A 72089-nucleotide genomic window follows, 5' to 3' on the forward strand; every position below is an offset into this window, starting at 1 on the left:
AGAGTCTGGAGACACCATGGAGAACGTTCTGCTGCCTGCAACATCCTTCAGCATGACCGGTTTGGCGGTGAGTCAGTGATGGTCTGGGGAGGCATATCCTTGGAGGGCCGCACAGACCTCCATGTGCTAGCCAGAGGTACCCTGACTGCCATTAGGTACCGGGATGAGATCCTCGGACCCATTGTCAGACCATATGCTGGTGCAGTGGGCCCTGGGTTCCTTCTGATGCATGACAATGCTCGGCCTCATGTGGCTGGAGTGTGTCAGCAGTTCCTGCATGATGAGGGCATTGATGCTATGGACTGGCCTGCCCCTTCCCCAGACCTGAATCCAATCGAGCAACTCTGGGACATCATGTCTCGTTCCATCCACCGACGCCACATCGCACCACAGACTGTACAGGAGTTGACTGATGCCCTGATCCAGGTCTGGGAGGAGTTCCCTCAGGAGAACATCCGTCGTCTCATCAGGAGCATGCCCAGACTTTGTTGGGAGTGCATACAGGCACGTGGAGGCCACACACACTACTGAGCCTTATTTTGAATTGTCTTGAGGAATTTCCACAGAAGTTGGATAAGCCTCTGATCTGATTTTTCCACTTTTATTTTGAGTATGATTCTGAATCCAGACCTCCAAGGGTTAAAAATGTTGATTTCCATTGATCATTCTTATGTTATTTTGTTCTCAACACATTCCACTATGTAATGAATAAAGATTTTCAACTGGAATATTTCATTCATCGAGCTCTAGGATGTGTTGTTTAAGTGTTCCTTTTATTTTTTTGAGCAGTGTATATTACATACAAACATATTTATCATTAAAGCTTTTTTTATGCCCCCCTACTGTTTTTTACCTGAATTTCTTACACTATAAAAACAACCTATATAATCTACTCAATAAAACTGAGGTAACAATTTGCACTTTATTTGATTGAGTAAATTTGTTTTGAGTGAAGAGTACCTACATTTAACGACTATGATACACTAAAATAAATTAGGTACATTCTACTCAACATTTCTCATTAGATTACACAACTTCTGACACATAGAGACAGACAACCTTTCACGCTCACAATCACAGGCAACTTAAAGTCACCAATGAGCCTAATGAGCATTTGGACTGTGGGAGGAAGCTGGAGTACCTGGAGGGAACCCACGCATGCACGGGAAGAACGTGCAAACTTGAGCCCACCTGTTTTGGAACCAGAAACCTCCTAGTTGAGAGCTGACAGCACTAACCACTGCACCACTGGGCAGCATTTTGGGAATTTAAGATGCTCAAATAAAAATAAATGATAATCAACAACATTAGCCTGCTCGTGTTAACTCACTTACGAATATTTAGGAAAGTCAGCCAGTGTAACCTCCAAGAGAGGGCTACAAATTTAAATGTCTTGTCACATACAGACACGCCGGCTAAAAATCGTCTGGTATATCTAACTAATAAATAAATAAACACTTTCATTAATTCTATGATACACAGCAAAACAAGAATCTTAACCCTAACCCTGATGGCACAATGGCACTGGCGAACACCAATTAATCCAACCCTAGCCTGCAGCCCAGGACAAACATCTGTGCATGCACACTTTGCAGCACAGGCCCGATATCTTTGGGTTAATTTTATTGTTATTTTGGGTTGCAATTGTTACTGTTGAAAATTAGGTAATGCAGGTAAAGCAATTATTTCACTTGCTAACTAATATACTTTTAGTATAATTTACACAATTTACATGGATTTTATTTACTAACCTCAAAAATCCTTTTTTACAGTGATACTGTTACATTACCGGTTAGACGCGAATGTTCGAAACAATGGCCCACTAAACCCCCAATTTTGGCAAAATGCAACTTTTCAACTTTTATTCTTGAAAAGACATGAATAGAATGGAAACACATTAATATTTATTTATTCAAGCCACCTAACAATGTAAAAGATGAAACCATCCCCTACAACTGTGAACTACATGTCAGAGGCAGGTTTAGGTTATTTAAGATGTCCTTATTTAGTTATTTTTGTAGTTCCGCAACAATAAAACCCCAAGGAATATTCTATGCTGCATGATGATTCACTCATGTGGCACTAGTACACTTTTATTATTAACTGTATTTGTAGCGCTGATAATGTAATCAAAACATCCACAATGCCTCTTTATTGGTTTTGCATGAAAACAATATCAATCTCCACCAGTGAATAATCCACAGCTGAAATCAGATTTGTTTGTCTCCGTAGTGATGAATAGCATTTCATAAAGTGAACAAACCTCCCCATTATTCCTACTGCACTGTGTCTGCCAATGACATTACATTGTATATTACTTATCTGTGGAAAATAGGCTAGCTGGGAGACATTATGCAAATTATAGATAATGTATTCAGTCAGAGCTACCATATTACGGTTAGCCATATGTGGAAGATGTGTCTGTGTGAGTGTGTGTGTGTGAGAGAGAGAGAGAGATTGGTGGGGTTTACAGGTCTTATGGGTTAAAGAAGGAAAAATGAATAAAGGAATCGTGTGTACTTATAATGAGTGGTGCAGTCTGAGTGGAGGAGTGCTTGATCCAGCCACCTTGAGTCACCTTGCCCAGAACAGGGAGACCGGGGCTACCCGGGGGGGGGGGGGGGGGTCTTAAACTTATGCACTTATGCCTTGGACATTCAGGTTAAAAGGGGTGCAGAGCTGTCAACTGTCAACTCACCTTGTAAAACTGGTAAACCTAACGTGTAGTGAGGGTGACCTACGACCTGCTAGGTCTTCCACTGCCTCCTCTGGACGTTGGAGACATGGAAGGCCAACTGCGCCTGTTGTGATGGCAATCTGGAAAATGTCGGTGGGCACTGGTGGTGAAGGAAGATGTCAGACTGAAGACTTGGTTAGCCAAGGGGTCTATTGAAGCAGCAGACAGTTACCGGGTGGCTTGGAGTGCTGTGGCTTCTGTGGTTGTGGAAGCAAAAAATTCAGGTGTTGGAGGAGTTTCGAAATGCTATGGAGAAGGACTTGCAATTGGCCTGAAGGAAGTTTTGGCAAATTGTTGAGGTGGCATCTCATTAGGATGCCTCCCACCAGGAGGAGACCATGGGGTAGACCCAGAGCTTGCTGGAGGGATTCCGTATCCCAGCTGGCCTGAGAAGGCTTGGGGATCCCACAGGAGGAGCTGGGAAATGTTGCTGAGGAAAGGAAAGTCTGGGCTAACTTGCTTAGCCTCATGACACTGCGACCCAGGTTGGATCAGCAGAAGAAAATTGATGAAAAAAGGCTAAAATTCTGCCATGACAACAAATAAACTGGATTCCAATTTGAATTGAATCATAATTGAAATGCTGATTTGCATGGGTCGAATATTGTTACATGACCTACAATATCAGACCCATGCAGATCACCATTTCAATTACAGGATTTATTTACATAAATCCTACGTGTGTCCAGCTGGTGGCGGTAACGCAGCGCATTTGGCTCCAATACGCCACTAAAACACAACAGCAGAAGAAGACCAGTCAAATCAATGGCTAATGTTGCTAGCTTCGGCGTGCTAGACGCCAGCCTCAGAAGCTAATGACCAGCCTATCCAGTAGGCGATCCATTGGGTTGCTAGCTTCGGCATGCTAGACGCCAGCCTCTGAAGCTAATGACCAGCCTATCTAGAAACCGATCCAGTGGGTTGCTAGCTTAGGCGTGCTAGTTACCAGCCTAGGAAGCTAATAACCAGCCTATTCAGTAGGCAATCCATTGGGTTGCTAGCTTCCGCGTGGTAGTCGCCAGCCTGGGAAGCTAATTACCAGCCTATCCAGTAGCCAATCCAGTGAGCTGCTATGTTAGACGCATGACTTGCCGCCCTGGTCGAATGAATAGGCGGCTTCTCATTTACCACCGCTAACCTCTAAGTTACCTGCGCTGGCTTATCATTGGCCAAATCAGTAGCTGGCTTCGGCAAGGATATAGCCTCCTTCGGCATCTCAATAGTCTTAATTGTGTCCTTTTCCCTGCACCATTCACCAATTAAAGCCATAGTTGTATTTCCAAAAATGTCAGACAAAAATTTAAAAAACAAATCACCCCCCTTGGGTTCTGTGTAGAGTACACCTTGAGTGCATCCTCTGCAGCACACTCAAGGAGACTTCTTCAGTGTACCAGCGGTGTGTGTGTGTGTGCGTGTGCGTGTGTTTTATCTCCTTTTTCTCCTCTCAATAAAAGTTTTGGTTGTATCAGCACAAATTAGCATTGATGGTACCTAGCTAATCTCACACAGCTGCAGAATGGAGCATTAGGGAGAGGGTGCAGGGCCCCGGCCCATCTGTGGAGGGACCGACTCATGGTCCCCTGAAACTAACATCACTTTGGCCTTGTCAGATGGTCCCTGCAGTGTGGCTTTATGTGTGTAAGTGTGTGTGTGTGTGTGTGTCTATTTGTTTGCTTGTGTCGCATTAACTTACAGGAAACCTTGTGTGTGAAATTGCAACTTGAAGTGGGTTGCTTGTGTATGGTGGAGAAGCAATTCTCTAAAGATGCTTCCCCCTCTAGACCCAACCAGCTGTGATCAAGTTCCTTCTAGCAGAGATGACAAATTATTTCACTGAACATTTTGTGTGAATTATAGCTTTTCCACTTGTGTTGGCTCCAGCATTGTTTTTTTTCCCCATTCTGTAGAATAGTTCAGGGTATGTCATCTCTCCTGTTCCTAAGCGTGGCTGTCTCAGTGTCCTGTGCCCTGTCATGCTACAAATCAGCAGCTGTTAGCGTCTCCAGACCAGAGCGGAGAGTTAGAAAATGGAGAATTAACTTTCTATTCCAGTTCACATTACTGAATGTTTGTTTTACACGCAACACTTACTTTCATCTTACACAAACTCAATAATTACATATATTCAGACTCAACAGCGCTGTACCAGTAGTGGCCTCTTTACACATTTTATATATCCCAGGCAGTGGTGTCTTTCAGCTGCACCATGATTCTGTCTCCAGTGTCTCCATGTCAAACCTCAGGTGGTACAGAAGCCCCTCTGAATGTGGCGCCAGTAGCTGGACAGTCCAGACGATAGTGGCTGATACCCTGTCAACACTGACAGCTGTGACACCAACACAAAAGAACTCTGAGTGCTGCTGTGGCACACTGATGGAAACAAGTATGTGTTTTGTCTGTACAGAGGAGATGGATACAAAAATGTCCCTTATAAACTTCATGTAGTAAAAAAAATAAAACCTGTCCTTTAACATATGCTCCACATTTATGTAAACCAGACTGCAGTGTTTAATGCTGACGGTTTACTGTATGCTTGTATGACGGTTCCTAGCAACAATGTACCCTCCTCCCTTTTTTTAAATTTAGCCTTGTTTTTCATCTCCACCACATTTTGCCATTCCACATTTTCAAATGAATGAGCAACACTATTTCACCTCTGTATAACCATTTGATGAAACACTTGTGATTCAGAAAAGATGGCTGATGGCTAAGCGCAGATTTAAGACATATTTTGCATGCAGGACATTTGTCTCACTCTGAGATATTGGAAAATATCATTTTGTTTTTGTAATTTCAGTGTTAAATAGAAGTATGTTTAGTAGACTTGCACTCTTCAGTTGCAATCTTGGTATTCAAACCACCACCCTTCAGGTTAGTGTATTCCCAGACCGAGACAAGATTAGATCTTCAAAATAAAAGCATTTACATCAATGGCATCTCATTTTGGTACAGCAGATGGTTGATTGTTGATTGTGTATGAAGAACTTAAAATGCCTGTTCGCCGATTTTCAACCTCAATCCTATCATGCTATTATGAGGAGCTAATGCCATTATGGTAGGGAGAAAAAATCTAATTTCGCTCTGTGCCTTTAGAGGACGTTATCCGCTTCTCCAATGGGCCCTGAAAAACCTCCGCCAGACGACGTGAAACGCGTCATCCGGCGGAGGCCAGGGAGCTCGCTAAACTACACTTCCTCAAACTAGGACGCCCACCTCTGATGTCTGCAGTGTTTAGTTGAAAAAAACACATACCGTAAAATGTAATAATTTAGGGCTGCAACGATGGTCATTATTATTACTTCAGTTTAATCGATTAATAATCGGATAAAAACAAAAAAAGCTCAATTTTAGTATTTCAAGCATAGTATTCAAAACACAAACAGTTTTCCGTCAGTTTTCTCTTCATTTTATGATGGCTTAATGAAGCCGGGCATTAGCTTAATCAAGAATTAGCATTTAAATAGCTTTACCAGTAGCGTTAGCTTATTAACAGCTTTACTACTACGGTATACTGTCCAAACGGAGTGAAAAAGACTCAGTCCGTTAGTTTCAGTCCATTATGTTTGTTTTTAAATGAACTTGCAGAACATGTAATCGTGCATTTGTCTGTGTAAATGGACAGTAATCTACCGGAGGTGGACACATCATCACTGTATAACAGACGGATACTCCTCATTGAAAAATAATTAATGTTTATGCCAAAGGAGACCTGAGAAGTTTGCAACTTCCTGTAATTCATCACGTGAGCTACACAAGCCACAGCATTGGCTGGCTGCCCGCAGTGACGTTTTCACAGCACATGCCGTGCATCATAACAGAGACCCAACTAATCGATGATGAAATTCGTTGCCAAATATTTTAATCATTGATTTTAATCGATTTAATCGATTAGTTGTTGCAGCCCTATAATTATTTGTTCTGTGAGGTGCCCTGAATCGCTGCCTTCAACATTTATAACTGAGTCATGTCTCATTCAAAATCGTCAGGTTTGAAATGTAGCCTGCAGACGCGAAGTCCTTTTAGGCGATCCACCGGTATATTCTCGTCGTATTTTGGATTCTGTACTGCTCTGACCAATTGCCTGTAGTGAAAACGCTGGGTGTTGTAGGAATGTAGAAGGGGCGAGATCAAGAGCTGTTTGTACAACTTTCTCCACAGCTATGGCATCAATTTCAAATATTATTGCTTCTATCGATTACAGAGAACACCAGCTTTGACCGACAGTGGCCTTTTCCAGGGGCGAATTTGTCCTTTAAACTTTAACAAACAGCACAATAAATAATATAAATTTGGTTTGCAGACCATCCACCTTCCACCATAAAGTATCTCATCTTCTTTTCTCTCCTCTCCTCCCCCCTTGCCCTCCATCCTTGCTCAGCCCTTCACCATCCACAGAGACCATTAGTTAATGAGACCTGAGGTAGGCGCCGCTGCAGAAGGTTGCTCCTTCTTTTCCTCCCCCCACCAACCCCTTTATTGCTTTCGCTCTCTTATCCCCTCTCTTATTCTTTGACTCCAGTTCTCCTAGTTTCTTTTTCCTTTTATCTCTTTCCCCTCTCCGTCTGTAGATTTATTATTGGATGCCTGTTGTCGTCGCCAAACTTGTGCCACAACAGCAAAGCTCTGCTAGTCGGGCTGCTCAGGGGACAGACATTTCATTTCCGCCCTCTTAACGAGTTAGTGGTGGGTGTGTGTTAATATATACTGTATATATGTGTTTGTGTGTCTGTGTGTGTGTGTGTGTGTGTGTGTGTGTAAGAAGCTATGAAGGGAGCTAGTTGATGGGGGGTGGGGGTTGTTCGTCGTAGTACTCCTCCTCTTCCTCCTCCACACACTCTCAGACAGAGATAATGGGGGAGCTGATAGCAGCCTTGGAGACTGCTGTGGCTCCAAGCACAGATATGGACCGATAACGCCTCCACCACCTCGCCTGCTGCTACTGCTTGTGTGTGTGTGTGTGTGTGTGTGTGTGTGTGTGTGTGTGTGTGTGTGTCTGTGTGTCTGTCTTTGTGTTTGTATCTGAATGTAAGTGTGTAGTGCTGTCACACACATGCATCCAGGTAGATACAAATGTGACTGTGTCTTTGTGAAAGTTTTTTGTGAGTTTTTTTGTATTTGAGGTTGTGTGTGAGACTTTGTATCAGTGTGTGTTTTTTTCTGTGTTTTGTGTGTGTGCGAGTACATCTGCAAGAGTACAGTGTGTGCAGGCTGTACACTTCGTGTGTGTGTATGTTTGTAGGTGTGCGTGCATGTGTGTGTGTCCTACATCTGCTCCTCTACAGCGAGTGTGTGTGGCTCTCTGTGTGTCTCTGCAGCCTCCTTCATCCCACCAGACATTCTTGCCTCTTTTTATGGGCACAGGAACAGCTGGCCACCCCAGTAGGGCATTCTAACAATGAGACAATCACAATATATGAGCCTTGTGCCACACAGTTACTCATACACACACACACACACACACACACACACACACACACACACACACACACAGAAGAACATGTACAGTATGCAGTGAGACACACTCTCCTGGCTATTGCTGGTATGTTTCCTGTTGCGTTGTTGTGTTACAGCGACATCAGGATCTAACAGCCGGAGCGGTTTAGCGGTGCAAATGCGCTTATTATCACTCTTTTCTCTTTTACATTTCAAGATGTGAGATGGCTTTTCATTGTTATGGCTCGAGCAACACACATCGCAGCAGCTTCTGCTTCAATATCCGTGCACATTTTTTTATACGCCTGCGACTTTGATGAATGGCAAAAGGCGAATCTTTTCACTGTACTTCATACAATCTCCTCGTACGACAATCACATCCTGACAGTTCAAATGAGAAAATGATTAATAGGGCTCGTGATTAACATAATGAGTTATTATCCGGGACAGAGAAATTATTTCATCAAGCCAGGCTATATTTATCTTTGTTCACCTATGCACCTGTTCCTCTCTTTTCACAGTGTCTTATTGCATATAAGATTGCAGTGTTTTTCCATTCTTGGCCATGTGCTGATTAGTTTGGAAGAGTTGCAATATGATGGTTCTTTTTTTTCTTTTTGTGTGTGAAAATACGTATACCCATGCTCATCTTTAAATAAGGTATGTAAGTCATTTAACAGAATGCCAGGATTTATGAACTGATCAATTTCTGCACCTTGCACAACTTACGAGGCTGTTTATACAGACAATGAACACTTGTATGAAAAATGATGTGTGTCTTTATGTTTGTAATACAGTACGTTTGAACAAAATTATTATTATTTTTTTTAATAAATTTCAAACCATAAAAGCTGTTAACTTGTGAGCAACTTTGTCGAATCTGAGGGGGAAAAAATCTGCTAACATCATGTTACAAACTGTTTAGACTTAGACTCAGACTTAGACTCAACTTTATTGATCCCTTTGGGATGACTCCCTCTGGGAAATTCAGTCTCCAGCAGCTTATACAGTACAATACAATAGGAAAGAATCAGCACACAGAGGGTAAAAAATAAAGATCAAAATATATATATCTATCGATATATATATATATATATAAAAAAGTACAAAATTAGATAACAAAATATATAAAATATACACTCTTAGAAAATGTACAAGTAAACAGTGGGTAATAGTTCAATTAAACTAAATTAGGTTATTGCACTGTGGTATTAGGTTATTGCACTGTGGTGAGAGATTATTGCACATTGACAGATTTTTATTGCACATATGACCCTTTGAGAAATAAATAAATATTACTATTGAATAAAAGAAGTTAACTACTATTAACTTTGTGAGCTGAATTAGTGGCTACCGCTTGTGAGAGAGTCTGTCCCTGTTACCTCCTCCCCCTAAGTGAGGAGTTGTACAGCCTGATGGCATGAGGGACAAAGGAGTTCTTCAGTCGGTTAGTCCTGCACTTTGGAAGGAGCAGTCTCTCACTGAACAGGCTCCTCTGGTTGCTGATGACGGTGTGCAGAGGGTGGCTGGCATTGTCCATAATGTCCAACAGTTTGTTTAGTGTCCTGTCCCTGCCACCGTCACCAGAGGGTCCAGCTTCATGCCGATCACAGAGCCGGCTCGCCTGATCAGTTTATCCAGTCTGGATGTGTCCTTCTTGGATGTGCTGCCTCCCCAGCACACTACAGTGTAAAAGAGGACACTGGCAACCACAGACTGGTAAAACATCCGCAGCAGTTTGCTGCAGATGTTAAAAGACCGCAGTCTCCTTAGGAAGTACATCCTGCCTTGTGTCTTCCCGTACAGGTGGCTGGTGTGTGTTGCATGGAGTCCGAAAGACGTGGGTGTTTACCAGACATCGAGGGTCCAATGAAGAATGCTATTGAGCTGCATTTATGGAGTTTAAGCTGGACTCAAAGTAGGAATATCTTGTCCTCTGCTGAAACCATAGTTGGATCACAGGAAGGTGGAGTTACATATTTTCTGTTTTGGTGACTCTCTCTCTTGACTCATTAGTCCAAAGCCCAGTTCAGATCAATGATTCACAACGCAACAAAACTGTTTTAAAATGTTGCATGTAGCTATTTAATTTAGCCAATCAGGAAACAGCATAAATTGGCGTAGGCACCCTGTCTCTGGCGCGGCAGTAGCCAAAGACGGCTACAGATCCTCTCTTTCCAAACTCTCCATCTTCAACATTTATTAATCAATGTTACAGCTAACAATGTGAGCATGTCACTTTCACTGTCATCTTATTATAACCATAACAGAAATCCAGCTAGATAATTCATGTAACCTTGGCCTAATTGTAACGTTACAAACTATTAACGCAGAAGTAGTGGGGTCGTACGGAGACGGTCAGCTGTGTCTGTGTGCGTTGCGTTGCCTTAATGTGAACAGCCCAGTTTTACAACATTTACAATCAGATGTCGAGGGATTCTTTTGCCAGTTCCGGGAAGGACATCAGGAAACTGCCTGCAGTTAGTAGAGCCTCAGCTTATTTAAGCGGCTTCCACTCTAACCTCTGTCTCTCCTCTCTTCCTCCCGGGCCTCCACCAGCTGGTTTGGTTTGGTTTGGTTTGATCTGTTTTGTTTGCATTCAACACAACATTCATCCATACACTGCATTCATGACTGACCTATCTAACTTACATGTTTATTTATCTAGTTTTAGAATAAATTAATATTGTTTAAACAGTATTTCATGTGTGATCCTGTTCTTTGTCACTGACTTTGAGCCGGTTTGTGACACTTTTTATCAAATAAATGAACAAATTCTGGTTTGGGGTGCAGAGTGGTGCAGTGGTTAGCGCTGTTGCCTCACAGCTAGAAGGCCACTGGTTCAAACCCCATTTTGGGCAAAGTTGGCTTTTCTGTGCAGAGTTTGCGTGTTCTCCCTGTTCATGCTTGTAAGGTTAACTGGTGACTCTAAATTGCCCATAGGTGTGGATGTGAGTGTGAAAGGTTGTCTGTCTCTATGTGTCAGCCCTGTGATTGAGTGGCGACCAGTCCAGGGTGTACCCCGCCTTTCGCCCAATGGATAGGCTCCAGCCTCCCAGCGACCATGAACAGGATAAGCGGTATAGATAATGGATGGATTCAAAATCAATTATGCAAATGGCCTCACTTTAATATCATAGTCATGTTATAAACATAAACATGGCATTTGGAAAACTGGAAAGATTTTGTTTTATAACCCACAAATATCACGTGCTCATATGAAACACTCAGGATGCAACTTAATGTATAAAGAAAAATAGTGTAATAGAAAATTATCAGTTGCTGTGCAAGAAAAAAATCTCTTTCACACAAACTCACAAGATCTTTCCAGCCCACCAGGAGACTTCTCTCTCACTCTGTGTGTAATATTTAATATGCACTGTTTTTAGGGGGGGATGGGGGTTGGGGTGGTGGTGGTGGAAGGGTCTTGAGAGCAGATTTTTTCAAATTGTGTTTCTTCTTTCTTTCAGCACACAGCGCTTCAGACCATCCATTCACACACAAAAGGAAAACCAGAAGTTTGTAGAATTTTGAACAACTCATTGTTTTGGTGTCTGTTGTGTATAAAAGGTCATTAAAAAAACTTTTTTTTTATGTGTGTGTGTTTGTGTGTGCTGCCCTGTATTCATGCCTGAATCTGTTCATTAGTTGCTTACAAACTCAAAAGCTAAGATAGACAGTGGCAGTACCCAGAATGCCTTGTTCTGAGGAGCCATACGCACTTGTGTTTTGCTAATGAGCACATCCAGGGGACGTTTCTTGTAGACACAGACACACACACTGACACACACACACACACGCACACACGGATAGAAGCACACACTCACAACTACACAAATCTGACATTCTTCTCGCACAACTGCAGAGAAAGTCTCCTGAGAAAGATTGCTGTAGGCACGAAAATGGAGAGGAGAGAGTGGGGAGAGAAAGAGCAGAGCAAGAGGTGAGGGAGAGATGGGGGGGTGGGGGGTGGGGGGAGGGAGAAATGCTGTTTTCTTGCTCTTGTTCCTTCCCCAAGCCTCAGCTGTTTTGTCCTCAGTGCTCGTGCCTTCAGTCCTCGCTCTGCTTTGATAGGTTTCAGCGCACTCGACTGTATTGACTGCGGTCTTGGCAAGCACGAGGACAAATCAATTAAGAGCGTCGACTGATACAGTGTCTGAGTTTCCCCCATTCTCAACAGCGAATAAGAGCAATTAAAAGCCGACTGTAGCACATGATGTGACAGTAATGGCCATAATGGATCGTCGTCAAGGTTCAGACGCCAGATAATGTTGTTGTTTATCTAGATGATTGTTGTTGTTTATTCATAAGCTTGGGAACCCTCACCCCCCACCCGCCTGACAACCCTGTACCCCGAGCCTAAACACAAACAGACGTCTGTGATATTGAAAGGTGGCCATCTGTCCAATCAGGAAATCAAGTCAATAAGGGGAACCAGTTTGGGGGCGAGACCTGATCTGGAAGACATTAGCATGTGAATTAGTTGTTGACTGGGTGCCAAAGCCAGCAGCCTAATCGCTGCCAACTAGATGACAGCATTCCCCTAATCGATGGCTTGATATCTATATGGAAACATATGGAGGGATCGGGCGCGCAGGCTGTGCCGTTTCATTTTGATCCAGTTTGTGCCAAATTTCCGCCCAGCTTGTGAGAGATTTTGGACTGCTGTGCACCAGAGCACATTAAAGAGAAAGTGACATTTACAAACACGGCAATGACAAAAATATGGCTCTTTATTTCAGATAAACTGAGGCCTGCTGGAGCTGATGTTCTGCCATTTTAGAGGGTTGTCATTATGTTTTCCTGTAAATGAATGAAAGGCCAAATATGTTACCCAGTGACTATTTAGAAGCGGTGACACAGTAGTGTGACACAGTTCCTGCCATTTGTAAAAATCCCCCTTCCTGAAGTTACAAAAAAAGGTCCAGCATTAAATATTTTACATAAGTAAAAGTATTATCACAAAAATGTACCTAAGTGTAAAAAGTAAAAGTACTCATACTTTATATTGATAGATAGATTAAAATTAAATATGTTAAGTTTTGATAATTTTATTAAATTCAGGTTCTATAACACGTGGAGCATCTGATGGAGATTGTAAGGTGCCCTTTCGTAAGTTATTACTTGGAAGAAGCACTTTTTCTGTTCAGGGGATCAATATGTGGAATGCCTCACCTGCAGAGCTCAAACTGGACCCTGACTGGGAGCATTTTAAAGTCAAACTGAACCAGTTTTTGAAGAGGGCTCAGTCTTTTAGTCATGTATGATTTTGTGTTTCCTGTTTTACATTAAGTTTTATTATATGTATGTATTGTTTTTTATCCTGTATTGTTATATCTGTTTTATGGTTGAGTCTGTTTTGTCTCTTGTGCATTTGTCGTTGATTATATGTATTTTAAAGGCCCATCTAGGGACAGGCATTGCAAATTAGCCGAGGCTATAAATGCTGTAGTGTGTGGCATCAGTTTACTTGCTTCATACTTGTTCCTGTACAAATAAACATTAAATAAATGCTATATAGCAAAGTTTCAGGAGCAGGACCACACCTCAACGGCACCTCTTCCAGCATTCCTATGAATTCAAACCTACCCCTCTCCTCCTCTTTCACTCTCGTATCCTCGCACCCCTCCCTCCCTCCCCTTTTCTTTTTTTGTTTCTTTCTGTCCTCTTATCTGTAGGGCCCTGGGGGGGTTCGTCATATCCGGGTGCTATGGTGGATCCCCAGAAAAGCTTCCCCAAAACATTAACCGCAAGAAGTTCGACGCCTCTCCATGCCAAAGCATCATTATCATCGATCTCATTAATCAAAAATTGTCAAGTCATATCCTGTTGATAGTGGTCCTTGCTAGTGGACACACAAACACACACACACACACACACATACCCCTTTCCCGCCGAAATTAGCGCGTTGATGCAGGTTTTTCAGTCCCTTCAGCTTATAGTTATCTCTTTTCCCATTGCCAGTGAAGTATTCTCCTTTCGGTCTCTTTTCTGCTGCGTCACCATCTGACGTCACAAACGTGCCGAGCTGTATTCTTCATCTACATCAACATCTATAAGCAACCTAAATATACAGAAGAACTGTTTTTTTATGGTTCTAAGATTATGGTGCCTCATGTTTCTATTTATTCCTTTGTTTTCTGTCACATGACTATCTCAGTTCACACAAATACTCATTCAGTCATAAAACATCATATCAAATGAAAACCAGGTAATTTTTAAGCATTTCTTTTCCATTCCTGCCCATCATTTGGTGTCAAAGATCTTGTGTTTATTTAAAATCACAAATTTTCTTGATGTTGTGACCCCACCAGGGTTCCAATGGCCTTGATATGCTGCCTACAGGCTTAACTGCAGGGCATCAGCCTGACGTAGCAGTGGGTCTATTTCCCACAGGCCCTAAAAACTGCAGTTGTAGTGCCACTCTCACAAAAGAACAATCTAGACAACTCACTAATGACGTATAGGCCCTTATCAAACCCCCCATCTTTGAGTACATTCCTATACAGACTTAGAAACTGTGTGGGCCTCTAGGATTGTGGGATTTGTAGGATTTTGTGCCTATTGAAAAACATACTCAAGCATAAAAAATGACATATGAATGGAGACCCTCAGGGTTCCATACCTGGACCTCTTCTGTTCAACATCTACATGTACACTTGCTCAGATTATGTAACAGCACAATACCTTACATGCAATGACAAGGTGTGTCAAACATGTCATGTGCATCACTTTTTTTCAGTTAAAATACATGAAATTTTAAAATGTCTTTCGGCCTAAAGAGAAACTCCGAAAAGATTTAAAGTCAGTGCTCATCTTCAGTGGGACTAAAAAAACAACACATGGTCAGATATTTTTGGGTAGTCATGGACTTAGACCAACGTTTCAATATCCACATCAGACAAGTAATAAATCTGTCTGTTATCACATTAAGAATATATGAAGAAGAACATGAAGGACTGCTGCTGCTACAGCTCGAGAAAAAATTAAGAGACCACTGCAAAAATATGTTTCTCTCTGGTTCTTCTATTAATAGGCTTGCGTTTGTATAAGATAAACTTGGGTTTTATTGTAACAACATTTCTTACTACTTCCAAATTAAATATTCTCATTTAGGTATTTTATTTGCAGAAAATGTCGACTGGTTTAGAAAACCAAAAGGTGCAAAAAAGATGTTTTTCAGAGGTCGATTAACGCAAAGAAAAAAAGTTCATGTTCATGTTTAAACAACAAAATACTGATGTTTGAACTCAGGAAGAGTTCAGACATCAATATTTGGTGGATTAACCTGGTGTTTAATCACAGCTGTCATGCATCTTGGCATGCTCTCCACCAGTCTCACAGTGCTGTTGGGAAGCCACTCTGCTTTGACCGATGGCTTGTGACCTATCATCTTCCTCTTGATCACATTCAGGAGGTTTTCAGTGGGGTTCACATCTGGATTGGGCTGGCCACATGAAGAGAGAGATGCTGAAAAATGTAGTAAACATTTGGAGTGGTCTCTTCATTTTCTTCAGATCTGTAGAATGCTGAAGAAGACTAGGAAGATGAATCACATCACTCCAGTTCTCTAATATTTATACTAGCTGCCTATTTGTCAACAACCTACTTTGGGTTTTCCAAGGCTGATTTATGTCACTGAATGTTTCTCAGTGAGTGAGTGAAATAATTATGTGATGTGTTCAGTAGTTTGGAAATGAGCATTTAGAGTTGAAAAATATCTGTATATTCATAGATATATTAATGGGTTGAAGAAGTAGATTTTAAAAATATTTATACTCAATCTTTTTGAGGAAAAACTACATCAGACACAAATTTTGATTCCAAGCAGTATAATATTATTATACATCTTCAAACACGTCTGCAGGGGAACAAATATCACAAAATCTCCCCTCAGTCTCTGAGCTTCCTGTTTCAGTGTTTCACAGTGCAGGCATAACACAGACAAATATGTCATGCTGTAGATGTGAGCAAATGTTTTCCTAATGAAATTGTAAATTATTTATATCAAAGCGCATATCTGCGACTGGATGCACAATGTGTAAGAAACTGAAACATAGCAGTGTGCTGAAATTAAATTTGTCCCATTTCCAAATATAATAGCAGTAATGCAGTTACTCCAGGTCTCCATTTGTCTTCTCAGACTCCAATGTAATTTCACTTCGGTCTGATTCCCCTCAGGCAGTATCTGAAATAAAATCCCCAATCTGACTCGGTATTCCCACTCCGAGACAATTTCATCTGAGGGCATCTAAAATCAGAGTCAAAGAAAGAATTGCAAAGAGCAGAATAATGTAGCACACAGACTCCTGTCTCTATCCATCCATCTATCCATCCAGCTGGACTAGCTGGGAGTTGGTGTTGGGGTAGAGCAGTTGATACGTTGTTTATACTTCTCTTTACCTTTAACTTGACTCCTTTCCCATTTTCTTTATCTTGAATGTGTTATCTTCTGCAGCTTTAATGATGTAGAAATTTGTCCTCTCTGGTGGTAATCTGTTATACTTCCCATTGCTTTACTTCAGCAAAGTAATATGCTTATTTCTAGGCCTGTACTCTTTCTTTCTTGTTGTAGAGGATTTGTGGATTCAGAGGAGGGGGCAGTCCTTGTTTCAGCCATGGAGAATGTCTGCCAATGCAAAAAAAAAGGACTTTATGAATCGTCGTCTTTATCCAGGTAGGCATTGTAATCAACAATGGCATTGTGACTGTAACTAAAGAAATGTAGCTGAATGAATTTTAGCCTCTGTTGTGAGTCTGTCTGTTTCTGTACTCTTCTTATTTACTCTCGTTTTAATTTGGCCTTGAGCAGCTGAAGACCTCTTTCTGGAAAACATCCATACCTGAGTTAAAGAGATATTGTATTCTTTAGGAAACGTGGCACATTGTTCCATCTTTTGGAGTCTAAACTAAGCCTCATTAATTAAGCTCATTAGGTGAACAGAAACCTGTTTGATTGGAGGCAGTTGGAGCCCTTCCGCTCTGATGCAGCAGCGGTATTTAACTCGCCATATTGGCTGTCTGATGGCTGCACCTCAGGGTCATGTTCTGTGACATGGCTGTTGTCCCAGTGCCACCCCTACACACACACAAACACCCACACACATACACATAGACTAACAGAGACTAACAGAGATCCTTTAAGGGGCTTGGCAGACCCCTGGTTTCCCCTCTCTAATCACTGTGTTCTCCAGGGGGGCGCAGCCATTCTCGCTGCTCTTTGGAAAAGCTTGGCATTTGTCTGAGATCTCATTTCTGTAATTCATCGCCGGTCTCCCGGGAGCTGTGGTTGGCACTGGTGATGCCAAGTCCTCACCCCCTCCCTCCCTCCCTCCTTCTTCTATCTCTCTCACACTCTCTATCCCTATCCCTCCTCGCTTTCTGCATCTTTTCTCAGTCTTTCTCTCGTTCAACCCTGTCTCTTATTTGTTGTCGCCCTGAAAGGCCCTCACTAAAGCTAAACTGGTGGGTGTACACACATTAACTCTCCTGTGATTTTGTTTGATGGCCGCTCCAGGCTCAGAGCACATAAACATGTCGAGTGTGTATGTTTGAGCACGTCCTTCTTCTTCGTCTTTGAGTGTTTCAGAGTGCAAAGCGTCGACCGAGGCTGCTAAATAAAAACAAATGATCCGAGGAGGGATTATTGTTTCCTCATATTTTACTCTCATATGTAAAAAACAATAATGTCAAATCATGAACACCAACACAGCCCAAATGAAGAAATAATCAATTCAATATAATAATCAATTATCACTAGTAATATGAATGTGGAAAATATAATTGTGATTAATTAGGCATCAGTAGAGATGTAGTCTACATCTGTTACTTATTTAAAAAAACAGAAGGGAAAAAGATTGATGGATTGTATTTTTTCTAAATGTACTTTAATAAAGTCATGCAAAGTATTTTATAAAGAATCCACTTGCTTTCAGAAAAATCAGGCTTTAATATGTAAGCTGTGCTGTGTAACTTTAGAACAATGATAGTGTGTGTCTGTAACTCTTGTTTTCAGCAGTACAGGTGAATTGCTGCATCTCACATTTTGTTTATGAGTAAACGGCTGTTGGTGGCAGGCATTTTAAGCTAATAGCTGCTTTAAATAGCTGCAATTAGTGAGAAGCACGAGATATTTAATCACTCTAGACCAATTAGTCTGTAATCAAGTAGTGTCCAAGAGCGAGCACGTTTTTGTCCTCCACTGTTCCTCTGCAAGCACCCGCCATATATTTCTCAATGCGCCGGGAAGAGCAGTGATTAACACGCAGGGATATAGGCCCCCGTGGAACGCCGTAATGCGGAGTTAAATCAGGGAGAAAGGGAGGCGAGACACGACAGCCAAACCTGTTATTGCAGTTTAACATATGCAGAAGGTTAATTCAAGGCAGGGATGATGGCAAGCATCCTCGTTTTATGTGTTTGTGTCGCACCGTGTTGGACAAATTTTCTGGATCTCGGAGCTGCTGTGTTTCATTTGTATGGAACTGCACTAAAAAAAATCTCATTGTTTTATTTTTTTCTTGGATACAATCAGTGTTGGTAGTTTTACCTGGAAGCAGAGGATAATAGAGTGGCGGATAATGAGCAAGCCAGATTTAATCAGACAAAGTGAGTCTCACAAATCGCGAAATCCCTCCTGTAATTTTGTTTTATATTGCAATCTTCTGCTAGATATTTTTAAGACAAAGGGAAAACACAAAAATGCATGCACACAAGTGGGAGCAATGCATGACACACACCACCCACACACACACACACACACACGCACACACACACACGCACACACACGCACACACACACACACCAGTCCCTTGTTTTGATAATAATGATATTGTGTTCATAATGACTTTTCGGAGTGACTGGTCACAGGGCCGGTGTGTCCTCTCCCTCAGCCTCAGCTCAAGGGTGGAAAACAAAGCTGACCAAAGCACTTTGGGGCCTCCTTATCAACAGGAAGTGATGCTTTCCCACGATCTGCAGCAGGGAGGGAATGCCGCAGGTAGGGATTCAACCCAAACGTTAGTCTGCTTTGTGGAAGATTAAAAGAGGCAGAGGAGCTGATGAAGCTTCCGCACAAGTCCCAGACGATTTCCATCCTTCTGCTGCACTGCTGTCTCACTCCCAACAGGGATTATTTGGGAAATCCTACAGTGCCAATGCTGGAGAGATGCAGGATGGGGCACCACTGTGGTAGATAATAGCGAGACAGTGGGAATTGTGAGTCAACATATGGCCTCAGCAAAGTATAATAGGAGCTGAGATTAATAATGTATCTGGGGATGGCAGCATTTGCTTGCTGACTAATAGAGAGAATTAGACCTACAGATCATGGGACTATAATAGAAGTCTCCTGTCCTGTGTTCAGGGAAAACAGGTCCTTACAGGACATCATGTAATAGGATCAAATTAGTGCTTACGTGTACTGCATCTGTTAGTACAAGTGTTTGTTTGGTTGTCTGTTCTTTGCCTTTTGTAGGCAATGTCACATGAAGAACATTCTCAGGTAAATATGTTTCCTTTGTGGATAGTTAAATATACTTCCTGTTCCTTTTCATACACATTAAAGGCGGGACAGCAGCTAACACTGCACACATTTTGATTAGACTACAATCTTGAGTGTCAAAACTTCAGCTGACATTAGCTGTATCTGTTTTTAGGTGAATCACTCAACCAAAATCATATTAGAAGTTCAGCACAGCTAAGAAAATGCATGTAATCAATTTAAGCAAATTGTTTTTTTCAATTCTTCCCTCTTATCACATCCATAAATTTGTTGGTCAGCAGGGTTAATTCAGTTAAAGGGTCAGCTGGGTTTATCTCCCCCACATCCATAAATTTGAAAAGTAGAATTTCCAGGAAAAGATGCATCGCGCTGCTCTCACTGACTGAGCAGTCATGGCTACTGATGGCTGGTTGAACTGTCAGGCTCGTGTTGAGCTCTCTGAGAACCAGAATGACTTTAATCATATCAGGAAGGTCCAACTGTCAAACTGGCCACCTGTGCTTTACACAGTTTCTTTTTTTTCCCCCTTTATGTCTCAAACACACACATTTCACATCACAAGGACAGTGCTCATCAGGGCAGCAAGGCCCGGCTCTAACTGTGGACTATAAACACACAAAGGCAGCCTGCATGGCCTGCGTATCCTCAGATGGCCACGGTGGAGCAGGGTGTCTGAAAGGTGTCTGTAGCAGCCAAAGGGCGACTCTGTCGCTGGGCTTGTTGGTGTCAAACGGACACCTTAACCCGCATTCAGCAGGTTGACATGGGGACAGCTAAACAAGGGTCAGTGTGTGCACAAGAAAAAGGCTGCAGCTCTGTGAGAAAGAAGGAAGGACAGAGGTACAAACACAACTGTGAGGTAGTAATGTGAGGTTTAAGGACGGTGATTCAGAATTGTCTAGATAAACGACATTACACTAGTTGCATGTAGGATACATTTCCTAATTATTTTAGGAAACTACATTTGAAAATCAGGTGAAGATTTAAAAATCCATGTAGGGGCTGGACTAGTTGCAATTTTTTTCATTTAAGAAATATTTATTTTTTAACTTTGCAGTCACTTAAAAATCATCATCAATAATCAACTGTATATAAATAAATTAGTTTATTTTTTAAAAATCTATGTGAAAGTTAGACCCTGCTGAGGCCTTTGTGCAGAAACAGCTACTATCACCTCAAGTAAAAATGTAAATTAATGGTCGACTGAATGCTGTTAATCTTCTATTTCCAGCTTCATTCTGTTATAATTATTTATCCACAGAAATCTAATTCTATTTATGGCTTATGCTGCTTACAGTGAACATCAAACAGTGGCCTCTTTAATCTGTACTGTCTCCCTGAGATGAATAAAGGCGGTGATCTCTCAGCTCAGTGAAAATAATTCCACAAAGGCTCCATAGGGTGTTTTACTCTGTGTTATCCTTTTTATATTGTACAAACATTATTTAAAACTATTCTACAAAATCATTCATTATAAGTCAGCAATTATATGCATGTATTTTGTTTCCAGGAGATAAATTGCACTAAGAAATATTTATTAAACATTTAAATGTAGAAGCGATCATTCTGCATAGAGACGTCATTCATTTTGCATTTGCAATAAGACAATAATTTTGCTGCTGGCTTTTAAAATAAAGGACACCTGTTTCATAGTTTACATGAATCTTAACTGTCGGCTGTCACGTGTGTCTCTGCAATCCTGCTGAAGCTGCGGCCATGTGTGTGATGGAATTAATAAAAGCCCACAAAACAAAAAGCCTGATCCCTAAATCCTGTAAAACAGGTTTAGGGACTTACATGACATCTGCAACATTTTAATATCTTTATCCACCCTTTTACTTTCCATGAAGCTCACAAACTGCACAATGTCTAGTTTAGTGCTACCCTGCACCTCCCTCTCTTTTTCTACATTTCATTGGCAATGACAGCGATGAACTGTAGAGATGCTTCTTGAGACATAAGTTGAGACGACACGATTCTTCCTGGAAACTTTAATTGTTTTGACAACTCCTCACAAGCCAGTGAAGGTCAAGTTCAACAGTGCGGCTGACAGTAATGTACAAGTGCCCTCTCACACTGGCATGAGGGCGGTGAGGTAAATTCGGTGTTCAATGTTGTGAAAAATAAAGGCTTTCTTTCTCCCTAACATTAACAATGGCTGCTCACTCTCCAACAGGGAAATCATTTCACATTTAATTGAAGACATTTCTGGTCCAAATACAGTTGGTTGTTGTCCAAAAGATTCTGTTAATGTTCACAAATTTCATCAATTCATAACCAAAGATGAATGACTTCATGTTATCGATCATTAACTTCTGAAGGAGAAATATAACATTGTTTTGCAGTGATTATTTAAGGTATTACATTGTAAACACTGTCAGAAGTGCTGCAACTCTCTGAGTAAATTTTTAACAAGAGTGCAACAGACTCAAATCAGGCCTTTTCTAAAAAGATCAAACAGCAGAGCGGCCCATCGCTCCAGGCGGGTCAAAGTTGTCCTAGTTAATGAGTACAAAACAATTGAAGAGAAAGCTAAGCAGGGCAAATAATCAAAGAACTTGTGTTGAACTCCACCACATATCTACACAGGGAGGGCTGCTTCAGTGCACATTCAATATCTCTGCAATGAGCCTGACATGCTACATATGAAACTATTCCAAAAACACTGCAAAGAGTTAACTGATATCATCATGTGAGGACATAATTGGCAGAGCATAAACACGTTCATTCACTAAAGACTTAAAAGTGGATACACAATATTTACATAACGGCAAAAAAGGTTTTAATAAAAATATCTTATAATTACAATAGTCTATTTTAAGCATATAAGTCTTCCTTTCACATACTTTCATAGAACATTTGTGTCTCTATATGTACAATGGTAATCGTCTCGAATCAGAATTGTTCTTTTTTACAGTATCAAACATTTTAAAGTTCCAGGGATGACTTCCCTGTTCAACACAAATCATCTATTTGAAACAATAGATGTCCAAAACATGTACAATAATTTTCGCAGTTTAGTAAAGCTTTAAACTGGAGTCGTTTTTAGTTATTCTTTAAGCACAATTCACAAACAGTTTTCATAGCTGTTGACGGTTTCCAACAAAAACTTCTCAGCAGAGGGATTCCATATTTTCTCTCTTTTAAAAAAACTTAAAGTGACAAGAAGTAAAGTAAAAGGGCAACTTAAACAGGAGGAAAGAGAAGGATGCGTCTACTTATAGATTCCTTGTTAAAAAAAGAAAAGCTGATGTGAAAAGTGATTTTATTTGGGTTGAATTCCTCCCAGCGGTTTTGAAATCCCCTTGTGATTGTGCCTCCAGTTGGGTGTGAGTCCCTGGCGAAGCTCTGCTGGCTTTGGAGCGGCTCTGTGCTGCCTGCACACCTGTGGAGGGGATGAATAGCAGCAGGGGGGTGAGCTGCAGAGCTCCAGACTGACTGGCGCCACCGACAAAACAGAGGCCATGCTTGATCAACAACCCAAAACAAACCAGGTCAAACAACAACCACACAGCTCCTCGGGCTGTTGGGTAAGCTGACAAGAGGCGGCCGAGACTCTCAGAGAGACTGAAAGAGTGTCTTATTGTAACACACACCAGCTACATGCTTTTAGCCTGATCCAGGTGTGTTTAAATTCAGAGCAAGGCCAGGACAGCAGGTTGAATGAAACAGTGAGGGAAAGGCAAGGAGTGAGTGTTTGTGTGTTTGTGTGTGTGTGTGTGTGTGTGTGTGAGAGAGAGAGAGAGAGAGAACGGGAGGAAGGAGTGTGTGTGTGTGTGTGTGTGTGTGTGAAAGAGAGGGCAAGCTGAGGTTTTAACCCTCTCTTCTTCCCAGATTGCTACAACAGTGACAGTTATTGCGCAAAGCACAGCTGCCTCTGAGGTTGGTGCCAATTTCATGTTCCTCAATTATTATTTTCCCTGACATCTACTGGCCTCCCCAGAGCACTTTAGAAATTGTCAATTCACACACATATAGGCTGCAAAAATCTAGCTAATGGGGATTATTCATTCACCACTATGCTGCTGTTTTTACTGGCCACATGGATCTGTGATAATAAAAAATAAATAAATCTACATTTCTGATTTAAAACAAAACCCGAAATGAATAATGATTTATGAATGTAAGTAAACTTACCAGTGCAGTGCTTCTATCTCAGCGGCATAAAATAGAGTCCTCCGGCTTTTTGACTATTGACGTCCTCTGGGGAAAAAAAGAAGAAAAAGACATTTAAAACTCTTTCGCTTCCATGGATTAGACTATAAGAAGGCCCAGAGACTAGCAAAATAAATGATATACAGCAGAGCAGCAGAAAATTAGCCGGCTATATCTCCCATAATAAATTCTCTTATAGCCATTGAATAACAAATTGCCCTTATTGTGCGCAGTGAAGTGGTCTGCAGGCTGAGGTACTTCACCAATCCTGGGATAAGGTGGGCCTCTGACACACACTCTCATTATCATGCAAATCATAAAGCCCGCAATCAAGTGCGCAATCTAACCCACACCGAATGCTTTTTTGCGCATGATTTTGCAAGGCTGTGAAATTAAGTGTTTCGGGTTTTGATTATTTTCTGTCGTTTTTTCCCAACACTGAAAGGACAATGACACATAACGGGCATGACGCGCTTTGTCTGAGTCTGACTGGCGGACGGCAGTCTGGCACGGGGAGGTAGAGTAATTCGGGGTCCCCGGTAAGTCCTGCATAATACGAGGAATAAAAGCTTACCTGGTGGTGGTCAATGTTGAGCACCGTCAGCGGTGTCCGGCTGGGGTTGGAGGCTGGAGGAGGACAGGTCCCGCTCCGCTGTGGCTGTTGTTTATGGAGAGAAGGGTGCGTCTCCAGGGCCAGCTGCAGGTCCAGGATGTAGTCTATGACATGCTGGAGGATCTCCACTTTGCTGACTTTCTTATCCTGCGGAATGGTGGGCACCAGGCGCTTGAGCCGGCTGTAGCAGTCGTTCATGTCGTACTGCAGACAGAACAGGTCCTCCTCTTCCATCCTGCACCGGGCGATGTTGACGCTCTGCTTCGACAGATAGTGCAGGGAGAGCTCGCCGCTGCTGGAGGAGGAGTCCTGGGGGCGGACTGGAGTAACAGCCTTCATCTTAGATAACCAACGGCTCAAGATAGACAACAAAAAAATAAATAATTATACTACTAGCAGCAGGATTGTAAAATAATACCTCGGCGCTATAAATACGTCAAAAGCTACTCTAAAACAGCCGCAAATTAGCGAGAGAATCAGATAAACCAAAAGCCGGAATTCGAGTGTGTCAACACATCCCGTGAAGCCTCACAGTTCCTCTTACTTCAGCAGGCTCGGTGTGAAAGGAATGAATAGATTTCCTACATTTATAGAGGAGAGGGGAGGCGCCAAGCCAGCCGGCTGACAGATGAGGGAGAGAAGCTGGTCAATCACCGGCAGCCCGCTGCCCACCGACCCCACCACGGAGCCGAGAAAAAGGCGTGTCCCATTCTGTGTGCGCTGCGGTGGGCTGCCTGTTGGTAGGAGAGGTGTGTGTATGTGTGAGAAAGAAAAAGAGAGAGGGGTGGAGAGAGACGTTTTTAAAGCAGTCAATTGCGCATTGCCATCGCTTTACAAAGAAAAAAAGTCTCAAGCATCTTTACCTTCAGCTGTGGAGGCCCATGTTGAACACCTTCTGATTGATCCAGCCAGAGGTGGTGGTATATTTACACTACTCACCAGGCTGGTAGGCGTCGAAGTGCGTATTTTAAGCCGTCGTTATTGATGCGCAATTACGCACAGCCTCGCTTATATTGATGACCCCTCTGACGGAGGATCCAGAGCCGAACCACCTGCACAGTTGAGGAGACCTGCCTCACTATTAAAAAAAATAACCTGCAGCAGCCAAAAACCAGATTCGGCTTAATAAAAAAAGTAATAATAATGAACAAGGTGGTATTATTATTATTATTATTATTATTATTATTATTATTATAGGCTACTCTTATTCATTTCAGGACCTTCAGCATTTGTGTTAAACTTTACAATATGTGTTTCCACATTACATAAAACCCTGTTAATGTATGACTTCGCTAAAGTTTATTAATGCAGCATTCAGTTAATTGTAATTTTGCGTTAAAACTTTGTATAGGCTATTTGTATATTCGTGTTTTTTTATCACTTTTATTACCACTTCATAAGATAAAATTGGTTCTATTGGACATACAATTTGAGCTCATCATCATCTCCGATTCTATAAACTCTTATCATGATTACAGACAACAATAAATCTCCCTTTCTCAACCCTGGCTGTAAAGCGCTAGGGGAGCCGGGATAGGCCAATTTAGCAGCGCCTCCTTGCCATTCCTCACTCCAGCTGTGTGTTATTGTGCCTCCTACATTCCTCCGCTCTCGCGGCCGCGTCTCCGCTCCGCATCCTCCCTCACTGCTGCCTATTGAGTCGCCCCGCCGGGCAGACTGCCTGGCGCCATACACGGGGAGCTCATCCATTCACACCCTAACACTCCTCTCTTCTTCTCTTCTCTCCTGTCCTCTTTTCTTATTTTTTTCTTTCCTTCTTTCTTTCTTGTCAGGCAGGTTGCCAAGACAACGTGGAAGCTACACTCAGATTCATTTTCAGCCGGAAGAGTGTTTTCCATCCAGGATGCATATAGGGGGCCCTGAGGTCTGAGTGTGGTTGGGAAGACACCCACCTCAGTGCCCCTTTGGAGGTTTAATGTCCCAAACTTTATGGGAACCACCACAGTCTCTTCTGTCATGAATATTGAAAGGGTTAAATGGCTTTAAATGGATATTTCCCTCTTCTCTGTCTCTTTTTCTTCCTCTCTCTGTCTCTTTCTCTATTTTCTGTTGCCATGGGAAGTGACTGTTGAGCTCAGTAATGTGGGCAACAATGTTTGGTTCAGGGTCAACTTCAAAGTAGTCAGTGGTATGAATCTTTGATGGAAGCCTTTCCTCCAGCAACATGGTTCGTGAACTCTGGCCAGTGACAAGCAGGTGATGATCTCAGTCTGAGAGAAAAACCTCTCAGGTTTAACCTAAGCATGGACTTATCTATGCCTTCACTTTGAACATTTCTGTCAGTAATAAAACAGAAAGATTCAACATTAAGTCTGATTTTCAGCTCTTGTCTCTAAAGGCTAAATGGTTTGAGAAGACTAGGCTGCCAAGAATAGTTTTCCATTAGTTTGCAGGATCCATATAATGCTTTTGTTTGTTTTGAACAGCCACACCAAAGATTGTTTCACCTTAGATCGGTCTGCTCGGCCTGGCAGATCTGCTCTGGGTCCTGCATTTACAGATGATCTAACACATGAACACATTATGATTTGGAGTTTTTCACAAGGTTTACATGTGATGTTTTTCACCACCAAATCGTGATTGTGCGGTTCTTTAAAGAAAGAGGTAATTTAAATTTACTTAGCTAAGTAATTTAATAGTTCATTTAAAAAAAACCCACAAGGTACGACCCAAAGGGTGAATTTTCAGTTATTTTCTTTTTCTCTTTTTCTGTCCTTCACAAAATGATGTCGGTGTCTGAGTCAAGCACGGAACTAAATAAAGAAATTAAACACCTTAAGACCTCCAATAACGCATGATGTTCATGAAGCATGTGACGTCACTCAAGCTGCCACTGAGGAGACCGAGGAGAAATATCAGTAGATCAAATTACATGTGTGGACCTTTGAGTAAAAACCTTTATAAATTAGATGAATCACACAAATGCCTTATTTCCATCAGGTTTCCCACATGTTTGATCAGAGCTCCTTTAGTTGTCGCCTCGTCTGCACTGGTTTAAATGGCACCTGATGGGATAAGCAGCATCAGCTGTTAAATCTCAAATCTCAGTCATACTCCCAATCTTCAAATACTGGAACATGAAATCTCATTTTTTTAATGCCTTTATAATAAAATTAGCACTTTATTTCTGTCTCTGAATATATATTTTTTTATTTTCCTTTTTGGTGATTTGTACATATTCACCCACCAAACCTGGTGGCTAGTGTCCAGCTTGGTCTGATTTTTACGAAGGTGACAAGGTGACATGGCTCAAAAAGGCTCATGACCTGCAGATTGTCTCCCAAAGGAGCAGGGCAGCGACGAGCCCCTTGTCACACAGATCCAGGAAATGACTGTTAGTGCATCATCTCTTTTCTGAACTTTTGTCTCCCTTCAGTAGTTCTTTATTGATTTAAATTATGTACAATCCTGACAACAAAATACCAGAATAATACTACTATACTAGAATGCTAAACCAAGTGGTTAGCGTACTAGCAGTAATCTTGTCACTTTCAATAATATAAAACAAGCGCTTCAAGCTTTTAGAGACGCATATTTCATGAGGACACAGATTAAATTACCACCGGTTTGACCAAGTTGTAAGTTTCCTTCTTCTGTCACAGTATTTGTAGTTGATCCAGGTTCAAGGAATAACCCTGTAAAAGACACAGAGCTTAGCATGTCTTGTGCGTGTGTGGCTCGTGTGTGTAACCAGGAATGTAAACATGCAACACCTTGACTCTTTGTGCTTAGTGACCTTGTTGTATTCTATTCTTGTCTGTCTTTAGCCCTGTGCCTCGTCAATATTACACAGATTTTCCTCAAGTTTAACACAAGCAATGATTCAAAGTTGGTCAGAAGAAAGGAGGAAACATGAGTGTGCATTATCTCTTTGCCCTCTTTGTGTTTGCTTTCACAGGCTTCTTCTGTATGTACTTCTCTAATTGTGGCCCTTCTGACTTTACTTCCCTAAAGGTTTATAGTGGTGCTGACTGGGGAGTAAGCTCGGTAACTAGAGACTCATTACTAGATAAACCTGATAGGTGAAGCTCTGTTTGTTGTGGATACACACAGTGAGGAGACAGGGATCAGACTAGTAACTTACAAGTCTGACAAAACCGTCAGGAGGGAAGCTCAGAGTGAGTAAAGAAAGTGAATGAGAAGTATTTCAGCCTAATGTTGGGCCATCAGTGCAGCAACCATGAACGAAGTTGAAATAGCATGATGGCCTCATCAGTGGAAGAGGGATGTGGTTGGAGTTGTGATGTGTGGATTGTGTGTTGACACATGTTCTCAGGTGACAGAGGTGGCTCAACATCTCTGTCCCCCCATGGTATGAAGGCGATAATATCACTGCATTGAGCATCTTCTGATTAAGTCTGATTTTTTTTTTGGAGTCCAAACCAGAATGAAAAACATTAAGCATACAGAACCCTGCCTTACTTTCATGCTTTCCAAAACTACATGACTCAGGTCCAATAGCAGAACACATGGCGTCACATGATTATATATGAGTTATATAACTTTAAACCATTTATAGTTACACCAGTTATTTGGGATAATATATTCATGGCAAATAAATAACTTTTAATACAATAATCTGAAATAATATCAATTAGCAACTACTTAAAATTTTAAATAGCCTACATCCAGGGTAGATTAGTGGACAAACACATGCAGAAGGCCCTCACAGCCCTCCAACAGAGGAGAAAGACCCCCAACCTGAAGGAGACTCATAGCAACTATAAGCTTGCTTCGTTTAATATGACATCTCAGATTTTCAGATCTCATGACTCCTGAACTACCACAGCTGTGCAGGGTGGTTGTCTGGTTGTGGTTTTGATGCGTGACAGAACAGTCCCTCCTTTCTTTAGCTTTTAAATAACACCAACAGGTGAGGTGACTTTCTATTATGCCGTCTGTCTGTTTGTGACAGGCTTTCTCTCTGTTTCCAGGTGTCGCAGCTCAATCCCTAAAAGTACACCTAACATTTGCATGCACAGTTATGACTATCTATCATGTGTAGGAGAGCTGCTGGTATCTTCAGAACACAGATCTGGCTGTGTCGGCTGGCTCAGCTGTGGTTGTGACGGGTGGTGCCACACTTTTTCCTTGTCCTCTCCAGGTGACACAGTTTGCACAACATGCCTTATTCCCTGATGGCCTCCCAGCTAAACACAACAGCTCTCTCTGTGTCATTTACACAGGTGCATTCACTGTTTACACTGTGCAACCTGAGTAACCATCAACGCACACACACACACACACACACACACATGCACACACACACACACACACACACACACACACACACACACACACACACACTCACACTTACCTTCAAAGAAACATAAATACATCATGTGACATATCTGAGCGATAGAAGTATCACTAAATAAAAAGAAGCGATGGACCGCTGCAGTTATATTGACTTCCTTTAGCTTTTTCACTGTGAAGAAGCTACAAGCTTGAAAAGATGCTTGTCAGAGTAAAAATAGCATGAGAGAGAAGGAAAGTCCTCTTAGATCATTCTCTCGCAGACAGTCGTACCACGTGCCAGTCCACCTGTGGGGTTTGTGTTTAGTAGCCATGATCTATTCCCATATTTACTGTGCTAAAAGTGGGGCTGTGTTCTGGGCCACACTCATTTAGGTCAGAAGCAGTTCAGTCAAGTCTAAAGGCATTATTCACTACTGTCTTGCCATTGCCACTGGGAGTTTTTCATAAGTCCCCCAGCTGCTACTTTCACTTCCCTTTTTCCCACCGTGGTCACATCAAACACTCCTGAGATGGCGTTTTGGATGCCCGTTCAGTTTTGCCACGTCTTGTTTGTATTCCAAACTGTGAAGAGACCCAACAACATGTAGGTGCAGACAGATATTTGTGTGAATGTGTGTGCTGTTCTCTTTGTGTTTGCAATGGGCTCTGTGTGTGTGTGTGTGTGTGTGTGTGTGTGTGTGTGTGTGTGTGTGTGTGTGAGTGACAACAGGTGCACCTTTGTTGCATCCTGTTGTGCAGCTGCTGCCCTCTTGTTGGCATCAGAACCTAAATCCTCCCTTCTTTCAGGTAAAGCTTAGTGAAATATTTTTTCAGCCTGATTCTTTTCTTTAATATTTGGCTCATACATTTCCCAGAGCTGAGGAGACAATCAGCTGAACGCAGGCTTCCGTTGCCAGTGACACAAGTTTGGTGACAAAATGTCGAAGTAAGCCAAAAGGCGAAAAAAAGGAGGGCACAAAGACACAGAAGGAGTCGACATCAATGAGGTCAATGACGCTCTCTGTTTACCCCTGTTTCTTTGAGCTCTAGCTGCAGTGATTAAGCTAACAGCAAAACATCTATAAATGCTGTTTGAAAGTACATTCCCCACATATCTTAAGATGTTTCATTTGAAAGAGATCTTTTTAAAATTGATTCAAATTTTCTGACTCACTCTGAATTTTACGTTTTGTCATTATGAATCTTTTGTTATCAACTATTTATCCCAAGATAGAGTATAATTTAACTTCTGTTAGGATTCAAGAGGAGCCATCTCAGATGCGATTTTTTAAGACTCAAATGTGAAAACAAGAAGTACTTGACTTCTGATTGATCATTTAGGAGTATAAACACACACACAATTTCAGTATATTTTGTTTGAATATTCTTTTTCTTAGAGTCATACGTATTATGTGGCATAGAAAGTACTGGAGGTGCAGAAGAGACGGAGAAGTAATTTGAAAATGCAAAAGAATGAGGAATGAATAACTGTTATTTGATATCATATTTGAGGTGCTTCAACTATGTGCTCACCCTCATGTTTCTTGGAGCGTGAAGAGCAATATTAGCTCCTACTCTGCTCAGTGTTGGACGGTCACAGTCAGTAACCATCGTCACCGCTTCTTCATGTTTTTGTTTCATTATCCCGTGGTAAATATCAGGTATTTTGCCATAATTGGGGAAGTGGTTGTGGCTAAGCCTATGTTAGTTAATCAACATAACTCCTGATTCTTTGAGTACAGGTTCAGCTTTCTACAATATTTTTGTCAATTATATTTGTTTTTTAATCTACCCAGAGAAGAAGCTGTTTTCAGGAGGTGATTGTCAGATCTCAGCTACACTTGCACACAAGTAGCCTGCAGTGTTCTTTGACAGAAGTGGGATCCACTTATTGAGTGTGAGCGTGGGATGAATCAAGCAAGCAATAGCTTTGAGAGCCTATTCTGGTAGTTATGGTGTGTAACTAACATTAGAGCCTATTCATTTCGAAAGAGCAACTGCTAATATAAAACTCTAACGCTTGACCAAGCAATTGTGTGACTTCATCACTGAATCAATCATGCCACTTTCACACAAGAACTATAGACATTGCTGGAGAATCAGGTAGGACTAAAGCTGCGCTTTCACACATGTAGAACATAGTGTGGGTTTGTTCTCAACTATTGTAAATACCCTGTTTGGTTAATGTGAGGGGAAGCGCCTGGGTAGAGTGTGCGTGTACTTCTGGGTTTATAGGGCTCGCCACTATCTTTGCTACAGTCCAGCTATAAAATGTCCTCAGCATATGTGCTCAGAGCTAAGTGCTAGAGTTGGGAAGTCAGACAAAGCTGTAAATTACTGAAAGACAGACAACAATATATTTGGTCTTGCTCTTTCAATGAAAAGAAGATTAAAAAAAACTAAACAAAATAATGACAGCCATGTCCTTTAAAGTCCTGTCAAATGACCATAACATCTAAACACTGTTACATGGTGGTGGCTCATTATGTGCTCGCACCATGTGAACCACATGCACATGGGAGAGAAATTCAGCCACTATAGACACTTATTGTTACATATTGTTATGTATGTGATCAAAAACTACTTACATCTGTAATGTTGCATACCTTCATTACGCTAGTAACCTATATGATGTGAGAAATGATCAGCCATAACATTATGACCACTGACACGTGAACATATCTCTTTACAGTTGCACCTGTCAGAGAGTGGGATATGTTAGGCAGCAAGTTAACATTTTGTTCTCCAAGTTGATGACTCTTTCAGCAGGATAGTGTACCCTGCCATACTGCAAACATGGTTCAGTAATGGAAAAGGAACACGACAATGAGTTGAGGTGTTGACTTCACAATTTCCCCAGATCTCAATCCAATCAAGCATCTGTGGGATATGTGACAATAAAATAAATCCATATTGACGGTCTGTCAAGCATAGGACTCAGGTGGGCTGGGTGAAAGTTTATAACAATAACAAAAACAACTTTATTGATCCCAAAAGGGAAATTCATTATGTCCAATTTAATGCCCTTGACAGCCACCCCAAACAGACCACATCGCTTTATATACTTCACGTCTCCACCATGTGAAAGGATGACTTTCAATTTGCATTGTTTCTGTGGTGCCTCATTGTAAATGTAACACATGAGCCTCATCCACCACGTAGAGTTCAGAGGTCATGATAATTTCACATCATTTTGTGAGACCACGCTGTTCTGGCCAGACAACCTTTCACTTGATAAGATTTCTACATTCAGTCACCGTATGAAAAGTTATCGCAGCTACACTCCACAGTCTTTTTCATGTGTCTGTCTTCTCCAGAGACCGTCGTCTGATTGGACTGATCAATCTGAGCCTAGTAGATTACTGCAATCTAGGCCTCGAGACCTCTGCAGGTTTCATTTGGATCTGATCAAACGCTCAGCAGAAGGACTCTTTCTGTTCCAACAGACTTCACCAGAGATGTTTAATCCACAGGAGTGGGAATGAGAAGGATAGAAGATATAAAAGGGACTAATTCCTAAGAGAAAGTAGCATTTCCAGAGAAAGGACAGATGATGACACCAGTGCCAGAGTCAATGAGGGACTCGACCCTGTGACCTGCAGGGTCATTAGAGGTCTATGATACTGAGTGTTGACGGATTACAGCCCTTATGTCACTGCTTGTCTACTTAGCACAACAGACTGTTAGCCCTGAAAGGCAGCAAAGGATGAAGTGATTGATTGATATGTCGATTGATCGCTGTGGACAGCTAGTCAGTAGACATGTGGGGCTGTTGATTTCTATGATGTGATTAAGTTTTCTATGTGTAAAATTTTTCATACCCTGAGTGTGTGTGTCATTTCAGTTTACATTTATTCATTGATATTAAGACATGTTTTTCCAGTTTATTTTGGCTCGGGAATGTGGAAATACCATCGTAGACCCTCAGCCCCTTTTCATGAGGAAAAGTTCCCATACACAGCCTCGTACTTCACGCGCCCTTTTCTTGCCTGGATAAAACCCTCCTATTCACTCGGTTCTCACTGGAACCTCCCACCACAGGCCCCCACCTTCCCATCTAAACTTTTTTTCTTGGAGGGACTTTAAGTAAGAATGTCATTCAACACATTCAACCACGCGCCCCCAAATCTCTGCTGCAAACATGTTCCCACTGATTCTCTCAAAGAATTAATTGCTCCAAATAATCTCACCATCTGGTTGCAGAGGTCCATACCTACAAGGCTGCTTGCAATGCAGCGATTGGGGCCCATTCAGATGGCTGCAATGCTGCTTTGGTGCAGAGAGAGAGAGTGAGTGAGAGAGTTGGGTGAGGCTTGCCAGGAGGCTGAAAAGAGGAGGGAATGACAAAGACCACCATCTGCTCCTTGTCTTTCTTGTTGGCGACCCCGGACGCCAGCAAAGACCCTGAATCTCTATGATCCAACTGCAAACCACTGACTGGAATGTTATTGAGGGAGAGGGGATGGGGAAAAGGAGGAAGGCAGTAAGTGAGAAAAAAAGAGAGAAAGAGCAGAGCCCTGAGAGCGGGAGGATCCTACGTCTCTCATCATCATTATCCTCTTTTGCATTCCATTAAACTGTTATACAAACGTTACGCAAACTTTTGAAACATTGCAAATGATAAGATGCAAATCAGTTGCGTTTACTTTCACAAGTTAGGTCGAAGGTTGAATCTTGCCTAATGTCAGGTAAAAAGACATCCTTTAACATCGTGATGCTCAGAGCCGTTTGTGCAGCATGTTGGAAGCATTCATCGAACTCACTTACTGATCCCAACCCAACGTTATTATAATCATATCTGACCTGAAATAAAAAGGTCATGAAGAAGTCCTTGGTGTTTGCTTTCACTTGTGTGCTTATTTGGTTAAAATTGTAATAACCAAAACAATATAAAGATTTATTATTCTTTTGCATTGACAGCTTGCCTTGTGTTTGATTTCCGGAGGGGGTTTGACCTTCTCATTCTGACCAACTATGTGGGTACTCTCATTTGATTGGGGCATGACTTTGTGTGAAGATACTAAATATAGTTTCTTATAGCATCTCGACTCCAACAGACACATAAACAGTTGACCAGCTGGGGCCCGACTAAACAAATGTAATTGTACATCAACAATGCTACATAGTCTGGTTCAAAAGGGGGGGGCATTTATTGTATTCTTGCAGGCTATCTAGGGTTATGACAATATCCAGTCACTACGGCTACATTGATATTGTCTGTTAGTGTCTTACAAACTCTGACTGTCTAATGTCAGCGAAGCATTGCTTTGGAAAGGCCTTCCAGATGCTCGATATTTCCCGGCTGTTTGTAGAATATTTCCCGAAAAATTAACTTCTTTAAAAACTTCAAGTGAATCCATCTATTTGTCTCTGTATCACTACCTTTCACTCAGTTTGCTTCATTATAATTCAATGTAAACATGATTTTAATAGAAAGAGCAAGAACATTCTGCTTTTTTTAACCCCTGCAACAAAATACATGGATGTGAACTTTTTGCTACCTGTTCTTCCACTAGTTGTGAATTTTGTCTTGTGTCGGCAAACAGTGGGATTATATTATGCTTACTCTCCACGTTGAGAACAGAGGGCCCATGCAGGCTGACCCCGCCTCCTTTAGTCAGTAACCCATCCTCTCTTCATCCCTTTGCATCCCGTCATTTCAGCTCTCTACAGGAGACGAGTCATAAGAGTTTGCCAATTTAAGACTCTATTTGACTAATTAATTCTTTTTTCACTTTTTGACCTTAAGGATCAGGATGATCCGTCTCTCGTCTCTAAAATATCTGTTTGTATTGTTCGTCACACCCTTCCTTCTGCCTGTCTTCTCTTTTTAATTTTTTTGGGAAGAAACCTGATTTTCCTCAGTATGTCTCTACACAGCAGAGCATCCCTCTCCCTTTCCCATTCAATTAGGGCTCTCTATTAAAAAGAAAACAAGTGAGCGAGTGTGTGTGTGTTTTGGGGGGTGGAGGTGGGAATGAGTTGTGGTATGTGGTGGAAACAATAGAGGCTGAGTGAAGGTTTCGTGCCCTATGGTGTGTGCCGTGTGGGCGGCTGCTGTTGCTGCCTCTAGTGTGTGAGTGGTGTGTGTATGTGTGTGTTCTCTGTCCTGCAGGGTGTTCATGCCCTCTCCACCTCCACACTCCTGGGACAGTATAACAGGTGTGCCTTCCAATGCAGCGGCAAGAGAAGTAGAAGCAGGGCTGAGGGGCTGAAGGTGGGCAGGCAGGGTGCTCTGACCTCCCTCCGGGTGCCGGGATCAGAACAAATCTTGTCCATGAAATCACCCCAGACCACCAGCCTCTGGCTCCAGCTACATTTCAGAGAAAAGGGTGAAGAATGTGGTAGCTAATTACTCCATTAACATGACAATCCACCAGGCAGATCACACCCATACAACCCTGCAAATATAGTTTTATCACAGCGCTGCGGGCATCAACAGAAAAATTCACAACACATTCCTTTAATCAGTTGGACCACCACAAGATTAATCGTATACATCTTGACAATCAAAGAATCGTTATAACAGTTTTAAATGAAAATGCTCAAAATGAGCCGTTTACAGCCTTTAAAAATGTCAGAAATTCTTCCTACTCTCTTTAATGATTTGGAAATTGTGTCTCCCTTCAGTGCATTTAAAAAAAATACGGCAGAATATTTGAGTCAGCCAAAACACTGTAAAATGCCTCTTTTTCTCTAACACCATCTGCACTCATATTCTGGAATGTCATTTATGTTGTTTGTGATTTTTTTTTATAGTAAGCAACACAAGCAAAGCAAATCCAAGCTAAGATCCTGTAGATCTTCTGCTGCGCTCCACATACACAGAGAACATCAATACAACTGTATGGACCTTTTTCACATTTCAAGTGAAAGTTGAAATTTGACAAAATGATAACTTAAGGACGACCCCCTCCCCGAGTTTTTATCAAGCACATTTATATATAACATTCTAAATATTATATCTAAATCTAAATGTTAAATCTAACATTTACTATTTAACTAAATATTTAGCTAATATGCAAATTCACACTGCCTGTTAGCGGAACCAAAATAAAAGCTCGAGCGCAAGCCGCCTCTAACCAACAATGACCGAAGCCTGTGTGACTCTGTGTGCTCCTCTGTTGCCAGCTGATTAGCCCAAAACATTGGAAGGGCCGTTTTGGCTTTAATTCAGGTTTTGAGCAATGCAACAGCATCCACCACGGACAGAACTCGGTAAGTCTGTTTTCCAACTTTTACGTTTTCTAACATGCTATCCAATGTTAGCATGTTAAGCTAGCTAACATTAACCCAGTACAGATAAGCTTTGCTGGGTTAGCCTATGTATTGTGTCATTTGTGTCGTATTTGTGGTGGACACTTGTTGTGTTGTGAACCATATGACAAATAAACTCACACTAACCCATCAAAGCTTATACAGAGTTAACGTTAGCTAACTTTACATGCCAACATTGGATAGCATGTTAGAAAATGTGCGAGATAGAGAACAAACTTAGTGAGTTCTGTCTGTGGTGGATGCTGTTGCATTGCTCACGTCTTAATACTCATTTGTGAATGATTACTTTATGAACATCACTAAAAGGGAGAGTTTGCTAATTGAGTTCATAATTACTAAATCATCACTTCACATGAGTTTTCCATTACTTCCTTGACTTGTGTCCCCCCCCAAGTAAAGTGACGTTGTAATACTCATTTGTAAATGGACGCATATCAATCAATGTATGAAGTAACTATGAATTCACATTCCTTAATTGATAATCTATTAAGTGTAAAATAATGACATAAAGTCACAGTGACCTCATCATTTCTTAATGGTGAGCAACAGGAATTCATGATACATCCTGCATTAATTCATGCATTAAATCATCATGAGTCATGCATTACTTAAGCATTACTTAAGCATTAATTCAGTATATAAATTGTACCCTTAATGTAAACTGGTACCGTGTTGACTACAATAGAGTGGGTAAAAAAATGTAATTCACTCAGTGCTCAAAGGCTGGAAGATCAGGCCTTCTGTTTTTATGTTTTAACATATGCCTAAGTGATGTTTGGATCCTCAAGTGCTTAAAAAAGGTGTATGTATTTCAGTTGGATAATGTGAATTGCAATGTTGTACGAACTCATTTGCAGAAAGAAAGTGGCCTTCCGACAGCACTACTGTTATGCCGATGGGAAGCAAAGCAGGAGGATTTTCCAGTTCTGTTGAACTAGTTTCTGTTGTTTCTCCGACTGCCTGTGGCCAGGGTGTCTCCAAAAGTGCAGTTGCTGGCTTGTCTTTAGCTACCCTGTTTTTAAAGTGCACTGCAAATATTTGATATTGATAATCGATATTGAAAGCTCATTTTGATTTATTGGAATCAAAATAGTGACAACCCTACTGAGTAGCGTCTAACGGATGCTGTTAAACTATTACGAATCAGAAACAAATTAAAATTCAGCTCGCACCACCTTCTTGCAATCAAATAGTTCTTCCTATGATTAACATACCTTAAAAATTGTGAAGCATAAAAACAGTTTGGAAGTGTGCACAGTGTCTTCCACTGTCCTCTGTCTTATAGCCCACCATACCAGTAGTTTGCTTTGGCACACATACTCACGCAGGAACCTTAGAGATTTTTAAAATGGACTTGTCATGGAAAATTGCCTGCTTGGTCTTGATTCCAAACAGCTTTATTTGGACGGAGTGAAGCACTGGAGCCTGAATTAAAAGATGTGGCGTAAGAGAGGCTTATTTTCAGAGATGGCTTATTTTCAGAGGCAGGGCTCAAAGTATGCACGGTTACTACCCTGAGCTCTGGGCGGCTCCTGAAGTCGTGTTTGCAGTGCGGGGAGAGGAGCCAGCACAGATGGTTAGCTACCAAAGGCAGCAGACTTTTTCTCATGCCTTTAAATGGGAGCGCTCTTTCTTAGCTAATATTTAGCTCCTTCAAATGCTAATGGAGTGGCTTCGCTCTCCAAGGTTAGCATAACAACTATGGGAAAGCCTTTAGATCTCAGACATTTGTTTACCAGATGAAAGAGCCTGCACACAGTAAGAGCAGAGAGGGAGAGTCAGGCCTCTCAGCACTATATGTCCTGAACGACCCCCAGTCAATTTCAAGTCACAAGACCGCTCTTTTTGTTCCATTTTCTAAAACTTCATTTCCCCCAACTGTCATTTTCCTCTCTGATGATTTTCAGAGGAAACTGTTGCCGTGCTTTAATGTGGTGTCCAATACTGTGTGTGTCTTCACTGTATGTGTGTGTGGAAAGTGAGATCCTGTATCACAATAAATAAAGGCCTGGGAGAATTAATAACTACACAAGTTGAATGGACTCTGATGAGCCTTAATTAAGAAAATAAAACCTTGCATGTTTTTATATCTTTCATTTGATTAGAGCTTTAAAAAGTGTGCTCAGAGTCATTCCAGCTTTATTTTTCCAAACCTATTAAAGACATGTGCATTTCCTGTGTAAACAAACAAGAGAATCTGTGCTCCAACATATTTCAGCCTTTTTTATCTAAAGAAAAACACAGTTTGTGTAGCCACAAGGTGCTTTGATTCTGTTTCAGCTCCATCTGATCCATTGTTAAGTGGAAGAAAAATGATTGATATCACTATGGAAACGCCAATAGCAAATACAAAATACTAAAAACAGCAACTTGAGTTGTGATCAGAGCTCTCAAATGTTATTGACATGTGCTCGTTCTATGACTTAATAAACTGTTTTTCTTTGTGCGAGATAACCTGAATTATTTAATATGTATCAAAAGAGAAGAAAAGATAGAATGGCCCATAAAAAGGTTCACGATACATAGCAGCATTTCCCCCGCTGAACAGTTTCAGAGGCAAACAACTCATATTATACTTCAAAACTGTAATAAAGCACTATCTTCCCTGCATCTCTGTAATGCATTATTCACTTCCAGTTGCCAAGAGGAGACTCTAGAGGATGGTTAAGAACCCACTACAATATTTATGTAGTATGCTGCAGTGCATACACACACACACACACACACACACACACCCTGTTTGCTGCCAAGAATCCATATGGATAGACTACCTTTATCTCTGTGGATTAACAACATAAAACTCTTAACACCCTGTCGACACTGTTAGTATGTTTTTTTCTGTTCGTGCTGGACTCTCCTTGGTAATAGCAGGATGCATTACATCTTTTGACTTATTCCCTTATTCTTCACACTATCACTTTCTCCCCAGTGTTGTCCCACATACTGTAGATTGTTTATGTCTGTTTCAGGATCCAGGCCAGCCATGACTTCTTTCACTTGGGATTTCCATACATGCAGCTTTCTCAGCACTGATCTATTTGAAAATGGTGGACAGGAAGCACGTTCCTTAGAGATGCTAAATATGTTTCTAAAGAAGCTGGTAAAGCACATTTGATGAAAGTGCTCAGTCCCATAGCCTGTGCAGTCCATCAAACTCTTCATAGTGGTAAAGCACAGTTTAATTTTTCTGATCATTAATGATAATGATGTATGCTGTATGATAATGATGTAGACATTGCAGGTCATTATACGATGATGACTGCTCTGCTTGTCTAACAGGACAGTACAGACGGCTTTGGGTGTATGGTGAAAAGCCAATACCCTATAGTTAATAGGTTTTTATTTGCTTTCTTTATATTTGATCAAAGCATGTGGGCCTGTGCAGACCAGGGTTTTTCCTGGGAAAGACATGCTCAGGTGGTACAACTAACTAATAAAATGTGGTGGATTAAGAATAAAAACATTTGTTATTTTATCAATAAAATAATAAAGCCTCAAGTAAAAAGACAAAGGTCCCCAGTGAATGTGAAATGACATGGACCCTTCACACTTTGTTTCTTAAACCTCTTCCTGCAGCAGACTGCTCTACCTCCATTGTGAAAGGGTCCACCTGTGTTAAGTCCCTCCCACAAAACAACTCTCATCAAGATCAGGATTGAAAGCTGGGTCAAGCTGTCCTGTGTCAGAGGTCAGGTGTCAGAGGTCAGGTTGTACCTGTGACATTTCCTTTCTGCATCCCAGCCCCTTCAAGGAATGGACCCATATCCACATCTTATGTTTCTGGGTTGTGTTGTAAGAGGAGGTTTTTTCTTTTCTAATTACACTTCTAAGTCCTAATATAAAAGAAAGGATCTATAATAATTTATATGATACTTGATACTCACATGCCACTCAAAGAAATTAAAGTGCTCTCCAGATATATAGGGTTCTTTGGCTTATCGCCATAGGGTAACCTTTTTGGTTCCTGGAAGTAGCTTTTATTCAGGCTTTGTCTGATGCTAAAAGGTTCCACTCACAACCGTTATGAGAGGTTCTATAGAAACTCTTTTATATCGTAATCTTTCCACCAAGAATTGTCCCTTGGATATCTACCTAGAACCTTTTGACCTTCTACGAGTGCTAACAAGAACCCACCCGTTGATTTAGAAAAGGGTTCTTAGAGGAACCCTTAGTCTTGTAAGAACTTTGTCTTCAAAAATCGTTTTTATACAGTAGAAGCAAGTGGTAATGGGTAGAACTCTTTTGGAGCCCATATTTCTAGTGCATCGAGTGATTGGTCATGGATATCATTTCTCTTATTCTTACTCAAGTGATCCCTTCCTAAGGCAGGGACACCCATAACCACTGCTGAGCTGATATGATTTGGCTATGATGAGACCAAGTTGGATCAAGTCTGTTTCAGTCTTAGTTACTGTAGACAGTAAGCATGTAAAATCACATAGTGGGTGATATGTTAAGATTGTAATCCCACTCTCTCTGAGCGTTTGTCCTCCATATATTTATCAGTGAAAACAGAACTGCATGTAAACTCTGCTGCAGTTGCTCATTTGTTTTGGGATATACAGGGCCGTAAGACTCGGATGTCAAAATGGTGTATAATAGTATGAGGAAGGAATCATTTAACAAAGTGATCTATCAGGAATCTTGAAGCGATAATGCAGCAAATTGTTGTTGTGTTGGGGCAAAAGTTGAGCCCTGGTGAACTTTTTACTGGATGACTCTGTGGTTTAAAGTCTTGCATTGGCACTCTTATGATATATGTCGAAGCACGGATTGATGTTAAAGCCACTGAAGAGAGACGTGCTTATGCTGCGTACATTTACGCACGAGGCACAGCATTAATTATTTAAATCTCCAGATGGACAGGATCTTATGTTTATTAAAGTTCTGTGTGCTGACCGTCAAAGAAAGGTCGGCTGTTACTTAATGTTGCTGCTGTGAAGCAGGCATGTATGAAGCAGGCGTGTGTGAAGCAGCGGTGAGATTGTCCACGTCTTCCGGCGTCACCAGAAAGCAGTATCATGGTTTAAGGAGACGAGGGAAACAAAAGCTTGCCCTCACAACCCTGTGTCCCATAAACGTTATTTCACTGTATCTGCGAATACACTACACTAGACTTTAGACCAGGTTTTTGTTGGTCTAAGGCACAGTCACTTTCTCTGTCCTCAAAATAGCAACGTGCCACCCATTTGCCTAAGCACACCTCATTTAAAAACAAATACACCCGTGGGCGCTAACATGGGCGCAAGATCACTTGCTATTTACACAACGTGGGTGCTGGGCGTGAAAATGATGACTGCGCCTGGTGGAAAATAGCTATGACAGGTACACAAGTAGCCATCATCTAATTTGGCTAACTGAAGCCTAACATTGGCTCAGAAGAAGCATTAGGGGCCCATGCTCAAACAAGGACTATAGATGTGTCACTTATCTCTTACAAGAGGAGGAATGATCATAGCAAGTAAAATCTCTTTGAAATGAGTTACGTCATTGTTCGGTATGTCATTATTGTTTTTCTTAAAATTAATATTAGCATCAGTATTGGAGGAGAAAAAAACGTGGTTAATGTATAAAAAGCAATTATCATTGATAAGATAAAATCACTTTAAAAGGTGACTTATATTGTATCATGTAATGAACAGGGCAGCATATGACAAAGTTTTCTTCCATGATGTTGCCGTCCCCCTTCATAACCTCACAGCACATGATCCTAATCTAACCATCTGATCAGCTCTGAACACAGATGAATTGATAAACACAAGCCCTGAGTCACTGAGTCCAGATTCAGAAGCCTGATATTTTGGAGTCAGGGAGGCTATTGTGGCTATTTCAGCGTATTTGAGGTCAGGGCATTCAAGGAGCTGTCTGCTCATGGCTTGTAGAGTGAATGAATAAGAGAGAGTGACTGCAGCAGAGATAGAGTTTGTGTGTATATGTGTGTGGGTGAGATAGAGAAAGAGATAGAAAGATAGAGAGAGCACAGACTTTCACTCATGGACAGAGAGCAGGAGATAGGGCTCTTTGTGCTGATGTGTTCGGTGACCTTGCGCTCTCAGTGATGGGCCTCTATCTCCACTCACACAATAGAACAGCAAAATAGGATTCTTAGATACATCAGCACAGTGGAGCCAGAGAGTAGATCTCACTGATGCAGTGGGCCCAATATCAACTGTGTGTTCCTGACTTGGTGTGCATGTGTGTGTGTGTGTGTATGGTGCAACAGTGGAAACAGCAGAAATAGAGAAAAAGGAATGCCATCTATCATAACGGCTGAGAGGCCTTGGCAGGGCCTCGGGGTGCTTATTATTTTGCCCACAGTGTGTGGGCGAGCTGCAGCACAGAGGCTGGTAAGACAGCACATAGATTTAGAGCCAAGGTACTTTGTTCGGGTCAAGGTACAAATCATGTGAAGTATAAAATACTAAATAGTTTATTTAAAAACCAGCTATATAGGAAGGTCGTTAAGGATCTAATCGCTTCAGGAAACTTGAGTTGACTGTGCTGTTTCAGAATATGAATGTCAATATGCAGTATGTATTGAAAGACCAGACATCTGTTCACGTGTAAAGTTATTTAAAAAATATAATAACTACATGCAGAATGTTCCCTTTCAGAGCAGTAGGTACCATTATATATAGTAACTATTATCGATGTATTATAAAGTAAGCAACATTTTAATATTGTTGTTGGTTAGGTTGGAGGTATTTTTAACTACTTTATGTCCTAATGTAATGTTGTATTTATTACACCATATATATTTTGTATATATTTTGATGGAGGCTGTACAGTGTTGCAAACTCTGATGGAGTATGGTTGTGAGACGTCGTGTCCTCTTATTTTTAATATGCACAGGAGTGACTCATTTCACATAACAAACCTGCCACACAATGCCACAAGCATATGTTACCCAAAAGGCCACCTTCCTTGAAGGGTAAAGCTTGCACCAACTCAAAGGATAGACCTTACCAACCCTTGATACTTGCAGCTCCTTAATAGAGTTTGAAGGTCTTATTTTTCTGTGACTAGCTAACCAATGAAAACTTAGCCGACTGACTCTTCTCTTAGACTGAGGGTTGGTCGACTATTTGGAGGCAGCCCTAGTTAGCATGCATTCAAATGCCAATTTCGAGAGTAATGTAATGTACATAATTTATAGCTGATGAGATTCTGCATCAGGACAGATGTTTCTGATTGATCATGACATTTTCTAACTCTGATTTTATATGATTTGGAACAAAAGCTAGAATTTTTCATCGCAGCTGAAGAGAGTCTAGGGTGAAAAAGAGACAGATTTGCCTTCATACTTGTCTTGAATGAAACACTACACACAACATGAATTCATTTTCTTTTCACTGCTGTTCAATTGGTGTCAAATAAAAGTAGCGCAACCCTATAAAACCCCCTCTCCTCTCCTCCCTCTGCGCTTCTTCTTCCTTCCATCATCTGTCCGTTTAGCCGTGATGCGATAAGACAGGTATGGCTACTCCCACGCTGGATACATCTTGATACATGGCTGGTTCTGTGGCGCGTAAACCCCAAGGTCTTTGTGCTCCTCACGTTGCGCCGATCAATCTCTTAGGCAGGTTCCCAGGAGGAACACAAAGCCTTACAGCTGAGACACCACTGTCCCTCAGCAGAAAGAGAGGGGGAGACAGAGAGAGAGAGAGAAAGAGAGAGAGGGGGCAGCGAGAGGACGACTCAGAAGGTTAGGAGGGATATGGTTAATTTGGGGGGGGATTAAGTCTTTCTACCAGGATAAGAACTTGTCTCTGAGAGAAAGACAGAGAGGGGCTCTCTTGGAGGAGGACAGAGTTTGATCCCTCTGTCTCCCCCCTCCTCCTCCTTATCCCTCCCTTCTTCTTCCGTCTTTTGTGTTTCTCTCCCACTCACTGTAATCCAACGTGACATAGTTACAGATGGTCTATCAATGCCACAGCCCATCAGAGCCCTGTTGAGGGGCTTGCTGGGGGCCTCATAGGCCGTCCAGTACCCCGCCTGCATGCCTGCATGTGTGTGTGCATATCCATGTATGCATCCGCTATGTGTGTGTGTGTGCGTGTGTGTGTGTGTGTGTGTGCACGCGTGTGTTACTGTTACTCCCCCCCTGCTCTTCTGGGACCTACCAGGACGACCAACACATCAAACAGCCGTGGCTTTGATGTCAGTCACAGGACATATATATGTGATATACGCTACAGGGCTACAATACACTACAAGTCACTGCAGCAGGATCCTTCCTGCACACAATGGATTTCTTCAGAGGCAGGAGAGAAGAAACCAGGCTGACACTTTGACGGATGGATGTGGAATGGTGTGTTTGTGAGGAAGGGCCTCCTGTGCCATCTCACCATGGTAATGGCATCCCAGAGGAAGGCCTTTGACTATATGTCTTATCCCATACATCCACTCCAAGTCTCAGATCTCATCTCTCTGTACCTGAATAGGTGCAGATTCTTAATTGAACCTGAAGGTAGAAAACACATAGCTCTTTCTTATGGAAATCAAGCATGAGCACAAAATATTGGACAGATGTTATATTAGAAGCATATAGAATACAACCTATACAAAAGGACAATGTAATATGGTAATGAATATGGTAATGACTGTTGCAATATTCTTGAATAAGAAAGTGCTTTTATAGCAGACTGCATGAGATGAGATCAATTCACTCAAGTGCAGCAGCAACAGTAAACATCACAGCAAGTCATGTGGATTAAAATACATTTCTGTTTTATTGTGGTATTTAAACAGTTAAATTCACTTTCATTATAAATGTGTACCATGCCATTTTCAAATGGCACTCTAGCAATGTGCTATTGAATTTCAATACAATTGGTGCACAGACTGCACAAAGAGAACTGCTGAAAAAGAAGCTTAAATATAACTCAGAGGTCTCCCTCCATTAGACTCTTAAGTCCACTTCCACATCTTAAAAACTCCATGTCTCAAGTTTAAATAGGCTTTTTTAAATCATCATGTAGTCTATAAGCTCATGACATCAAGGTATATTTTTAAGACCATGCAAAGCTCCTTCAGAAGACACAACACAAATGTTTTTACCGGCTGAATCATATGACCATATGACAAGTTAAGCTTGTCTTTAAGAATGGTAAAACAGTGGAGTGTCCCTTTTTAAATCACACAGGTCATGAAGAGGTACGTTTACCTAACTAATATTGTATCAACATAAGACAAATCCCATACAATGCAAAACTTTAGAGTATAACAATACAAACTGTGTTGAAAGTCAGATTTTCTGACACCAAAGACAAACAAAAAGATTAAATTACCTGTGAAGGGGTCATTGCATGGGTGAAAATGTGAACTCAATCAAAAATGTAAAAATTCATTGATCGGATTGCCTTTCGAGGGACAGTTGCATTTTCACATTTTTGATTGAGTTCACATTTTCACCCATGCAATGACCCCTTCATAGGTGAATTAAGCACAGAGAACCCCAAGTATCCATAGAGCCACTGTATGTTACTACAAAGACCCAGCAGCACTTCTACTCCTTTCTCTACAGAACAAAACACTTTTGCAAATAAACATGTTGTAAGTTGCAGCTCACACAAAACCACTAAAAGCCTTATGTGAAGTGTAGAGAAGGTGAGATGACCTTTACATTTGTATGAAATGAAGGGTAATGTGGAGAGAAGTGAGTGAGAAGAAAGAGTGAAACAAAAAAGCATCGGTACAATCATGTGAACTTTTCAACTGTAAGTTCAAGTATCTTTGTGTGTGTGTCTGTGTGTGTGTCTGTGTGTGTGTGTGTGTGTGTGTGTGCGTGTGTGTGACACCGAGGCGTGGGGTGTTGTCTGCCACTCGGGGCCCCTGTTGTCGACTGCTGGCGTGTCCCAGAATCCTATTAGGAGCAAGTCACACTTGGGTGGCACATTCATCATGGGCCCTGCACATTCAGATTGCTGTTATGAATATAATTAGAGAAGAGCACCGAGAGATGTTCAGGGCAATCACACACACACTTATAGTCATATGTGAGTGCACAAACACATATGTCAGCACACACACAAACACACACACACACACACACACACACACACACACACACACACACACACAGTGTGTGTAGTTTATTGTTGTGCATACAAAACACGATCAGTCTCATGCACATGTGAATTGACATGTACAGTGCAAATGACACATCGGCCCAGGTGCACATCCTTCTCACACAAACCCTTTCCCTCTGACTTGTGTCACTCTCTATTCTAACACACCATCAATGGTGATACACGCACACACACCTATCGTGATGTCAGACACTTCATTTTCACCCCAGTGCTCAGTGTGTCTCGCCTCACCACTTCAAGTACAGGCCAGCCATCTCACTTGGGACCAGCCTGATCCTGGATAACATTGTCTTTGCAGCTTTTTAGTAAAGTATTTTCTACTGAAATGGTCTCTTCACTTACATTATGATAACCCAACGATTCCCAACCTGGAGGTTGGGACCATACAAGGGGTCACAAGAGGATTACCAGGAGAGCAAAGCTGAAAAACAAATCACATCCCAGAGACTTAAAAAACTAGTAGTAGTAGTAGTAGACTTTAAAGGCTTTGCAATCAATCTGAAACACTGTGGTAAATGTAAATGTAATGAGTTTGGCATTATTCTATTTTCTTTAATGTCAACAAAACCGATGAACAGACCCACACAAACAATAAATGTATCCTGCAGTGTGTGCTATGTGTTTGTGTGTGTTTCCATGATTCGATTGAATTACCATTTAAACCTTTTTCCACCACTGATGGCTGTCTGCAAATACTTTACATTTTACTGATTTTACTCTGTAATCCAAATTTGATGTGAATGCATACAATAAGCATTTCTGCAATTATGTAAAAAAAAAAAGTCAGAAAGCCCGTTTAAAGGACATGACAGATGGATAACCAATAATCAAGTTTAAAATAAAAACAAACAAACACTCACTACTTTTGAAATAGGATAGGATGACAATAGGAAAAATAAAGACAAGCCCTATCCTTTAAGTTATTTAAACTAAGCAGTGCTTGTGGACCACATCTGCATTTCATGCAGTTAACATATTTGTGACTTTTTCAGTATACGCAGGTAATTGTTTCTCTTGTTTCTTGTACAATTGCGTTCTGTTTTTTACATGGGCTGTGAAAAAATGTGTTGTATTTTCTCTGTTCCAACCTTTTGCTGAAAGGCAACTGTTTTATGCTCAGTTTAGTCAGCGCTTTGCAGCCTTTTGAAGCACTGCTCCTGAAAGCTGTTCACTGCAGGTCTTGAAGAGTACTAATGGATCAAAAGTGGGTGTTAATGCATGGTCACACACATGGTGAAACGAAGCAGCACTATAGTGAACAGTAATACTATCAAAGTGCTGTAACACTTCAAATATTTTAACACGTCCAAGAGTGCAGCTTAGTTAGCTGCTTAACACGTCATGTGTAAAATAAACATCACAAGGTAAATAAGACACAAGGTCTTCAAATACACTTCCAGCTTTGGTGAGAGGATAAAACTCTTAATTGACACTTTACAACTTGTTTTAACCATTGATCTACTGGTTTCATGCTGCATTTGAAAAACAAGTTTACAACAAAAATCTTCTGTGTGTGATTTTATATAATAAAAACTTCGGTAGTGTAACAGATAACAAAACCGTTTCTGAAGCCAAAATTTCACAGTTTTGTGGTTCTTCAGCGTGCCAGCGGTCACAGCAGCAAGCAGACGCTGCTGTGTTTTTCTGCAAACTTATCCTTTAAACTTTTGCAGACGGGGATCATCTCATTTGATATTGGACATTTCACATGTAAATGACAGTATAAAACCAGCTTATAAAAATTGCCCATGATGACAGTGTTGTTCGAACAAAATCGAGAGTTACGTATGTAACTAAGGTTCTATGAATTCTGGATGACCGCCAGAGGCAGTGCTTAACACTGGATGTTATCCATCTCGCGCATGCGCAGGTCGAGTATTTAATATCAACAAAGTCACATGTGACCTAGGATGACGTAGGGCAGCCCTGCCTACATAAGCCCACGTCATCATCAAAGATGTCCCTACAGAATCTTCTCGCCAAGATTCCGATGACAGAGAACTCTGGCGGTCATCCAGAATTCATAGAACTGTAGTTACATACGTAACTCTCGTTCTATTTCATTCTTACTGACCGCCAGAGGCAGTGCTTAACACTGGATGACTATTACCAACATAGTCAAGAGGAATCAGTACCCACCTTACCGGAAATGGCTTGAGGGTTCCTGAAAAACCGCTGCCGCCAATGCGTTGGGAGCAGCGACATTGACCCTGTAGTAACGGGCAAAGGTGGACGGTGAAGCCCAGGTGGCCGCAGCACAAATCTCATTTAGAGGCACCCCCCGTAGTGCTGCCCAGGAATTGGAGACACTCCTGGTTGAGTGGCCCCTGATATTGAGAGGCAGAGGCAGTCCCTTTGACCTGTATGCCTCCCCGATTACCTCAACAATCCACCTGGAAAGTCTCTGTTTGGACAGGGCGTGCCCGTTTGTAGGGCCACCATAGCAGACAAACAGTCTGCCTGTATGTAATGTGACAAGGCCCTCACCGAGCAGAGTAGTTCTGCTGAACTAGCTTCCTCATCCTGTAGGCAAGCGGGGTCATAAGCTGCTAGCTCAATGACCTGATTAAAGTGGGCCGGAGCCAGCCTCTTTGGGAGAAATGACGGGTTAGGCCAAAGTGCCACCCCTGTGCCATCTGAGTTCCAGCGCATACATGTTTCACTCACTGACAAGGCATGAAGCTCACTCACATGCTTCGCTGACGCCATTGCCAGAAGAAAAACAGCCTTTGCTGAAAGCCACTTTAGCTCTGCCTGCTCCAGAGGCTCAAAGGGGGGGAGACGAAGGACCTCCAGCACCAGAGGCAGGTCCCATGAGGGAACCTTGACAGCCTGTGGGGGGTTCCGCCGCTCTGCTCCTTTAAGGAAACGGGTCACCAGAGTGTGAAAGTCTGGTTATCCACTCTAATATGCCTGGCCGAAATCGCAGCCACATAGACCCTCAAGGTAGAAGCAGAGAGCTTTCTCTCTAGCAAAGACTGCAAAAACCGCAGTATCATTGGCACAGAGGAACTCTCAGGTACCTCTTTGTGAGCTCTACACCACTCCGAAAATATCTTCCATCTGTTAGCATAAAGTGCCCTGGTGGAGGGAGCTCTTGAGTCCATGATGGTTTGGACTACCTCCTGATCACATGCCATTAGGAGTGGGTCAGGCCCCTCAGGGGCCATACCCAAAGCTGCAGACGTTCCGGGTCCAGATGCCAGATTTGGCCCCCCAGCTGTGAGAGTAGGTCTCTCCTCCTGGGCAGGCACCATGGATCCCCGTCCAGAAGCTTATATATCGCTGGAAACCAGGGTCTCCCGGGCCAGTTCGGGGCCACCAACAGGAGTCTGTGGTTGCCTTGCTGAACTCTGTGTAGCGTCACAGCTAAGAGTGGAAATGGTGGAAAAGCATAAAGGAGGCGATCTGGCCATTGGTGTGCCAGGGCATCCTGTCCCAACGGACTCATTGTCTCTGTCAGTGAGAACCAGAGGGGGCAGTGTGTCGATGACTCCGAGGTGAACAAGTCCACCTCTGCTGTGCCATATTTGCCCCATATTGCCTCTACTACCTCTGGGTGGAGTCTCCACTCCCCTGAGGGAGGCTTCTGGCGGGAGAGAAAGTCGGCCACCACGTTCACCACGCCTCCCTGGCAGTTGACATGGTAGACAGCTGACTTGTTGTCGGACCGTATGAGAACATGCCTTCCCCGCAAATATGGTTGCGGAGAGCCAAATATATAGCACGGAGCTCGAGCACATTTATGTGTTCCGCAGCCTCCTGTGCACTCCAGAGTCCCCTCACTGCTCTGCGCCGCCATACTGCCCCCCATCCGGAGGGCGAAGCATCGGTCACCACCACCTTGCGGCGCAAAGGGATTGAACCCAATGAGACACCTTTGGCCAGATAAGCCCAGTCCATGGCCGCAATGTCTGGAGGCATCGACTGGACACCCTGACCTTCTTGAATCCGTGCAACCTGGGATCTAGATGGAGACCATTGGTCCAAACTTGGAATGGCCGCAAGTTGAGGAGACCCAGTGGCACTACTGATGTTACAGAAGTCAGCATACCTATCAGCCTGAGGAATAGGCTGTACCTTAACCTCCTGTTCCTCAGAAAACAGAGGAGGAGCTGCTGTATGGCCTCTACCCGTCGTGGAGTTAGGTAGGCAAGCATTTGACAGGAGTCTAGGGTTATCCCAATAAACACTATCCTTTGGCTGGGTACGAGACAACTTTTGGCATGATTGACGGTTAGGCCCAACCGCGTCATATGGCATAGAAGGGCTGCTGCGTCCTGCTCTGCCCGTTCCCGGGTGGGGGCACAGATCAGCCAATCATCTAAATAAGGGAGGATTTGCATACCGGTGGCTTGCATCGGGGCCAGTGCTGCCTGCATGCACCTCGTGAAGACCCGTGGGGCTAGGGAAAGACCAAATGGGAGCACCTTGAACTGATAGTCCTGTCCTTCGAATGCAAAGCGCAGGTATTGCCTGTGATGAGGTGCTATGGGGACGTGGAAATAGGCATCCTTTAAATCGATTGATGTGAACCAACTGTGCCGTGTCACGGCTTGGGGCACGTCTGCTGTACGTAGCATGTGGAAGATTAACACTTTTAGAAATTTGTTCAGCCCTCGTAAGTCCAGTATAGGGAGAAACCCACCTTCTTTCTTGGGAATCAAAAAATAAATGGAATAGAACCCACCTTGCTGTGTCTGAAGATCTACGCCTTCGATGGCATCCTTCTCCAGGAGGGTGGATATCTCCTGGCTGAGTGCACAAGACTTTGTGGGATCGCTGACTGTGGTCAGTCGGATCCCACTGAAAACTGGGGGCAGCGTCGGAACTGGAGATTGTACCCTTGGGAAAGCGTAGTCACCACCCAAGGGTCTGTAGTGCAGCTCTCCCAGAAGCTGAGGTGCTGCTGGGAGAAGTGTCCGACAGCCGACCCCAAGCACTCAGGGCCTGCCCCCCTGGCCCTCCGGCATGGCTCCGGCATGGCTCTGAAAGTGGAGATTGGGCTAGCCATACCTGACGGCGAGTCAAAGTAAGTGTTGACATCAGCCTACCAAGCTCCCGTGTCATGAAGGCGAATGCCTGCAGAGAGGTGTCACTAAGACTCTGGACGGAAACGTCTACACTGGAGGTTTGCAGGGACTGGGACAGGGCAATATCAAGTGGGACAGGGAGTTCCCAACCCGGCCCATGCCTGCTGCCGTATCGTAGCACTTTGACAGAAGATCATCTGTGATGCGACACTGTGGCCTGGGACAGCGAGCATCACGTCTCACTACCTCCTCGGGTGACACAATCAGGGAGGCAATAGATGGCTCCACGGCTGGCATGCGGTCCAGTCCGTAACTGCTGGTATTTTGCATGGAAGCCAGGGCCCTGCTGTTACTGGTATGGTGAGAAAAGGATTTGGGGCCTGGCCAGCATTTGTGGAGCTCCTCAATGAATGGCAGGGAGGGCAGCACAGAAAAAGTAGCCTGCAGTGCGATCCGCCTAAAAAATGCACTAGCTGGAGTGCCTGCTGCTGGAGCCTCATCCAACCCCAAGCGTGCCAGTGCCATGCGGACAACTGGCTTCACTGTGGTTTGGGCAGTCTCCGAGCCTGCCCTAGACCCACTTCCAGCCTGCTGGGAACAGGTGTCGGAAACATGGGTGGAAGCCTCCCCTTCTCCCAGTCCAGGCCTGTCCTCACAAAACTGGCTGCAGGAGGCCCTTGTAGACAGGGCGTCCTCATCCCATTCTTGTGGGTTAGGAGCCTGAGGGCTGTGCACTGGGACTGAAGTCCCGCTGCCAGGCTGAAGATTAAGGAGCAAATCTTTAAACACTGCAAACTCAGAGGTTAGTGTGTCAACTTTTGCTGCCAAATAGTCAACTTTCTTGGCCTTCTTTCCTGGTGGAGCACTCCTAGGAGGAGAGCGTCCTCGCACTGAAGCCACACCAGACACAAGAAACACACAACTAAGGAGGTACACTACACGGTTTAACGAGCGAAAACAATCGTCAGGGAGCGATAACACAAAACACATGCTACTGGGGAGCATCCGCTCTGAAAACCCAATTGAGGAATATAATACACGCTTTAACGAGCGAAAACAGTCGTCAGGGAGCGGTGAATTAACTACAACAAAACGTTGTCCCTTCTGGAAAAAATCAATATATCAATAAATCAATAACCCAACCGCACAGGCTAGTGCTATCCCAATGCCAGCCTTTGATGCTCACTGCAAGCGCTAACACACCGTTCAGCCCTGTAAAGTTTAGAGGAACCCCGAAAACAGGCCTCTTTTAATATATTATCATTACGTTACTTTACGCTAACAAAGGAGAAAACTTACCCTTCCAGCCGAGCTTCGGAGCCGGCGAAGACGCTCCTGTGTTTGCCTACCCGAAACGTTATGCTGTCCGGACGGGCGAAAACACCGGTCTGTCAGCAAAGTTAAGTTTAGCCGTAGTATACCCAATGCAGCCCTTAGAGGACGAAACCGTAGCTCCAACCATGTGGTTACAGGGCTACCAGCGAAGAGTCACCGGCTATCTGCTTTTATTTCAAGCTTATAGTTTCAACCTGCATTCGCGGATTACCTGAGAGAAGATACAAGGGACATCTTTGATGATGACGTGGGCTTATGTAGGCAGGGCTGCCCTACGTCATCCTAGGTCACATGTGACTTTGTTGATATTAGATACTTGACCTGCGCATGCGCGAGATGGATAACATCCAGTGTTTAGCACTGCCTCTGGCGGTCAGTAAGAATGAAATAGAACCACACCTGCATTCACTTTACATAGAGAGGCAAGCAGGATGGATTAGTTAATTGAAATGACAAACAGAAGCAGTGCCCATTGGTCTTGGTTCAAACCCAATTTGATATGTTTTGTTGTTTTTCCATTGATTTTGGTGGAAACAAATATCAAATATAAAAGCATATTCCCATTTCTATGAGACAAATCCTTCCTCTCACACAGCAGCCTGAGTGATAACATGTATGGGCCGACATCCAGCCATCTGAGGGCAAAATTCCTCATGGGGCAGCGGAAAGCTCTAATTAACTGCATGAAGGAGCACTGGACGTCTTTGATGGCATGCTCTCTTCCTTCACTCATATACAAACACTATTTATGTTCCTTCTCTCTTCTTCTCCCTCCGCCTGTCTGTCCCTACCTCTCTCACCCCTTCGCTGAGCGCTACCAGGAAGCTGGCCAAGACTCTCAGAAAGCCAGCATGTGTTTACCACCCTCTGAATGCACGCCACGTCGAGAGCTCTGCCTGCCATCTGAATGCTCTGTAATATCAATAATTGATGCTCTTGAGGAGTAGTAATTAAATTAGTTAATTATGCCGGTAAAATGACATGTAATTATGAGACTGGAGGGTATGTTTCGTAAATTAGTCTCATCCATGCTCACTGTGTATACTGCTGCCAAATTTTATTCCTTGATGATTAGGTAATTTTGATACCCTCTCTGTGTTTTTGGAACACATACATCATTTACACACAGACACTGTCTGATCTGGATTTGCTTTTGTCACCACAGGAACTCTTTTATCCCAAAAAACTTGCTAATAATGTGACAAGTGCTTTTGGCAGCACACAGAGTTTTACAGCACAGATTTACACATATCGTTTTGACAACCAGGTGATGATTACGAAGCAGATTTATTTGACATGTAGCTCTTTTACATGTTTTAAAGTTAACACCCAAGAACACCCCTACATAATCTGAATTGGATTTGATTGTACCTAAAGGGTCAACAGAAATTACAAGACCCATCTTAGTTGTATGTAGTCATGTCAATAGTTTGTTTAATACAGATTTTGAGATTTTATATGACTTCTCTGACACAATACACTGGATGTGAATGAAGCTTAAACTATGGAGCTCATAGCATTAATGACTGCAAAAACCTGGCAACAACTAATCAGCACCTCTTTGATCCTGATTGGATAATCCAATGATGCTGTCAGTATTTTTTCATTGAACCGACTTTCTATCAAAGGGACCCTGTTTCTGCAGTGATTTCTGTTTATTTTATTTTTACCATTTTTGAATTTTGTTTTTTTAAACCGTGAGCGACCCTAGGCTTTGACACTAGCTAAGGTCCCTTTTGTCAGTCATTAAATAGCAGCGACAGGGCCACCAGCCATCTGCAGCCCCATATTTTTCCTTTTCCCTTTGCTTTCAGTTAAATGTAATTCGCATATGTTCGCATTCTTCTGTATGTAAAAAGATTTTGAAGGGGGTCATCTAGTTTGAGTAAATACACTGAAAATATGGATAGAAAAAAAACATTACACAGGCTTTGTGTTTAGGTTCAAAGGGAGCGCCCACGGTTGATCAAACCCTAAAATGTGACAACAGAAGAGAAATGTGAGAATAATGCTATATTTTTGGCTGCGCCTATATGCACCATATTCCAAATAAACCACGTACTCTTGAGCTAACCCATCCAGCCATGATTTCTAAACTAAATCAAGAAGGATTTTTACCCTAAAACACTTTCATACATGTTAGTAGAAAGAATCTGACGCCAAAGGGAGGCTTTGACAGCATATTTGATGATATTTGTGTAAAAAAAAAAGTGCATAACTTTTTGCAATATTATATTATATATTATAGAAATAAAATACTTTTATCCTGTTGGCACAAAAACAAGGGCGCAGAGGAACCCTTAAATAATGTTGACTATACGAGATGTCCATTGGAACAAATTGGCTATTTTCTTTGAAAACAGTATTCAGTTTTCTGAATACATCTGTGATGTATATTCATATTCAACTCAAGTGCATTATGATAAATGTGACATTCTAACAGACATCTTAAACATGTTCAGTGAAAACCCAAAATGACCATCAAGGTTTTAACAACACTAGTTTGGGCTCATCTACAGACACACCATGACTTTTTCAGTTTTACATGCTTTAGTTCCCATAAAAGGAGATTGGAGACACTTCGTCAAATTTGAAGCAGTGCCAGTAAATCAAGTCTCATCCAAATATACTCAAACATGAACTCCATCTCAGCCACCCTTCTGCAAAAACCTGTCTAAATATGGCTGAGCGCAGGGTGGAGGCTCTGTGTCAATAACGCCAGTGAACGCCTGCAGGCTGTGGACCAACTCTCTCTTGTTTGAATTTGTGCTACGGAGGGAGGCTTATCTGTAAGCCCTGCCATATTGCAGCATCACATTTCCCCCAAGATCTCCCAAACAGCTTGTCTTGCTCCTACTTGTGAAATAGACGGCATATTGTCTGGACCAGGCTGAATGCACAGACAAATAGGAAAGCTTAAAAACTCTGTGTACTGTAGTACATGAGATTAACTGACTGCCAAGGAGGTTTTCCCCCATATTAATTGCCTTTGGAACCTTAACGTGTAATGTGCAGAAGCTTTCAGAAGCATGAGGTGTTTTTCTAAAAATAGCCTCATGTCATTTTAAAGTGACTGCTTATTTTATTGATAATCACAAGTTAAATTTAAAATTCCAAGAAGGGCCAGAACTGCAGGTTTTAAAGCTGGAGGTATGCAAATACTCACACATCAACACACGCTTTAAGCATTTTAATGATTGGCAGAAATACTGGTCCACTCGCCCCTCCTGTGGCATGATAGGAAGGCTGTGGAGGTTGTCAGGCCTAAGAGGCTGTCAATGTCTAACTTTGCCTCAGGCTGGATCCTTTTAATTTATGTTGGTAAAGAATCGCAAAGTGCCGTCATCTCTCCAGAGATGCCCAGGCAAGTTAATTGCATTCTTCCACTTGTTACCGACTCAAACACTTACAATCACACATGCATGCACACTGACACATGCACGTGCGTGCACGCACACACAGACACACTTACAGAAGTACACTCTTTTCCTCTGGGATGATAAACACTTTTTGATTTATGCAGTTAAAAAGTGTCTGCCCTGACACAGTTCACAGAATCAGACAGACATTCAAGTTGGAGAAGAGATCCAGCAGAGGAAGCATCACACACACACACACACACACACACACACACGTTGCCATATAGATGAACATGTGTCTTGACAGGCAGAATAACTGGCTGATTGAGCAATGAGAAAACAACTGACACAGAAATCCTCCTCTGTACCTCTTTCTCCCACTCATCTCACCTTCCACCCCCATGTCTCTCTCCCAGCTTCCTCCTGATGTTCACTTTGGGTGACTGAGATGTGACCTCACTGTTGGATTTGACACAGATGGAGGTTGATGGTACAGATGAGGGGGAACAGACATGTTTGTGAAGAAAGCAGCTTTACAACTTTATTTCTCTTTCACAACCATATAGTCCGAGAAAAGTCTCTGAGACGTGAATACATTTGTTTTCCCTCAGCATTTAATCTGCCTGTGTGAATGGATTAAATATCTTATATCATTATGTTACATCCCCTTGGTGAGAGAGAGAGGAAAAGCCGACATCTTTTATGGGAAAATGTTAAAATGTAACATAATATGAGTCACTTCAAGGGACAGACTACATCGATCTGACTCATTCTTCTTTCACTCTTAGCTCTGATTTTTGTGCTCAACTTGAAAGCTAACCCAGCAATGACAACTCTATTTATAGTCCTTGTATTCAACATCGAGCTCTAAAAACTGATGTTGAGGGTTATTCAAATATTCTGTTTCGTTTTTTATTATATCGATCTCATTTGTTACACTAAAGGTTAACTCTACAGTTCTATTGTAAAAGGTATTCAGTCACGTTCTTCTAAATATGTGAGGGGCATGGAGGGGTGTATGTACTCGCCGTCTTATTTAAAAATATATTTAAACAAATATCCAACAAAAACACACCAGTGAGCCCCACTGTTGCGATGGATGGTATGTTCCTTCCTTTTCCACACACACTGTTGTTATTTTGATTCAAACCCACGTACAGCACCCTGCTACTGCAAATACTAATTAGAGCAGTGGTTCTCAACTGGTCTAGCTTCAGGACCCACCACCGCCTCCTTAATGACTAATCACAACCTAAATTTCTGAAATATTGTGACCACTCAATTTATTTAATAAAAAATGGTGCAGTTTGGACCTGAGACGGGCACATGACCAGCAGGTAACAGTGCCAAGAAAATGTTCCCTCTACAATTCATTCAGTTCGCAGCCTTTTTTCAACAGAAATAAATGAAAAAAGTGCAACATAAGTGCAACTATGTCAGGCTCATCAAGTTTCAAGAATGTAAATTTAACTGTTGCTGAGAGTGTGAATAAACTACACTTCTACTGCACGCACGTCAAAGGAAACCCAATAAAAGCGGAGCATAGACTTTTTGCTACACCTTTTTTTTTCAAGCACACGTCCGAGACCCACTGAAAACAGCTCCCGCTGCCCACTTTTGGGTCCCGACCCAACAGCTGAGAACCATGGTTTTAAACTACCTACTACTACTCCTACCTTCTACTTTATCTCTCATGTTAATCTCAGACAAAGAGAAGTTTATTGATCTCTTATTTATCCCTATTTATACATTTATAACTTGAATAAAATAGACTGGGGGCTGAATGCCAGATGCTGGGTAAGGAAATTGTAAAGTATCAGGAAGTATTCACAAACAGAAATGGCTGATTTTAATCTTTTAAAGGCAACTTTAAAGAATAAAAAAATGAGAACAGTGCCAGCCCTATCATTAAATAATTGAGGGATCTTTCCCGATTCTGAGCAGTGTCGAAGTCTTTCCTACACACTCAAATTGAATGAGCTCCGTCTTATTTGTAAAAAAAGAGAAGACAATAGAGTCCTTATTTAAGCTGCTGGCTTTAATAAATATTCTAAGCTTTATAAACCCTGTTAATTCTTCAAAATTGTCCAATAAAAAATGTGACATGTGGCTTAAATGCTTGCGTTTAATGTTTATTAGATGCTTCTTGCTGTGATGCCCTGTTTATACACGTGTGTCTGTGCACGTGTACACACTGTGTGTTCGTGTGTGATGCATTCATTAAAAAATCTCACATATACACATATACATATCGTGCACATGATTTCAGCACACACATGCTTTATAATGTGCATGCATGTGCGTCGGCTATAACCATCGCTATAATTTTATGTAGACCCTCCTCTCGCAAATGACGGCAAACATTAAATAACCCTCTTAATTACATCCCATAATCCTTCATGATTCACCCTCATGGATTCCATTATGAGGCTTGATTTTCCTGTGGAAAACCTTACAATTTGCTTATGTTTAATTTGTTATTGTCAAGGGTGGTATTATAAGGCGAACTATTGATCATAAAATTAGAAGACCTCAAAACTCATCACCACTGATAGGTTTACATTTCACTGCATGATGGAACGAGTCATGACTCCCTGCCAAAGCTGAAAGACAGAGACTCTGATCTCTGATGATACTTTACATCTGACTAAAGTTCATTCATCTTTTGCTTACAGTTGTTGTGTCCCTCATGAGGAATTATTTGGGATGGCTTAGTCGGAGTGTCAATAGTCTGCCAATCGGAGGATTTGCTGTTTGATCTCTGGCTACTCTGTGACTCCTTTATACCAGCTGGAGAATAAATGGTAAATGGTAAATGGACTGTACTTATATAGCGCTTTTCTAGTCTTTGCGACCACTCAAAGCTGCTTTTACACTACATATCACATTCACCCATTCACACACTGATGGCAGAGGCTGCTACGTAAATTGCCCAACTGTCAATCAGATATCACATTCATACCCGTTGGCTATGCCACCGGGAGCAATTTGGGGTTCAGTGTCTTGCCCAAGGACACTTCGACATGTAGCCTGAGGGAGCTGTACGGTGGCTGGCAAGGGCAAACGTGCTGCAACAGCCAAAACGATTTCGATTAGAAGAAACGAGCTGCAGGTTCAGAAACGATGTAAATTCAAAAACACAAGCAAAAGTCCAAAACAAATTCAACGACGGAAACGCGCTGCAAATGAAAAACCTGCTGTAAAAAGCCAAAACAAATACATTAACATCAAACGCGCTGCAAATATAGAAACGATGCAAAGTCAAAAACACACAAACCCAGAAAACACATGCAAAAGAAAAACGCTGCAAATACAGCCATCACAACGGAAGTGCTCCAGGCCTGTAGGGGGCGCTCGGAGTGACAGGTTTATTATTAACGGGAGAGAGAGGAAGACGAGACAGTGAATTTATTACTTCTCAGACTTTCTAATGTTAGACGCTGCTGGAGCGGAGAGTCTGTTGGTCATGTACTACTGACAACTTTAAAACATGAGCAAAGGATTCACAACTTTTGTTGAGACACGGCTCCTGATCAACTGATAGCTTTGCTAAAGTAACCGCTGCTAATTGTAGCTTCTGTTAGCCGTGCAGCTAGCGCTTCTGTTAGCCGTGCAGCTAGCGGTTCTTTATGATTACTCTGTCCAGGCTCCGAGTACAGTGAAGTGTTAGTGTTAACTCAACTAGCAAAAGGTAGTTCGGGTGTTAGGGGTCATCTCGTCCGCAGCGGAAGCTACGGCCGGGCCGCTACCATACAGGCCGAAACCAACACCGCTAAGTTTGAGATCAGGGAAGACAGTTGCGCGGTGGTTTTCTTGCTGGGTTCTGATCCGAACCCCCGCTTAGGCCCACCGAGCGCCCCCTACATTTTCATTTGCAGCGCGTTTCCGTCATTGAATTTGTTTTGGACTTTTGCATGTTTTTTTTGATATACATCGTTTCTCAATTTGCAGCTCATTTCTTCTAATCGAAATCGTTTGGGCTGTTGCAGTGCGTTTGCCCTTGCCGGCCACCGTAGAGCTGGGGATCGAACCTCCGACCTTCTGATTGAAAGACGACCGACTCTACCACTGAGCCACAGCCGCCCAACAATAACAAATGTATGATAAACAATCAAGTAGCTAACAAGCCATGGCATGGCGAGCACAGTACACCTGCTACTTTGTGCAAACATACATACATACATTACTCTAATTTCACTTAACTAAAAAGCTGGAGTACAGACTTCTTGGATGACCAGATAGTTCCATAAATCACACAGAGAGACGCATTATTTGTCAGATTTTGCATGAAAAATACTTACAACGCTCCAACAACACAACACGGCGAAGTTAAGTGGGTGTAGGGGTTAACAGTTACTTCTTAGGGGCTGGTGTAGGGCATGGTGTGAGGTGGAGCAGTGGGTGTTTGTGTGTGTTTGTGAGGTAAAGTGAGAGTTGAAAATAAAAAGGAGACAGAGTAATGGTACCAAACCAAAATCCTGTCAATTCGTCACAAGTGGCATCATGTTCCCCCTAAGCCAAGCAAAGAGCCATTGTAAGGCAATAGAGTGGTCTGACATATATTTACTGAGCGTGACAATGTGTGTGTGTGTGTGTGTGTGTGTGTGTGTGTGTGTGTGTGTGTGTATTCTATTTTGTGAGGAGACAGCTGACAGAGTTGCAGGTGACAGATGATGAAAAGAAACATTACTCTCAGTAAAAAATGGAGGCCTGCAGAGGACTGGAGAGATGCTTTAGCACTGTTAACCTGCAGAGAGTGTGAGGATGAGAATGTACGGGGATGAATGCAAACAATGTAATCAGCTTTTTTGAAATGGAAGACAATAGAGGGAATAACAAAGATTTAGTATGTGAAAGAGTGGAAAGCACAAAAAGAAAACCCAGTGACTTTAGTACAAAGGGAAAAAAATGATGCTCTGGGATTCAAGATGTCATCAAGGGCAGTGATGCAAAGTGAAGCAATACATCAAACGGGGTATGGAAGGAGAGGTATCCAAGAGAGGCTCTGAACGATGTAGGTTAAAATTCTGCAAAGACTAAAACAGCAATTCACTGAGAAAAGAAGAGTTAACACCAGCATTTGAAAGAAGATTTTTTATAGTCTGATGATGTAATGGGGTGAAATGAGCTTAAAAAGGTGAGAATGGACAAGTACACAGTAAACTGATCTGTAAGGTGCAGCAAAGATGTATTTAGATGTTATGTTTTGTATTTTGCATGTTAAGAAGAAGACTGCCATTAAATTCAATAAACATTTTAGCCTCTTACTTGTATAAGTAAAGGACACCCACAGATAGATATGAAGCATTGTGTCTCTGAGACAGACAGAAGCTGTGTGGAATGAAGCATATTTCAGAAAATGAAACGTCCAAATGTTGCCCTCTGAGAAAGAGTTATGAGCTGCGAGATGTGCTAATGTTGCATTCCCTAAAATCATTTAAATTAATGTGCCATGAAATAGGTCATTAATGAGGATGCATGGGCCATACATGCAGACAGACAGATGAGGAAGCTGCTGCTGCTCCCATCATATAGCAGACATCATTACACCAGGCCAGACACAGCCACAACTTCTAAAGGAGAGGAAACTGCAGTGTGAAGCTAAAGGGGAAAAAAGGGAGATGGATGTTTCAAATGCTGAATGTCTGCATGGTAATAATCTGTTAAGCCATTGAGAAGATATCAATGTCTGAAGTCAAGAAAACTGTCTTGCCTGCAAATCTGAGGGCTTAGGTTTCAACACATTCATGCATGCAGGAAAACATGCAATGAACATTTGACGTAGGGAAAACGTAGAACATAAATGCTGAATGAAGAACAATTTGGACACTGGACCAAATTTTTTTGCAGGGGAAAAAATCTTTAAGGAGCTAAAGAGAATTTACAGGGAAGGTTGTTGATTTTAAACAAATGACTGCACATGAATGCACCTTGAGACGCAGACATCCTGGTTAAATGCAATGAATCTATCACACATGTCTGCGCTACACATGAGTCTCTGCACTAGACTGCTACTGCTGATTTTTATGCAAACCAAGGGTCTATTCTATTCTTTTCTATTCTATTCAATGGAGTTGAGCAGAAATCCATGTTACTATTTTACAATACATTTCATGTTTATAATGGGGATTAAAAACGAGCCATCCCTCAAAATAGAGTAATCTGTAAGGCATGCACAGAAAAAAATGTCTGATTACACCTACACAGAGTTTCAGCTCTTACTGACAGGTGAAAGATTCAGGGTCCTCCACGGCAGAGCGAACCACAGTTAACATTAATTTTACCTATGTCCATGAAGATTCATGACTGTAACAGGTAATGTACGATGCCCAATGTTGAAATTGTCAGAAGGTGTATGTGTATTAGCAAACTGCTACATGGAAACTATGTGTTTTTAAGGTGTTAAACTTCTTTAGAACTGGACAAATTGCTGTAAAAATACAGTGAATTTTGTACAGTAATGTTATTGTAAATACAGTGAAATACTGTTAATATTGCAGCCTTTTTGGAACAAAATACTGATAGCAAGATACTGTAAAAGCTTACAGCAAAATACAATATTTTTTTGTCGCTTGAGTCCGCCCATCTGAGAAAAGTGCTGCTGCATCATTTCCAACCACCTCACTTAGCAAACTGTCTAGTAAAGATATTTCAATATGGGCGTGGAATATAGAATATAGTTTTATTCAAGGTGGAAGGAATAAAAATAAGAGGAAAAACTGAAGAATATATTCACCATGACTGGAGCTTACCAGCATGTGCATGGAGCATTCTGATATTACTGCGTGTTGCTTTACTCCTGGACATCATAATCCATCCTGCTCTTAATAAGGTGATTAAATCTTATAATTAAATCTAAGCAAAGTCAGATCTGCATTGTACTGATTAATTTTTGCCAGGATTATATAATTCAAAGTCAGCTTGACCTTACTGTTAACCACATGCTCATGTTTTCAGGCTAACCTTAGCTAGCATACATCACTTTTGCTGCTGAGTGGACACAATTTTAAATATTTATTTTGAATCAAGTAACCAGTAAAACATCAATTGCTTACATACTTTCTCTGATATTAAATTTAAGGCACAACAAAGGCCAACCAGGGCAAGCTGTTGTCCAAGAAGAGGGGAAGCTGGTCCAGAAAAAGGCTAGAACTGTGAATCCAGATGGACTTTTTCAAGGCTTTCAATCTGCCCAACAAACATCTCCACACACGACCTCCCTTTTACAAAGAATAGCTCCCACTGCAAGCAGAAGTTCACGTTGTCATGTTTAGGTAACAAGTCTCAGCATTGTGTTCTGTTCAGTTTACCATAATTCAGTTCAGTTATCAGAATTTTGCAGATCCAGGTTTGTTCTTTTATTTGCTTGCTATTGCACGTGTCCATAACTCATTAAAGATGGATACTGAGGGCCGGGTACATAAGAACGATACAGTTGTATACAGATTGTTGAGAACATGTTTGACATAGTGAATTATCGTATTATTGTATTTTACAAGAATTGTGTTTCCTGATGACTTTAATAGATGTAATGTTATATGGCCATCTCTTGTAGTTACATGGATTAGGACATGCAGATTGAGAACCTATTCAACATAAGCAGTTGTGTTTTCATGAATTGTATTCTTATTCTAATTATTTGTCACTTACTGAATGTGTTTACTGCATTTAATAAAAACATTTTTGTAAGGCCATCTCTTGTCCAAGCAATTTATAACTAGGATATTTCAGGGGATTTTATTTTGAAATAAAGATCACATTTTACAGTAATAAACTGTGTATAGAAAAATAGCACAGTAGGAAAAATAAAACAATATAACGGCAACTAAACGGTAATAAAAGGTGTGTTTGTATTTAATACAGCACAGTACTGTAATTAATTTTTAATTTTTAGTTTAGTTGTTGTTATGGATTACAGCAGGTACACTGTAAGATAACTGTTCAATGCTGGCAACTGTAGCTGCTAATAGTTTACTGTAATATAACAAGAACATTTGTTACAGTATTCACCAACATTGTCCATTAATAAGCATGTTGTGCTGCTGCTGACTTTTTTGTTAGTCTTAAATGTCACAGTTTGTGGAAGAAGAGGTGTGTGTTTTAATGTTTTGGTCTGATATTTTGGTGAAGAGGCTTCTTGCCAGGTAAAATATGGTAAAAGGGAATATTTCCCAGATATAAAACATTTAGTTGCCGCAGTGTGTCTTGCAATTAACCGAATAACCAATCTGCTTCGTATTTCAGCCTGTACAGTGAACCATGAGTGTGTTCTTTCTTCCTTCTGGTCTTCCTGTGGAGCCAGCATTAAAGTTTACCAGTTAAACGCCCTCCTTTTGCTGCTGTCCAACCGGTGTTTTGTGGTGAGTAATCACCTTCCCACCTGCAGACGGCTTGCCGTATGGAAAGGGAGTGTGTGTGTGTGTGTGTGTGTGTGTGTGTGCATGGTGTGTGTGTGTGTGTGTGTGTGTGTGTGTTTGTTCTCTACCTGCATGCTTGTATGTGTACGTGTTTGTGTGTGATTTATGAGTACAGACCTCTGAATGGGCTCTGTTTTTCTACCTCACAGGCTGCCTGTTGCCCACACTACTGCACTCAGAATCTTTAACCTGAAGCTCAGCACTTGTCATACTGTGGGGACACCATGTTTTTTTTTGAGGAAATAGAATATTGAAGGCACACAACATGCTGCATGCATGTTATACTGTTGCATTAGACTGAGATATTTAAAATTATAAAAATGATTTAAGGTAAAGTCCGATGAGCTTCTTATTAAGTGTGTCGTTCAACCCAATATATACACTACCTGGCCAAAATGATATAGACTGCCCACATTATCACATGCACAAAGCCAGGTGGATAAAGAAACGTCTTCCTTGTTGAACTTGTAAGAACTTCACTGGGTCCTGAATGCAATCCCATCAAGCAGTAACCTCCAATGTTGCAAAATGAAGCCAATGCGGAACTGCAGTTCCTCACGTGGCCACTTGAGGCTCCAGAAAACAAGAAATAACATTACAGCAGATGGGAAAATGCCAGTTTGTATTGCAGAAATAAACATGTTTACAGCCTGGTACAAAAAACGGGTTTGTTATAAAAAGCTAATTTTATTATTCAAGATAACTGTACGGGGGGGTGAATTTTTTTTTTAACACAGTAATAGGGGCCGGCTCACTTGATCCAGGTCAGGTGGATCCTGCTGGCTGTCTGCTAGACGTCAACACAGACACACAAACACTGAGCTTAACTTCACCTGTTTGGGTTGTTGGAGCCTTTTGGGGAATTTTTCATTCAAAGTTTGGACAAATAATCTCTCTCTCTGTGGCCGTACAAGAATCTGAGCTCCATCTTTTCGGTGAGTTAAATGTGAGTATAATTGTATTGATATATTTTTAGCACTAAGTAGCAGGTACACTGTGCTCGCTTTAGCTGGCTTGTTTATTAATCAACATTTCTTTAATTGTCAACCAGTAAACAGGAGTCAGGAGTTGTTGGCTTTTTCCCAGGAGAGATTACAGCGGACCGTAGTGATGAGAAGATCGGTTATTTTACGTTTCCTGTTACGTGTCGACTCACCGCTCTCTCACCAGACGAGCGAGCAGCAAGTCCGCTACTTCTTTAGTCTGATAACTAAACACCTGCAGTCAGTCACTGTCACAAACAGAATCTACTCCTGGGAAAGTCAAAACAGCTCATTCATTATTTATACAGTCTGTGGCTAATAACCGCTAGCTACGCTGAGGAGCATATAGCCTAGCTTCAGCTCGCTTGCGCTCTGCTTCTGGATTAGTCGGCTCTGGCATTTCCAATATGGCCACCCCCAGCACCGGCGCAATTTGGGCTACAAAAGGCTTCTTCAGAAACCAATGGGTGACGTCACTGAGACTACGTCCATTATTTATACAGGCTATGAATCACATCCAACACCTCTGTGATAAACTGGAACACTGACTTTTCTCCCAACATCCGCGTTGGACCTCACCAATGCTCTTGTTTCTGAATGGGAGCGAATCCCTGCAGCCTGGTTCGTTCTCTAATGTAAAACCTGAAACCAAAAGAGTGGATGCTTCTTTAGAGTGGATTTATTTTTTAATATCCACAGTTTTGGAATGAGATGTTCAAAGATCACTGAGTGGGTGTCAGGTTCAGATGACGGCAAACTTTTGTACATTTTGAGTGCCTTTATTTATCAAAATATAAAGTAAAAGTCCAAGTTCAGGCTTTGAAAAACATAACCCATTTTCCAAAACTGTGAGAACATAACAGGGATTTGTTGTTTAATTTATATCTTATGCATTCATGTGTTAAACGAGTATAAAGTTGTATAAAAACAAAGGAAACGAACAATGAAAAATACAAGATTCCAATCTCTTGAGCTCACAGCACCCTCTCTTTATAGTGAAAGGCTGCATTTCTACTGTGCTGACTGGCTAAAACTAATGACTGTTTTAATTATTGATTAATCTTTCAGTTATTATTCCAAATAATTCAATTCATCTTTTCATCAACAAAATGTCAGGGAAAACAAAATAAGTTCACCTCTCAGTAATTTGGTCATTAACAAACTAACACTTTATCTAGAAAACATCAATGTAGCAGGTTAGTTTACTGTCAGTGGAAGAAACAAATGCTGACCAATAGCTGTGGCATAAAAACATTTAAAAAAGGAGGGCATACTGGCCTTTCTTCCTGTTTGCCTCATTTGTGTTAACACCACACACACACACACACACACACACACACACACACACACACACACAGACACAGACACACAGACATACTGTATTTCCAAAGTTGTGAAAACGCTCTTTTCACCAGTGGCAAAGAAGAGGTGTCTGTGATGACAGGACATGTGATGTGCTGTGACAGTGCTGTCATTAGAGGTGCCGGTGGAGACAGAGTGTCACCCCACAGAAAGTGTTAATAAAACATAAAACAGTGAGAACAATTATCATGATCAACCGAGCATGCTGACCTCTTGCAACATTCTCACTTTTGTGTCACCACTGATGGCAGTGGTTAAGTAAAACAAAAAAAACAAGAACTCTTTCTTGAAATGATTTCTTGTTGTGATGTTTTTATGCTCTTAAACTGTACACAACACAAATGTTACAGCTGTTACCTCAGTGACACATTTGCGACAAATGCTACTGATGTGACGACAGGTTTGACACAATCCTATTCGCATGTTGGTGACTGTGTCAGGGACTTTATTCCCTCTTGATGGGGGCTGAAAAAATGATAACAGTTCTAGCTCCTTTTCTAGTGCTTTATGAAAAGAGCATTTTCACATTGGACTGACATGCCACCCCTTTTGATTGACACTCTGAGAGCTGATGAAAACAGTTTTAATTAAAGTCAGCTAAGCTACTCACAGTCATTCAGAACTACACAGTGAGTTTGTGTCGTCACAAGCTAACCCTTAATGATCACATGAATCACACATGAATATAATAGCTGTTATTAAGACCTGATATTTTCATATAAAAGCACACTATCGACTTTAATTCGGAACATAAATTACATAATTTCTTTTTTAAACTTCAGTATTTGCTTTTTAAGCCAAAATTTCTGTACTTCACTCTGCAATATGAGCCATTTAACATCCTAATAAGCACATAAATCACTAATCTGTTTGTATCATGCAGAGTTAAAAATGTTTAAACCGGCTCATTGTTGGAGACTCTTAAACGGCCCTAATTACATCAAGCTATCACACGTGCATTGTTGGCAAAGCCACGGCAGAGGAGGCATTTGGGAGTGAGGAGGGTTGAAATGCAAAAGGATTACGTCAAACTGTTGCAAATCTTTTTCAAGGATTAAAGAGGCTTAAAGTCAGGAGAAAACCCAAGGGTGTCTTCTCCACATCTGTGTGTGTGTGATGTCTGCTTTCTCTACACATGACACACAACACAGGTGTGCACAAACACACACACACACACACACACACACACACACACAAAATAATACAAACATATGTGCAATGCAAACAAATCATTACCTATACAGTGGTTCTGGTGTGCAGACCTCTTCGCACTCTCCTTTGCACACACAAATCCATATGACAAGATTAAATCCTACTGTATGTACTGATGTTTGTGTGTGTGTGTGTGTGTGTGTGATTGTTTGGCTGACAGCATGTTATTGAGGTGTGAATAGGCTGCAGTAACCCAACGCTGTTTCCAACAGGCTTAATCTGCGAGATGACCTGCAAGGTCAAACCCATTCTCTTGGACGTGTCCTTTATTGTAGAAGGCAGTTTAGAGGCTCATCCACAGTCAAGCCCAGTTAAAGCGTGAAGGATCTGTGGGCTATCAGACAGTGTGGCCATCACATCACGTCTGCGTCTGTCTCAGTGTGCCTGACAGGGAAGACACAGAGGTTTTAGACACAGAGAAAGAGAGAAAGCCAGCCTGACACCTGTCAGATATGTAGTGTAAATGACAGGCGGGAGTACAGACAGGTAGACGGAAACACAGACAGAGAGACAGGCTGAAGGTCTGATTAATGAACAGCCACACAGGCAAAGATGGACAGCCAGCGACACAATTGACACACAAATACACACACACAGGGGCACAGGTGCATCAGTTGAAACTGCAGTCCGGTCAGTTGTGTGCTGCATGGAAACAAAAGAGATGACAGTGGAAATACAGAGGAGAAGGGAGCCATTACAATGAACGATAAGCTCTGAATATTGGCCCGGGCAGACAGGGAGTTTGCCCAGGTGCTGCTCTTTGTGAAAGTGTGTGTGTGTCACTGTTCAGAATTTGTTTGCATTGGGACAATGTGAAAAGTCATATTGATGTGAGAAATGCTTTGTGTCATACAGGCTGCAATCTTCAAACATTGTAAATTTAACACTGAATCACAATCTCCATCATGAAAAGCAGCCAGCAGTCACATTGCATCCCCTCTCCTTTCCATCTTCTTTTCAGTCTCAGGAAAAAAGTAGTTTTTTCTCTCTTTCAAATTTGTTTTGCTGTTTTTCTTTCTTTTCCTCTCAGAGTAATGATGCCGGTTCATTTTGGCTGGCCGCTGGTGAAAAGCATCTGAGCCATAGCATTAGTTTTCCCTAAGCTGTCCCTGATAGAGACAGATGGTGTCCATTTAAGAGGTCCCATGGAAGTGTGTTATTTCTGGTGCTTACAACCCACGCGGATACTGAGAACTGCTGGGAAAAACACACTCACACAGATGCATACAGCCAGTGGTATCTGAATCTGTGTGCATGCAAACTGTACATACAAATACACACATAGCATGCAGTATATGGATTTGTCTGTGTGTGCACAGACAGAGGCAGCAGGATATGGGATATCCATCTATCTTTGCTGTGTGTGAAAGTACAATGTCACACCTTTCACGCTGCCTCCAGGAACCGGGCGTAAATATCAGCATTTGTGATAGTAACCCCCCTTCCCCCGTCCTGGTTTCCAGCATTTGAGCTATGAAAATAAAGGCAAACGAAATTCTGCTGATGCATAAAATGAGGATGGGAAAGGCACACAGTAGCACCTGGTGGCATAGCATCAATTGGTGGCTGTTAAATAGCTCCCTGTTTGTGCCAGCTGCTGCATTGTTGGACTGAGACAATATGAGAGTTCCAGTAGCAGCGCTCGCCACTGGTTCATCTGTGTGTGTGTGTGTGTGTGTGTGTGTGTGTGTGTGTGCGTGTGTGTGTGTGCGTGTGTGTGTGTGTGTGTGTGTGTGTGTGTGTGTGTGTGTGGCCTGACCTCAACCCCTCAGGGTATGTTGGTGTTTTCTAGAGCTCGTTCGACCAGCGTGGGAGACTTTCCTGATTCAAGTAAAAACAATTGCATTCAAATTCAAATACTATATTCAAACCAGCAGGGTTTACCTGCTCAGTGTACATAGCATCAGGTGGACGACCCGGCTGTCCAAACGGCACTGGACAGCAGCTGGACCAAGCCGCCCTCTGTTGCTGGTTCATCATTGGGGCTGCTTATTCACAGGCGTGGTAGATGTGGGCTTTGAGGAGGTTCTCTGCAGGGACTGTGGGAGGAAACAGTAATTGCTGTTTGGCAATGCATGCTTTCATGCTCCATTGGTTTGTCATTTTTCAAAGTTTAATATTTTCTTTTTAATGATTTGATCCACACGAGAGCTTTCTCCATAGACAGTGTTTGTCTCAGACTCATTCACCATCATATTACTGATGATAGTGATGATGATGATGCTGCGAATGATAAATGTTTTTTTCCCCTTTTTAGTCGTCTAGCTTTTGCAAATTTTACCATCTCAAATCAAACTCTAATTTGACTTGTATTGAGCATGGGAAGGAGATGCAATGATGCTAAAGCGCATTTTGTATTAACATTATGTGGAAATGTTGTTAATAACACATCTGGCCAGTCATAAAGGTGTTGATACTGAATATATCTGTAAAATGGTCATTTATAACATGTTTCCAGTATAAAAACTACAGTATTATTTTTAAGTTACGGAGCTCAGAACTTTGCGAGCTGTGAACACAACTCTAACAAATTATCATTTTATGGTGATTGGGGCAAAGCTGTGAGCAAACAGTTTCCTATTGACACAGACACCAAACAGCATTAGCATTCATCTTGAAGCAAGTTTTTTGGCACCTCATGAATTAATTTTAAAGGGCCAGTGTGTGAGATGTAGTGGCATCCAGCAGTGAGAATGCAGATTGCAACGAACTGCCATTTTTGCCTTTATTGACAGGACAGCTGAAGAGAGACAGGAAATATTGGGAGGAGAGAGTGGGGAATGACATGCAGCAAAGGGCCGAGGGCGGGAGTCGAGCCTGCCTCTGCGTCGAGGACTGTAGCCTCTGTATGGGGCTCCTGCTCTACACACTGAGCTAAACCAGCACCCCCTAGATCTAGATTTTGATTGGTTTAAATATGTACCTTACACATGATACTCTTGTAAGTGGCATTCATAATATGTGTAACTCATGTACAGCACAAACAAAGTAACTTAACGTTCCCAAAAAGACTTTTGTTCTCACACAGGAGTTGAACTCCATTCTACTTTTAGGAAGTCTGTTTGTTCAACCTATCCACTGACCACACCTGACATCACAGGGCAATTTCATGCTTTTGATGACCTCACTTCACCTGATTTCAACAGCACCACAAAACAATGAGAGAGAGGACATCAAGAATTGAGCCTACAGGGGAACCTTGCTCGTCATACTTTGAAGCATTGGGCCACTGACCCAGTTGCTGTATTTAAGATGTTGGGAGTGACACCAGGCTGCCATTGTTCACATGAACATTTGGAACTTTAAAAGACAAGCTGAG

The 72089-nt window shown here is 41.9% G+C and overlaps 1 protein-coding gene across 1 annotated transcript; it reads right to left on the minus strand.

Moving 5' to 3' along the window:
* Window positions 1–21649: 21649 nt before the first annotated feature.
* On the minus strand, window positions 21650–25131 carry id4 (inhibitor of DNA binding 4). The gene is made up of 3 exons (XM_069656882.1): window positions 24403–25131; window positions 23811–23876; window positions 21650–23058 (listed from the first exon to the last, which is right to left on the minus strand). Exons 1-2 carry the CDS (start codon window positions 24778–24780, stop codon window positions 23829–23831), a joined length of 426 nt encoding a protein of 141 aa, XP_069512983.1. The 5' UTR covers window positions 24781–25131; the 3' UTR covers window positions 21650–23058; window positions 23811–23828.
* Window positions 25132–72089: the final 46958 nt, after the last annotated feature.

The sequence above is a fragment of the Semicossyphus pulcher genome, unplaced genomic scaffold (genome assembly GCF_022749685.1).
Source record: "Semicossyphus pulcher isolate SPU_LCO1_2020_fin unplaced genomic scaffold, fSemPul1.0.p SCAF_9, whole genome shotgun sequence".
NCBI lineage: Eukaryota > Metazoa > Chordata > Actinopteri > Labriformes > Labridae > Semicossyphus > Semicossyphus pulcher.

Excerpts from the sequence above, each read along its gene's own strand:
- id4 (XM_069656882.1), bottom strand. The coding sequence starts at position 24,780 with ATGAAGGCTGTTACTCCAGTCCGCCCCCAGGACTCCTCCTCCAGCAGC. Across the intron at positions 23,877-24,402 it reads TCAACATTGACCACCACCAG|AGGACGTCAATAGTCAAAAA; the intron begins GTAAGCTTTTAT and ends TTTTTTCCCCAG.